General features: G+C 42.9%; 2 protein-coding genes across 5 annotated transcripts; one reads left to right on the forward strand and one right to left on the reverse strand.

Annotated features, from left to right (window-relative positions):
- Window positions 1–29,739: 29,739 nt before the first annotated feature.
- On the reverse strand, window positions 29,740–47,138 carry LOC106605537 (tRNA (guanine(10)-N2)-methyltransferase homolog). Of its 2 annotated transcripts, XM_014201309.2 has the most exons (13): window positions 46,979–47,138; window positions 46,709–46,774; window positions 46,504–46,577; window positions 46,267–46,348; window positions 46,087–46,179; window positions 45,783–45,917; window positions 45,332–45,488; window positions 45,142–45,222; window positions 44,444–44,608; window positions 44,175–44,256; window positions 43,839–43,973; window positions 36,568–36,688; window positions 29,740–30,269 (listed from the first exon to the last, which is right to left on the reverse strand). In XM_014201309.2, exons 1-13 carry the CDS (start codon window positions 47,054–47,056, stop codon window positions 30,117–30,119), a joined length of 1,422 nt encoding a protein of 473 aa, XP_014056784.2. In that variant the 5' UTR covers window positions 47,057–47,138; the 3' UTR covers window positions 29,740–30,116. The 2 variants fall into 2 exon arrangements, with proteins under 2 accessions (XP_014056784.2, XP_045574567.1); XM_045718611.1 differs by lacking the exons at window positions 46,709–46,774; window positions 46,979–47,138 and having other exon boundaries at window positions 45,783–45,984.
- Window positions 47,139–47,486: 348 nt separating this feature from the next.
- On the forward strand, window positions 47,487–52,371 carry LOC106605541 (actin-binding Rho-activating protein-like). Of its 3 annotated transcripts, none has more exons than XM_014201315.2 (2): window positions 47,487–47,709; window positions 51,475–52,371. In XM_014201315.2, the coding sequence occupies exon 2, from the start codon at window positions 51,539–51,541 to the stop codon at window positions 52,034–52,036; it is 498 nt and encodes a 165-aa protein (XP_014056790.2). In that variant the 5' UTR covers window positions 47,487–47,709; window positions 51,475–51,538; the 3' UTR covers window positions 52,037–52,371. The 3 variants fall into 3 exon arrangements, with proteins under 3 accessions (XP_014056790.2, XP_014056791.2, XP_014056789.2); XM_014201316.2 differs by having other exon boundaries at window positions 47,487–47,637; XM_014201314.2 differs by having other exon boundaries at window positions 47,487–47,705; window positions 51,475–52,369.
- Window positions 52,372–60,948: the final 8,577 nt, after the last annotated feature.

The raw sequence follows: 60,948 nt of genomic DNA on the forward strand, positions 1-60,948 counted from the left end.
TCATTCCAGTCTGAACAACAATGCCACAGTCCAGCTATGGTGGGACAAAACAGAGCATATTAAAAAGATGTGTTTTTTAAATGGTTCCAGCTATGGTGGGGGAAAACAGGGCATATTAAAACGTTATGGTTCCTGCTATGGTGGGGGAAAAACAGAGCATGTTGCAAGGCTATAGTTCCTATTGTCTATCGGTTACTTCTACATGGTCATAGATGATTAAAAAATCCTTTATTAAAACAATAGAGATGCATGTTGATGTTGTTGTTAATGTTAGCAGCTTTCATGGCTCAGACTAGTAGTGAGCGTACAGATAAATTATGAAGCCATCCAGTCCAGATTCTTCCCTGAAATATCATCAATCTGTAATATCGTCAATGCAAAAATATGCATGAAGGCATTGATATGAATGGATTCCAAAATGTTAGATTTATCACTGTGATGGAAATTTCTATTAAACTATAAAACTGGGAGCTATTTAATGTCGAGCATTATTGATGTCCCTCCCTGTTGGGACGGGATGAGTTAACACACTACAAACAACAGCCTACTTATAAAATATCCAGGCTTGCATCCCAAATGGTAACTTATTCCCTATTTAGTGCACTACTTTTTACCAGGGCCCATAGGAACCCATAGAGAATAGGGTGCCGTTTTGGACAAAGCCCCAACCTGATTGGAGCAATAAAAGCGGTGTAGATGATGTTAATGTGACATGTGAGGAGGGGCGGGAGGCGTAAACTGCATAGTTGACTGAGCAGATAAACTGAGCCATATCTTTAATGAGGAAGTGATTGTGTGATTCGTCATGTGGGTTTACTGAGTCCCGTTATGGTATTCTCGTAAATCACTGACCACCGGGCCAGCGTTTAAAGATGCAATACCTTATAATACCCTCTACCCTCTGATATTAAATACCATTTTAGATGTGAACCAAAGCCAAATTCGATTTCGGGCTGGTTTCCCTGACACAGATTAACTCTAGTCCTGGACAACATTTTTGATTTTTAGTCCAAGACTAGGCTTAATCTGTGCCCAGGAAACCGGACCTTAGTGATCATGAGTGTGTGGTCATCTTAAAGTCGTTGTGGTTGGTTGTTCTGTTGGTTGGTCTGCTAGTTGGTTGGGTGGTGTGACCTGTAAACACTAATAATCAGCTCTCTTCTCTGTCTCGCCTGTCAGTAGCTTCTCGTTGGCAATTAAGATCGGGGCTTTGTGCTCATTCCCTGACTTCTCTTGCTGTGTAAAGGTTGGCATGCCCTGGGGGAAGGGAACATACGATGTTTTTCCAAAAATAATGGTCTGAATTAGGGTTGCAAAACTACCGGTAATTTACCAAAATTAGCGGAACCTTCAGTATTATTGGTAATTAGCAGTAACTCTATGGCAATCTATCGTAACTTTGGTAATTTATACTTGAAAAACGTTTAAACATTGTATTCATATATAGTATTCACTTATTATATCTGTGACCATATTGTCCATGAGTTTCTAGTAGATAGACTATATGGTTCAAGAGAAAATAGACTAATTCATGAGAAAAAGCATCTAATCAACAATGGCATTATTTTCAATTATCTCTGCAACACAAAACTATTGACTGTGTTCACAACTGCCACCAGTTTGACACCAAAACATTGACAACAAATACATATTGGCATAGTCAAATAAATAAGTGTGTAAAACATATTATTTTCACAGTGAAAGCTTCATATTAAACACCAATGGTATTCACTAAGTTGATGGTTTATATTTAGGATAATGTTTTACAGCTTTGTCATTCGATATACAGTATATATTTTTAAATCATCTTATTTAATTATTTCATACATTTTACGTGATAATCTGAAGAACCCAAAAGGGCCACTAGATGTGATAGAATACATAAAATTCTTGAAAGATACCAACATTCTGGTAGTTAACTGGTAAATACACAAAGTTTCCAGTAATATATTATAACCTCCCTTTGCAACCCAAGTCTCAATACCTGTCAGTGAATGCGTTCTGTGCGCCTTAGTGCATGGAAGATCCATTCTCCTTCTCCCTTGGGACGCCAAACTCACCTCTTTAAACCAGTCGGTTGGTTGATTTAAAAAAAAATATATATATATATATATATATTTCACCTTTATTTATCCAGGTAGGCTATGGTGGAACAAGCTCCCTCACGACGCCAGGACAGCGGAGTCAATCACCACCTTCCGGAGACACCTGAAACCCCACCTCTTTAAGGAATAACTAGGATAGGATAAAGTAATCCTTCTGCTTTACCTAGCAGAGACTTGTAGATAACCTGTAGCCAGTGGGTTTGGCGACGAGTATGAAGCGACCAACCAACGAGAGCGTACAGGTCGCAATGGTGGGTAGTGTATGGGGCTTTGGTGACAAAACGGATGGCACTGTGATAGACTGCATCCAGTTTGTTCAAGTAAAGTGTTGGAGGCTATTTTATAGATGACATCATCGAAGTCGAGGATCGGTAGGATGGTCAGTTTTACGAGGGTGTGTTTGGCAGCATGAGTGAAGGGTGCTTTGTTGCGATATAGGAAGCCGAGTCTAGATTTAATTTTGGATTGGAGATGCTTAATGTGAGTCTGGAAGGAGAGTTTACAGTCTAACCAGATACCCAGGTATTTGTAGTTGTCCACATATTCTAAGTCAGATCCGTCCAGAGTAGTGATGCTGGACGGGCGAGCAGGTGCGGGCAGTGATCGAGTGAATAGCATGCATTTAGTTTTACCTGCGTTTAAGAGCAGTTGGAGGCCACGGAAGGAGAGTTGTATGGCATTGAAGCTCATCTGGAGGTTAGTTAACACAACGTCCAAAGAGGGGCCAGAAGTATACATGGCAACTATTCTGGATCGGTGCACAGTAATGTGGGGTTATGACGTCGTTTAGGACCTTGAGCGTGGCTGAGGTGCACCCATGACCAGCTCTGTAACCAGATTGCATAGCGGAGAAGGTACGGTGGGATTCAAAATGATCGGTAACCTGTTTGTTAACTTGGCTTTCGAAGACCTTAGAAAGACAGGGTAGGATAGATATAGGTCTTTAGCAGTTTGGGTCTAGAGTGTCACCGCCTTTGAAGAGGGGGATGACCGCGGCAGCTTTCCAATCTTTGGGAATCTCAGACGATACGAAAGAGAGGTTGAACAGGCTAGTAATAGGGGTTGCAACAATTTCGGCAGATAATTTTAGAAAGAGAGGGTCCAGATTGTCTAGCCCAGCTGATTTGTATGGGTCCAGATTTTGCAGCTCTTTCAGAACATAAGCTATCTGGATTTGGGTGAAGGAGAAATGGTGGGGGCTTTGGCGGGTTGCTGTGGAGGGTGCCGGGCAGTTGACCGGGGTAGGGGTAGCCAGGTGGAAAGCATGCCAAGGAACACCTGTTGAACCAAGCCAAGGTAAACTTCTTTACGTCAAACCTTAGACGGATTCAACCTGAAGAAGGGGGTGGTGATTCATCTACTGTAACTGATGATCTGTCTCAAAAAGACACATCCAACATTCTTCAACTCGTAAAATATGTGAGGTAAGATGCAGTGAGCCCTCACTCTGCTAATATTCCAACGTCAAAGATATGAACCTCAGAGTTATGGACTGGCTGGTCAATCAAACTGACAATATCAAACCGGGACATGAATGAAATGGAAAAATGCAAACTTCTGTAAGCTACAGACAAACTGGTATTGTTGCTCCTTCTGAATACATCGTTGAAATACATCGTTATTGCCTTTCTGAGACCTAGACGTACAGTACTGTCGCTCCAGATCCAAAACCGCCTTGGCTTTTCTAGGGCAGTGGTATTGATGGTGTTTCTTCAGTGTGTTGTGTTACTGTGTGGAGGGATGTGAGTTTACCTAGTTTTCTTTATTTTCCATCCTTACTTTAACACCCACAGAACAGAAGCCTTTTCTTCTCCTAAACCAAAGGAGTGATGTCATCTTAATGTGCTTGTTATTTCTCTAATGTTCCACATGGATGATTTGATATGATGGGTGGTGTGTGTGTGTGTGTGTGTGCGTATACTGTATGAGATATTCCAGCTCTCGCTCTCTCTTTCTCTCTCACACACTCACTCTATCCCTCTCTTGCTCTACTCTCAATTCAGTTTAAGGGCTTTATTGGCATGGAAAACATATGTTAAGCAAAATCGATAAGAAACAAAACAAAACAATTTACAGTAAACAGTACACTCACAAATGTTCCAAAAGAATAAAGACATCACAAATATCATATAACGTGCCAATAGTTAAAGTACAAAAGGGAAAATAAATAAACATAAATATGGGTTGTATTTACAATGGTGTTTGTTCTTCACTGGTTGCCCTGATATTGTGGCAACAGGTCACAAATCTTGCTGCTGTGATGGGACACTGTGGTATTTCATCCAATAGATATGGGAGTTTATCAAAATTGGGTTTGTTTTCGAATTCTTTGTGGATCTGAGTAATCTGAGGGAAATATGTGACTCCAATATGGTCATACATTGTGCAGAAGATTAGGAAGTGCAGCTCAGTTTCCACCTTATTTTGTGGGCAGTGTGCACATAGCCTGTCTTCTCTTGAGAGCCAGGTCTTCCTACGGCGACCTTTCTCAATAGCAAGGCTATGCTCACTGAGTCTGTACATAGTCAAAGCTTTCCTTAAGTTTGGGTCAGTCACGGTGGTCAGGTATTCTGCCACTGTGTACTCTCTGTTTAGGGCCAAATAGCATTCTCGTTTGCTCTGTTTTTTTTGTTAATTCTTTCCAATGTGTCAAGTAATTATCTTTTTGTTTTCTCATGATTTGGTTGGGTCTAATTGTGTTGCTGTCCTGGGGCTCTCTGTGTTTGTGAACAGAGCCCCAGTACCAGCTTGCTTAGGGGGCTCTCTCTCAATCTCTCGCTCTCTCATGCTCTCTTTCTCTCTCTTGCGCTGTCTCTCTCACTCGCTCTCTCCTGCTCTCTATATATACACACCATTATTGCCCCTCGTTGTTTAACTACTTAACTCCCTTGTATGACTGGGGAAAGAGACTACAGATTCTAACCGCAGTAGTTTCACTTGATAATTGACCTCTTTTACTATGAGTGAGTTCCCACAGCGTGCAGATAGAGACCACCTTGTTGCCCTAGACTGTGTAAAGGGTACTGTCTGAGCCCCCTGCCGGGTGCTGACACAGTGCCTGCTCTCCCTCTGGAGAGGGAAAGGGAAAAACTCATCCAGTCTAAAACCTTTAGAATAGCAGGGCCTTGGCCTTGCCGCGTGTGTGCGTGTGCGCGTGTGCGTGTGTGTGTGTGTGTGATGTCATGTCTATGAGTCAGCTCATAAAGTCCAATAAGGATCATTTAAAGTGGCAATCAGCAGTTACATCAATTTTTGGACTTATAAATTAATTATACTGCATGTACCCATTGATTCTTCAAAAATATAACTTATAAATGGATAATGAGCTTAGTTCAACTGGCGTACCCATCAGAACCCAAAGTGGTTGAGAGTGGTTACATTTCTCTAGCCCCATCCCCACCCTTTTGTAATGAACACTCAGGGAGAAAAAGGTGTAGATTAACACATAGAGCGCAGCAGGTGTTTATTTTGCCTTCACAGAAGACAAGAATCACGGTCACAGGCAGGCAATGGTCATACACAGGTAGGTAAACAGGCAGGTGAATCAAAACTAGGACTGAAGGCTATAACTGGTTCTCAGAAACGAGCTAGGAAATGGCTTAGTAGAGTCAAAACGAACAATACCTCACAAAGGCACAAACAAAATGAACTGAACTAAATAAGGAGCTGATGAGACCAGGTGACTAACTAACACAGGTGAAATCAATGAACAAAATGAAAGACAGGGCTATGTTCAAGAACACAAAGAAGCAGGGCTACATTCAAGAACACAACGGAACAGAACACAAGGTTGACTAAGAAAATAAATACAAAACCTTACAGCTTTTTACCAAAACAGTGGTGGACAACGCTTTGGTATTGTTTTAAAGTGAAACTGACAGCATTTTAGCAACATTAAATCTTATAAAAAAATCTGTTAATATACACCCACAGGAAGAATATGACACTTTTTAAAATATGTTCTGACAAGTGAGCACTTAGATATGGTCCTTTTCACATTTTCATAAATTCTTAGAATGTTTGGCAATTATGTATCCTAAGGCATTTGTGAAAATTCTATAGCAATATAGAGTAGGAAAGCGGCCGTGCGTTTGGGCAATTAATAGACACTGCAGTAAATAAAACCTAGTAAAAACATCTGTCTCATCCAGGACCGGAGTCTAAGCAGACCAGTGCACTATAGCCAATCAGAGCTACAGTCATGCAAACAAGGCATTTGCCACACAGGATTGCTATCATTGACTTTGAATTGGAATGTGTGTTTACAGGCAGTCGCAAAGGTGCGACTTTAGATCATTAGAACGCATTTGCCAAAAGCCAAAAAATACACCTGAATCAATTTCTGCAAATATGTCAATACCACGAGAGTCCTCTTACATTTGGGAACTTTATAGTCCTATTGATCAAACAACCATGAAAATGTAGGCTCTCTCTCCCTCAGTTATGCACATCAACAACAACAACTAATGCTAGCCAGAGCAAGATGAGCTAAAATGTAGGGCTGGACGATATGGCCCAAATATTATATCACACTATTTTTAAAAAAACTTGGAGGGTATGACGTATGGAGGGTATGACGTATGGAGGGTATGAATAATAAAAGTTCTTCATTTGCTTTATGAGTAGTGAGTGATCCTAGGGTGGCAACACATACATTCTATGTGATTTCAATGAGTCTTTCTAAATTCTGATTGTTTTATACTGTTCAATTCAACTTCAACCAAAACAAATTTCAGCACTCAATTGCAGTGGTGGAAAAAATCCCCAATTGTCCTACTTGAGTAAAAGTAAAGATATGTTAATAGAAAATTAATCAAGTAAAAGTGAAAGTTACCCAGTAAAATACTACTTGAGTAAAAGTCTAAAAGTATTTGGTTTTAAATATACTAATATAAAGTATCAAAAGTAAATGTAATTAATCAAATGTACTAGTAAAAGTATAAATAATTTAAAATTCCTTATATTAAGCAAACCAGATGGCACCATTTTCTTGTTTTTTTAATATATTTACGGGTAGCCAGGGGCGCACTCCAACACTCAGACATAATTTATAAACAAAGCATTTGTGTTTAATGAGTCCTCAAGATCAGAGGCAGTAGACGACCAGGGATATTCGCTTGACAAGTGCATGAATTGGACCATTTTCCTGTCCTGCTAAGCATTCAAAATGTAACGAGTACTTTTAGGTGTCAGGGAAAATGTATGGAGTAAAAGTACAGCATTTTCTTTAGGAATCTAGTGAAGTAAAAGCAAAAGTTGTCAAAAATGAAAATAGTAAAGTACAGATACCAAAACAACTTAAGTAGTACTTGAAAGTATTTTTACTGAAGTAGTACTTGAAAGTATTTTTACTTAAGTACTTTACACCACTGCTCAATTGAGATCATTTCCACACTACCACGTAAGGCTGCACGATATGGGCAAATAATCTAGGACTTATTTTTAACCAAATGCTGCAATTACGATTTGACTTGCGAATTAGAGCAAAACTGTTGTAATCATGGAATTAGAATGACTATTCTAATTCTATAGTTAGAATATAATAGTGGGCACTTTGAATACAGTATTGTTTGAGATGACATCGAATTAAAATGCCAGGGAGGAGTTATTGTGACAGGGTAGGAACTAAAGTGTTGATAAGTGTTTCCTAGGGGACCCTATAAACTTTGGCTACGTTGCATGTTTTCTTTAATCTACTTCATGTAGCTAACATATTCCTGCTTTGCATATTCCTCTTTGATTTAGAAGACACTGTTGCACAAACAACATGCTGATTTACGTAGGTCTACACCATCCCTGGTATTATCAGGCTGTATTAGCTAGCTACGTTTGCTCTTACTCAGTACATTTATTAGTTAGCTATTAGCATTAGCAGCTAACAATTAGCATCTCACAAGATTTAGTGTAACTTGCTAACAAAAGACAAACTAATAGTGTTATTATAGAACGCTAGTGGATTTATATTAAGAAGCAAAGTGAAAACAGCATTGTTGTCATCAACATTGTTGCATGTGCTGCATTGACCATGAAGACTGAACACAAGTGTCATCAAATGTGCTCCTTGAGTGACGGGGGTGTGGCTAGGTCTGTGTGGAAAGTGGCACAGAGAGAAAGAGCTGAGAGAGATGACTCAAGTAGCGAAGTAAACTATAAAAATTGACATTACACATTGCGTATCACATTTAACAAAACAAACATTCAAATACCGGTATAGAAGGTAAAGTAAAAACCCAAACCGGTCCCTGCACCAATAACGGTATTTCATCAAATACGGTATACCGCCCAGCCCTACTAAAATGTATCTGTGACCAGTATAAAGGAAGTTAGAGGTATGTTCGCGAGTCAATGCTAACTAGCATTAGTGCAATGACTGGAAGTCTAAGGGTATCTGCTACCCATAGACTTACAGTCATTGCGCAACTCTAGTTAGCAATTGTGTTAGCGCTAGTTAGCAACTTCCTTCAAACTGCACGCAGAGACATAGAAATGGTATCCACAAGTTAATCTGACTCTGGAAAAGAAGATAATGGGCCTCATTGCCAAAATCCCAAACTGTACATTTAATACTTCACACATACTGTATGCATCAATTTGACTTGCCTAGTTAAATAAAGCTTTAATTAAAAAAGATTTTCACTTTTTACTTTGATTCCTTTGACATTTAAAAGGATAATTTCCAAACATTTTAATGTATCGTTTTTATTTTTAACCCCAGCCAATGAGGCAAGCCAGGGCTTTGAAGTTTGGAATAAGCGTAGAGCTTGGAAGAGGACGCAGCTAACAAGCGTTACATACTCTCATGCAGATACAGAGAAAAGAGGCTGCCAGAGAGAGATGAGAAAATGAGAAGAGGGTAAACTTGCAACTGTAAAATGTATAATGCTCAATAAATAACAGGACCGATTAATTCCATTCCATTAGTGTCAGTTAGCTGGACGGTAAATCAGACAGACTTCATGGACCCATATGTGTCAGATCAGTTGTTCTGCTACAAAGGTGTTGAGAAAAAGACCAGATTATTCAAAACCTTTCCATGAGCCAATATGGTTCAATGGTTGTTTTAATAGCCATATTTTATTGTTAATTCATTAAGGTGGAGCTGGTATACAGAAGGTCAGTGTTGGGTAGCAGTCAGGGTGAAAAATGTGTCATATCTAAATATCTATGTCCCTCCACTCTCCATGTTCTCATGTGACCGACTGGGTTTGAACTCGGGTCATCTACACACCTGAAGACAGTGTTCGCCCGCTTTCGAATGTAAAAATCTACATATATTCAGAGAATGTGAATATGGCGATGTCGGGGAAGGGGGGGTTCAACTGTTACAAACTGATGCGGAGTGGAGTGTTGGGGTGATGGGGGGGGGGTCATTGGTTTTGATAGGGCCCCATAACAATTAGGAGCGTCTAACTGGCTTGCTGCATCCAAGCCTTAATTAATTCCTTATAATGTAAAGTTTCCCCACCAACCAGTTCCCCCACCTCAGGGGAACCCTGGCAGCGAATGAAACAGTCTCTCCACCTCCTCATGCTGCTTGGCATGTCTGTTTTTTATTACAGGTTGAACTCGTTTAGCTACGTTTTGTTTTTTCAACTTTCATTACACAAACCGTTCTTTTTTGGAAATAAGTTATTAGTGATAAATGACTGTTGGAAGCACACACTGTATTTCACCACTGGGGGGGGGGTGACCGACAAGGACATTAAATCATTTTCTACACAGCCACAGTAAAACACACACACACACACACACTAGCAGACCCACACCAGTATACCAGTAGACCAGTACAGTACCCACCCCAAGGATGAATCTGCCTTACAAACAACCAGGTGAGGATGACTGCATGGCTGCTGCCTGTGGTCCTGTGTCAGGATGGTAGCTATAACACCAGCAGAAAAAACACCCACCCGCCGTGGCTGGAGCAGCTCCAAACTCCATGTTTTAACTACCCCCGTCTGAAGGTCGGCTGATGAGGTGCTAAGTGTCTAATAAAGGCAGATCAACACTCCTTAAATCAGGACATTTCTCCTTTAATACCTCACCAAATTCACCTCCAACTGATGTGAAACGGATCAGGCTTTCTATAACATCATCTGAAGAGCGGATAAAATACACTTTTTCAAAGCACCCTGAACTTTTTTAACAAGCTCTGTTTTCTCTTTCCTTCCATGCTTCCAAATGAGAAATTCTTGGATAAATATTAGTGTTTCAGATTTGTTTTCCAGAGATCGTTCATCTACCCCTTGCAGTTTATGGCCTCGATACTCATTATGCCTACAATATTGTTACTGCACATGAGATCAGTTGAATATGGGCACTATCATAAAAACTGAGCAGCAGCAGTAAAGGTATCCCAACCCTACCAACACTATAAATCTATAGCTATGCTCTTCTGAACCTAGCCACCAAGGTTTCAGACAAGGAAGTATGGGCATGACAATGTGACTCTATCATCTATACTTTTCCTTATCTCTACTAAACTGTATCCTTATCTGATCCTGGATAACCTTTGTGTCTCTTGGTTTCCCACTGAGTTCCTGGCACTGGTTCTATAGCTCTGGCTCAGGCCTGTGATCCATGACAAATCGTGTGATGTGTGGAGAGCATGGAGCCGCAGGGAAGTGCTTCACACAGCAGAGCTGTAAACACCAGACTGTATGGGGAGCGAGAGAGAGATAAACACACTTGTAGGTTTAGGAAGCCTGGGTGGATAAATATGCTAGGCCTTGGGACAATAAAGTTTTATTTGAAATTTTGGTAAAAATGCTATATTCACTAAGGCCCCGATTCCGACCCGAGTTAAGCGTGCGTAAATGGAACGTAATTAAGTTTTTATGCATTTTTCCTTGACCTTAAGCATGATAATATTGTGCTATTCACCTGCTGTTTGTTTTGGGTGGAGCTCGAATAAATTAAGGTGTGGCATATTATGACTTTGACTTAATTCCCTAATAATTCCACCTCCTTTATGCGCGAGGAAACCTAGAATAATGTCTAGCGAACCTACCGGTTCCAAGTGGAAAAACATCTAGGCCTACTTTCTTTTTTCTGATAGAAATAACACCATTCTCCATGCACTGTAATTTACAAATAGACAAGAGCTATCGATAAGCGCTAGATAAATGTGTAATCTGTTTGGATAAGGGAATTGTAGCCTAAATATAAATTCTACTTGTTTTAGATCTATTTTACCTTATAATCGCTGGAGACAAATGTGAAACCAGTCACTTTTTTCCACATTTATGCAGAATTTAAATTGTACGGCCTTTTAACTTGCAGGGATGGGCACTCTCGAAAGTCTTAATTATAGGCTACCCCGACTTCCTCTGTCTCCTATTTCTATCATGTTAAATATTAGCCACTATCAGTATCGACCTTCAGCAGGCCTAATAACAACACATATTCAACTGCCAATTTACTGTTAGTTCCCTTCAGTTTGTATAGCCTATATTATCATTCCATTTAATTACATTGTTTTGTTTACCTTCATGTGCTTCCTCTGTAAATGCCATCACGGCCATGTGGTTGTTGCAGAGGATCATTAGTAACAGTTGATAATATTTAAAAAGACATGCAGGCTAATTAAATTGTTATGGAGTGGAGCACAGACCAAGCCTAAGAGTTTGAACCCGATGCATGGTGCAATCCTTGACTGTGTCACCACACAGTTCCAAGGTTAGTGTAGGCAATAGACTGTAAAGATGTGCGCTGAGAGTCAGGAAGCAAGTTCAGGGAGTGAGTGTTTTAATAAATAAATGCAACATAAACCAAGAACCACAAACAACATACAGACTAAACACTGGAACAGAAACAATAACACCTGGGGAAGGAACCAAAGGGAGTGACATATATAGGGAAGGTAATAGGGAAGGTAATCAGGTAGGTGATGGAGTCCAGGTGAGTCTGATGACGCACAGGAGTGCGTAACGATGGTGACAGGTGTGCGTCATAGCGGGCAGCCTGGTGACCTAGAGGCCGGAGAGGGAGCACACGTGACATAGACAAGAGTATAGCCTACTATTATACATATTATAAGTATATGTACACTAACCAGCCAACATTATCATGGGTTGAAGAACTGAATATCGCAATTTTCAGAATGAATCAAACCAGTTTTCTTTCTTTTGTACGTAAAGGCTCTCCAAACCTGTTTTTTGTGATTCATAAATAATTTTGTTGATTATTTAGGGTAAGAAAAGTATCTACCAATTGGTGCTGAAAGAGACGAATATGTATATATTTAGATGGGTTTCTTTCATTGTGTCACGTCCTGGCCAGTATAAGGGTTAATTGTTATTGTAGTTTGGTCAGGACGTGGCAGAGGGTATTTGGTTTATGTGGTTCGGGGTGGTGTTTTTTCTAAAAGGGCATTTGATTGAAGTATTCCGGGGTTTTTGGGCACTGTTCCTTGTTTACGTATTTCTATGTTGATCTAGTTGGTTGTATGTCTATGTTTGGTTAATTGGGGTGGACTTCCAATTGAAGGCAGCTGTGTGGTGTTGCCTTTGATTGGAAGTCCTATATTAGTTGGGTGTGTTTGTCTGTGTAATTGTGGGAGATTGTTTCTTGTTTAGCGTGAGTGAGCGTAACAGGACTGTCCAGTATATCGTGAGTTTATTTTGTTATTTTTGTATGTTCATTTTTTAGTTCATTAAATGTTCAAAATGAACTATCTCAACTCTGCTGCATATTGGTCCTCATTTTCCGACGATGATTTCGCCATATCGTCTGATGACGAAGAAATCCCTGACACATTGATCCCTAATATTCTGAACCCGTTCTCTCGATATATTCTAGTGAGTCTGTCGACAAAATTATAACTAAAAGGTACACTGTATTTAAAGGGATGGCTTAAGATAAATGTACTTGAAACTCTATTGAATGAAAACTCCACAAGAAAATCTGTTGGTCAGCAAGAGGAAAGGTTTTCAGCGGTTGAATTACATTTATGCAGCGAACGCAAGGGAACCATGCCTGCAAAGCCTGTTATGCACCTTCATAAGCCAACTACTGAGAATTGCGTAGGAAAGGTGTGTGTAAGAAAGATGTAACTTCCTAATTTGGAATCGGGCCAATAGAGTTACTCTTTAGTTGGTCCTTTACATGTGAGATATTTCAGAACGATGAAGAAAATGAAACATCTATCTGCACAACATCTTTGAACTTGGTGCTATAAGATTCTATCTGCAATCCAATCACACAATGCTGGGTTGTCAATCACAAATAATTGTATGTAAGGTGATATACTTAGAGTCATGAAAGAGGAAGACATCACAAAGCAGTTCTGATATCGGGGACTTGAAACATACTCATTATCTCAACTATACATTTTGCAGTTAGAACTTTATAGTCCCAAGTCCATGATTATTCATATCATAGGTTCGGGTCCTCTTTTTCAATTCATTACATTTTTTTCACTTTTTCAGAAGAATTGCCATAACGTAAGCTCTTTATGGTAAAAACAAATAAATACAGGTTCCTTAGAGCATGTTTTAGGCCCTTAGGAGAGGCATCGCTGCTTTTTGTCTTGTTCTATATCAATACGGAACCTACATGAAAGGGGATATTTCAAACATTACAAACTTACCACATTCTATTGATTAACAGCTAGTATTTTACTGACTTTGGGTGTCAGAGACCAGGAAAAGGTATCAGTTTACTTATCCAGAGATAAGCTTTAGCAATGATGCTAGTTATCCATAGGATATAAGGTGCATTCAGAAATTATACTGCTCAAAAAAATAAAGGGAACACTTAAACAACACAATGTAACTCCAAGTCAATCACACTTCTGTGAAATCAAACTGTCCACTTAGGAAGCAACACTGATTGACAATACATTTCACATGCTGTTGTGCAAATGGAATGGACAACAGGTGGAAATTACAGGCAATTAGCAAGACACCCCCAATAAAGGAGTGGTTCTGCAGGTGGTGACCATAGACCACTTCTCAGTTCCTATGCTTCCTGGCTGATGTTTTGGTCACTTTTGAATGCTGGCGGTGCTTTCACTCTAGTGGTAGCATGAGACGGAGTCTACAACCCACACAAGTGGCTCAGGTAGTGCAGCTCATCCAGGATGGCACATCAATGCGAGCTGTGGCAAGAAGGTTTGCCCTTGTCTGTCAGCGTAGTGTCCAGAGCATGGAGGCGCTACCAGGAGACAGGCCAGTACATCAGGAGATGTGGAGGAGGCCGTAGGAGGGCAACAACCCAGCAGCAGGACCGCTACCTCCGCCTTTGTGCAAGGAGGAGCAGGAGGAGCACTGCCAGAGCCCTGCAAAATGACCTTCAGCAGGCCACAAATGTGCATGTGTCTGCTCAAACGGTCAGAAACAGACTCCATGAGGGTGGTATGAGGGCCCGACGTCCACAGGTGGGGGTTGTGCTTACAGCCCAACACCATGCAGGACGTTTGGCATTTGCCAGAGAACACCAAGATTGGCAAATTCGCCACTGGCGCCCTGTGCTCTTCACAGATGAAAGCAGGTTCACACTGAGCACGTGACAGATGTGACAGAGTCTGGAGACGCCGTGGAGAATATTCTGCTGCCTGCAACATCCTCCAGCATGACCGGTTTGGCGGTGGGTCAGTCATGGTGTGGGGTGGCATTTCTTTGGGAGGCCGCACAGCCCTCCATGTGCTCGCCAGAGGTAGCCTGACTGCCATTAGGTACCGAGATGAGATCCTCAGACCCCTTGTGAGACCATATGCTGGTGCGGTTGGCCCTGGGTTCCACCTAATGCAAGACAATGCTAGACCTCATGTGGCTGGAGTGTGTCAGCAGTTCCTGCAAGAGGAAGGCATTGATGCTATGGACTGGCCCGCCCGTTCCCCAGACCTGAATCCAATTGAGCACATCTGGGACATCATGTCTCGCTCCATCCACCAATGCCACTTGTTTTAAGGACATTACATCAAAGTTGGATCAGCCTGTAGTGTGGTTTTCCACTTTAATTTTGAGTGTGACTCCAAATCCAGACCTCCATGGGTTGATAAATTGGATTTCCATTGATTATTTTTGTGTGATTTTGTTGTCAGCACATTCAACTATGTAAAGAAAAAAGTATTTAATAAGATTATTTCATTCATTCAGATCTAGGATGTGTTATTTTAGTGTTCCCTTTATTTTTTTGAGCAGTGTATTTAGACCCCTTGACTTTTTCCACATTTTGTAACATTACAGCCTTATTCTCAAATTGATGAGGACAAAAAACTATTTTTCATCCATCTACACACAATATCCCATAATGAAAAAAAGCAAAAACAGGTGGATACATTTTTTTGCACTTTTTACCTCAGTACTTTGTTGCAGCACCTTTGGCATCGACTACAGCCTTGAGTCTTGTTGGGTATGATGCTACAAGCTTCTCCCATTCTTCTCTTCAGGTTCTCTCAAGGTCTGTCAGGTTGAATGGAGAGCTACGCTGCACAGCTATTTTCAGGTCTCTCCAAAGATGTTAGATCAGGTTCAAGACCGGGCTCTGGCTGGGCCATTTATGGACATTCAGAGACTTGTCCCGAAGCCACTCCTGCGTTGTCTTGGCTGCGTGCTTAGGGTCGTTGTCCTGTTGGAAGGTAAACCTTAGTGTAGTCCTAGTCTGAGGTCCTGAGCTCTCTGGAGCAGTTTTTCATCAAGGATCTCTTTGTACTTTGCTCCGCTCATCTTTCCCTCTATCCTGACTAGTTTCCCAGTCCCTGCTGCTGAAAAACATCCCCACAGCATGATTCTACCACTACCATGCTTCCGGGTAGGGATGTTGCCATGTTTCCTCCAGTCGTGACATTTGGCAATCAGGCCAAATAGGTGTGTGCCTTTCCAAATCCTGTCCAATCAATTTAATTTACCACAGGTGGACTCCAATCAAGTTGTAGAAAAATCTCAAGGATAATCAATGGACAGGATGCACCTGAGTTCTATTTCGAGTTTCATAGCAAAGGCTCTGAATACTTATATAAATAAGGTATTTCTGTTTTTTAGTTTTAATACATCTGAAAACCTTTCTAAAAACCTGTTTTTGCTTTGCCATTATGGGGTCTTGTGTGTAGATTGATGAGGATTATATATCTGTTTTAATCCATTTTAGAATAAGGCTGTAAAGTAACAAAATGTGGAAAAAGTCAAGGGGTCTGAATACTTTCCGAATGCACTGAAGTGTATTTGTCATTTTAGGGAACTACCACTTTAACAAATGTGTGATGAACATGAATTAATATATTTGATGATGTGATTAGAAAGAAGGAAGGGTATTCTCTTTATTTCATTATTGAATGTCTGTACTTTTCTACTTAAATTACTTTAACATTCTGTGCCATATGGCCTTATGGCTGAACCTAGATTGACATTTCTATCTGCGATTGCACCCCCCCAAAAAACTAATTTGCAAATGTCTTAGGATTTTGATACTCAACACTTCAGGTACCTTTAAGGTGAGGACCCTGGGTTATGAAAGAAGAATTCACTACAAAACAGTTCTGCGATCACAACCTGGGATGTGAAAACTTTTATGCTCAATATCTCAGAACTATGATTTTTGCAGATAGAACTGTATAGTTCCAAGGTCTCGTATTGTAACTTGGGAGAGTCGGCCATGTGTCTAAGGGACACATTTGGGGTTCCAAATCTCAGACAAGGCTACATTTTCATGAGAGCGTGTTTCCAAATCACCTCCACTACACTATGTACTGTATTGTAGGTTTGGTTTTTTGAAGCTTGGGTACACATGGTCTCAGGTTTGAATGAAATACCTAATTCAAGGTAGGCCAGTATTACTGAAGTCTGCAGAGTAATTACGTTGTAGTTACTGTAAATGTTTATTCTGATCAAACACCTTTTTTATAGGATTTCTTCTGAATGGACGATCCAACCAACAGAAAATCCCAGAGGAACAAAGGTACCACCTGAACTACAGTGGGGTTTGATGTATCACTGTCTGTGCTGATTCACTATATTACCTTCAGAGGTGAAACTAGATAGTCATCAAGAGAGAAAAGAGAAGCACATTTCAGTGTGCGCAAGAAAAAAGTATCAAGCACAGGTTTTGGAAAACCCCACTTTGACACATAACCGCAAAGATATGTTAATCTCTCTCAATCTCATAAAACACACACACACACATGCATGCAAACACACACACATGCATGCAAACACACACACATGCACGCACACACACACACACACACACATACACATGCACGCACACACACACACACATACACATCCACGCACACACACACATACACATGCGCGCAAGCACAAACACACACACACCAACAAACAATTTGCCTAAAATAAATTTAACCCAATCAACCCCCATACACATAACCAATATTCACACACAGCCCAGATGAAAGCTGTCTTTAAGCACGGTGAGTTTGTACCAGGAGGGTAGCTACTGTGCACATCCAGTGTACAACCCATTCCCAACCACCCAGACCTGACAACATCCAGCAGCACTGCAGGCTAGGCCTCGCTGCTTCTTTGTGGTTTATCCTTTTATAACAAAAAAGGGGTAGCATGGCAACATTGTTTAATAACAGTAAAACTGAAAAGAGCAAAAATAAACGGAATTTCTGGCAGTAGCTTGAAATCAGTTGTAAAAGTAAACTTGTTAACCTGTCCATAACACTTGATTTTACACAAGCCATTTACAGTGCCTGAAGTAGCTACTTTTCCTTCTGTCTCTAGAGGAAAATACAGCGCTGTGGTTTTCCTTATCAGCCCCATCTAAATATGTTTATTAGAGAGAAAGAGACAGATCGAATTCCAGATAAAGTAAGTGAATGGATGGAGAGGGGCTGGAAGAGAGAAAGATTCCCTCCTTTTCCAAAAGCTGTCTGATAAACTTGCTACATTGCCACATCGAACCTTTTCTCCACAGAGAAGCTGCACTGAAGGCCTGTGTTTCAGAACCACTCATATTCCACAGATTCAGCAATCTAACTCGCAACAAGTTCAGTTAAAAGCTACAGTACAGTAAACCTCAGAGCACATAGCAGTAACTTTGTTTTATTTTCTGGCTCATACAGCTACACGATGTTTGATACTGAAAGCCCATGGTACTTTATCATCATGCTCACAATCACCATCATGTCCAGGCAATGTGCATATATACAGTACAGTACATAGCCACTCACCAGTTCAATGGAGATCTAACATACACCATGGATTACAACAGTAAATGACACAAGTGTCTTTGCTGGGTTCACTGGGTATGAGCTGAGCTCCATCCAGTCGTTGGCAGCCAGTGTACAGTTGGACCAGCCTGGGCTAAGGCTGTACCTGAGTTGAGGAGCAGGCATAGCATGCAGGTGAGCGGGCTGAGGGAGGGAGGCATCCAGCAGGCTCACCTGTACACCAGCAGACAGGTGTGCCTGCAGCCAGGGCCAACATCTACCTGTACCTATAGCTCCTTAACACCCAACACCCATCAGCCGGCACAGATTCCTCTATCCGCCCCAATAGGGGTGACTGTCTCCAAGGTCCTAGGCAGGCAGAGAAAACAACATTTCAGCACCATGCGTATTTCCTGGCCCCTGCTAACGTAGACCCCCATGGATAACACATTCCAGTGATCAAGGCAGCCGTGAGAGCCACCCCCCCCCCCCAACTCCCCTCTCCACACACACACCCCCACACCCCAATCACACCCTCCCCACGCGCACTCAGGCGCATCGCCGAAATTCAAACCCAGCGACCCTCACAGGCAACAGTCCAGTTCCTGGAGAGACAAGAGGCAGAACATCTCATCCTGAAAGATGTAATATGTCCTCAGAGTGAGATGAGTGTGAGGGCTGCAACACCGTGTAGGCAGGCATGGTGGTACATACGGTTCAGACAGGAGTGGAAGTTAGGAGAAATTGAAGTACCGTTACCTGAACTCTAATAGACTCATTTGATTCTATCGAATTAATTGATTCCACTTTATTCTAAGAGATTCTATTGTTTCAGAGAGGATCCTTCCACTGTAGGCCCTATTTTCACAAAACAAAGAGAAGGTTGAACACTATAATACTCACAATATCTGTTATGAAATCTATTTCGAAACCATTTAACCGATTCAGTCTTGCAACTGTTGCATACCAAACTCACACGCCAACTATTTGAACAAACACAGTGCATTGCCATCTTGATATAAAGCATAAGGACTGAGGCTTTCTGATTTGAAGAAAACATCTACTTATTCCACACACAAGAAACCCTGACTGAAATACGACTCTGCCTATAGTATACATTCCAATTTGCTTTGTTAAAAAGCACTTCTCGTCTTGAGTCCCCTGACAGACTGGAAAATGAAATGTGTTGTGGATGGTGTCACTGCCGCCCTGGTCGCCCACTTGGCACCTCAGAGTCATTATACAAGGGCTGGGTCATTGTGAGCCCGGCGGAGGTTTGCCTTGTTAACAAACCAGGAGCTGAGAAGCATGGACCAAACTGAAAGTTTACCCACTTTTTCCTCTCTCTTCATTGCGCTCTCTTCCATCTCTTTCTCTCTCAATATCTCTGACCTTCTCTCCTAATCTCTCTCTTTCTACATCACTACATCACTCTCTCCCTTCTCTCCCCTCTATCTTCATCTCTCTCCATTTTCTCTTTCTCTCTCCAACCCCCTCCCTAGCTGAGCTCACCCTCCACTTCACTCTGGTTCTTCTCCCAGTTGCTCTGTATATTACACTTTCTGTGTAGAAACCTGTCAAATAAAGTGATGACCCTATTAACACACTGCATACAAATGACCAAACAGTCATGAATGCAGTCTTTACTAGGGTGAGCAACAGGGCCATTGATGGCTCTTTCCACAGTCTCATTTTCCATATTCAGGGGCCACAGTTGTATAATGGCAGTGATTTGCTTTTTAATAGTTGTGTAATTACATATTATTGAGGTTGAACTAGGTTAACAAACTGATTATTTAGTACACTATAAAGGAAATCGGGTGCCATTTGGGATGCACCCTAGGCCTTAATAAGAATAAAAGGCACTGAGGGAAGAGGGTTGTGCGGCAGTGTGGGGTGTGAGTTTGGTGACAGGGCGGTCAGTGCCCTCTTGTCCTTCCAGGTCACTGACCTGCTCCACGTCCAGTCGTGTATCTTTAACAGCATGGCGTGTGTTCAATGGTCATCTGGCTTTTTTCAAAAGCAACTCATCTAGACTATCCACCATCCAGGGCGAGGCACGAAACAGCAGGACATGTTGGTTGGTGTATCCTTTACTCAAGGCTGTCACCTAGTGGTTTATTTTTAAAAGAATAGACACTCTTTTACTTGTTTAAAGGTTAGACAGAGAGTTTGAGAGCTGTAGCCTGTCCTTGATGTTGAGGCAGTAGTCTGCAGTGCTTTTAGTTTTACACAGCTGTATAAAAACAAGCCATGGTCTCCTGCAGGGATTTGTGGCTCCACAGCTGACTGCCAGAGGAGAGGGAGGAAGAGGAGGGGAGGCCAGGTCGAGGTGGCGTGGAGGGGGTGACCTGGGGGCAGAAGGTAGAGGTGGGTGCGTGGGGAACCTGCAGGTGGGTGTGCGCTGCTAACTCCTCTGGCTAGGGACAAGTGCACTGCACCTGCACCACATATGCTCAATCAAACCCACACTCATTCGCATTCCAACATCCGCAATGCAAATACATACACACGGACAACAATAGTGTTACTGTGTGTGTGTGTGTGTGTGTGTGTGTGTGTGTGTGTGTGAGTGCATGATGCCTTGTGTTACAACATAAAACACCTCTCTCTCTCCCCCATCACACGCCATCAGTCAACAACAAACAGATGTGGGACAATCTGACTGGGTAAGAGACATCACCATGATGAATGTCTTCTTCTCCCTAGACCTGGACTCCCTAAATCTCTGGGGAGGGGGGAGGGGCGATGACACTCCTCCTTATTTTCTACCTCCTCCTCCTCTTGCTTGCTGGCAAATGATGCTAATCGCGGTCTGGTTAGCTCGACTGACTCAGCAGTTTGGAGAGCACTTTCACACGCTGGAGAAAGTAATCAGGAGTAAGCAGTGTTCTGGAACAGTGGGCCTAGAGGGGCGGCTAGCTTCCAACCCCTCCCCCAGGCTAGCAGTCAGACCTCCAGGAGCTCAGGATGCAGAGGAGATGCCTTGACTGATATAATGAGATGGACTTTCTGGACTCACAGGGTTTGTGACTTGTAATGGTACTACCTTCGACCTTGAAGTGTTTCCTGCCACTTCAACAATACCTCCCTCAGGTTATATAGACATTCCCTTAGTATCCTGCAAATGATCACATTTTCGAGGACCTTCTAGACCGACAGACAGTACAGACAATGAATCACCACAACCAACACAATCATCTATTCCCAATAGACAATGTGAACAACAAAGATATGACTGTATGCAAGAAGAGTGAAGACACAAAATTCCCTTCTGGTCTAAGAGAAAGGAAACAACAAAATCCACTGTAGGGTCGTTCCATGTCATTTCCACAAGCCATGACACTTACAATCTCAGATTGTTCAGAAGTATTTTCTATTGTTAGAAACATAAGATAAGCATTCCAGAAACGTAATTTTGTTCAAATATAATTTGATCTCTGTAACAGCCGTCGTAGGAAGTGGACCAAAATGCAGCGGGTACGTGAATGCTCATCTTTATTTTATGACGCACACTATACAAAAACGAATGACAGCTAACCAGTACCTCATGCTAAACATAGCAGTGCACAAACAACCTCCCACAATACCCATAACAAACACACCCCTATATATAGGACCTTCAATCAGAGGCAACGAGAAACAGCTGCCTCCAATTGAAGGCCCAATCCCAATTAACTAAACATAGAACTAAACACCGTAGATCAGACATAGAAATACACTAGCATAGAACATAGACCAAAACCCTGGAAACTCTAAACAAACACCCCTCTACATAAACACACACCCCGAACCACATAAAACAAATACCCCCCTGCCACATCCTGACCAAACTACAATAACAAATGAACCCTTTACTGGTCAGAACGTGACAATCTCTGTGAATTTAAACTAACTGATTGCACCCAAATTGTCCATTTTAATTTATAGGATTCATATAATATTAAATAATTACAAGTACTATGGAGCTGCAGCTCATAGTATTGTTCCCCCCCATTTTTATAGGGATAGTTCACCCTAATTAAAACATTGCATCAGATTTGGACCAAACTTTTTCCTAACAAAAACCCTCCATGGACCCCCCACGTCAATCCCACCCCAACAATGAGTATATAGCATCAGTTCTCTGTTTGACAGGTAGGATGGAGCTGCGGCTCAGAGAACTGTTTCTTCATCCTATGTAATGTATTCTCAATGAATTTGGTGATGTTTTTTCCCTGTCATTGAAGTTGTTGGGTTTATTTTAAAATGTAACCTCTATTTAACTAGGCAGGTCAGTTAAGAACAAATTCTTATTTACAATGACGGCCTACCCCGGCCAAACCCGGACGACGCTGGGACAATTGTGCACCACCCTATGGGACTCCCAATCACAGCCAGATGTGATACAGCCTGGATTCGAACCAGGGACTGCAGTGACGCCTCTTGCACTGAGATGCAGTGCCTTAGACCGCTGCGCCTCTCAGGAGCCGGGATCCATCCTACGTCCTGATATTACTATGTTCTGACCACTAGATGGTGCTGTTCCTGTTATTAGGTGCTTCTTTTTTACAGAATTACCCCACACACATGTTTAAAGGGATAGTAAACCCTAATTACAAAATTGCATTACCTGTTAGCAGTCTATGGATCATGTATGACAGCAACTTTGGTTTTGTTTACCTGGCCACTTTTTCAAATGCAAACATTTTAGCATTTGTGGCACAAATCCAACACAAGTCAATGGTACAAATATTTGCATTTTCACACTCTTTAAAACATAATCACCTAAGACCAGGTACAGCACCATCTAGTGGTCAAAACTTGGTAATATCAGGATGTAGAATGGGACATAAACTCAACAGCGTCAATTACTAATTTCTCTGAACAGGGAAACAAAACATCACCAAATTCACTGAAAATGGGGATCCTCAATAAATACAAATACAAAAATACATTACATAGGATGAAAAAACAATACTCCATGCCGCAGCACCATACTACTTGTCAATCATAGAGAACTGAGTAAACTCAGTAAAAAAAGAAACGTCCTCTCACTGTCAACTGCGTTTATTTTCAGCAAAATGTACGTGTAAATATTTGCATGAACATAACAAGATTCAACAACTGAGACATAAACTGAACAAGTTCCACAGACATGTGATTAACAGAAATGAAATAATGTGTCCCTGAACAAAGGGGGGGTCAAAATCAAAAGTAACAGTCAGTATCTGGTGTGGCCACCACCTGCACCAGATTTGCCAGTTCTTGCTATGAGATGTTACCCCACTCTTCCACCAAGGAACCTGCAAGTTCGGGGACATTTCTGGGAGGAATGACACTAGCACTCCCCCTCCGATCCAACAGGTCCCAGACATGCTCAATGGGATTGAGATCCTGGCTCTTCGCTGGCCATGGCAGAACACTGACATTCCTGTCTTGCAGGAAATCACGCACAGAACGAGCAGTATGGCTGGTGGAATTGTCATGCTGGAGGGTCATGTCAGGATGAGCCTGCAGGAAGGGTACCACATGAGGGAAGAGGATGTCTTCCCTGTAACGCACAGCGTTGAGATTGCCTGCAATGACAACAAGCTCAGTCCAATGATCCTGTGACACACCGCCCCAGACCATGACGGACCCTCCACCTCCAAATCGATCCCGCTCCAGAGTACAGGCCTCTGTGTAATGCTCATTCCTTCAACGATAAACACGAATCTGACCATCACCCCTGGTGAGACAAAACCGCGACTCCTAAGTGAAGAGCACTTTTTGCCAGTCCTGTCTGGTCCAGCGACGGTGGGTTTGTGCCCATAGGCGACGTTGTTGCCGGATGTCTGGTGAGGACCTGCCTTACAACAGGCCTACAAGCCCTCAGTCCAGCCTCTCTCAGCCTATTGCGGACAGTCTGAGCACTGATGGAGGGATTGTGCGTTCCTGGTGTAACTCGGGCAATTGTTGTTGCCATCCTGTACCTGTCCCGCAGGTGTGATGTTCGGATTTACCGTTCCTGTAGCGCTGTCTTAGGCGTCTCACAGTACGGACATTGCAATTTATTGCCCTGGCCACATCTGCAGTCCTCATTCCTCGTTGCAGCATGCCTAAGGCACATTCAAGTAGATGAGCAGGGACCCTGGGCATCTTTCTTTTGGTGTTTTTCAGAGTCAGTAGAAAGGCCTATTTAGTGTCCTAAGTTTTCATAACTGTGACCTTAATTGCCTACCGTCTGTTAGCTGTTAGTGTATTAACGACCGTTCCACAGGTGCATGTTCATTCATTGTCTATGGTTCATTGAACAAGCATGGTAAACAGTGTTTAAACCCTTTACAATGAAGATCTGTGAAGTTATTTGGATTTTTACGAATTAGCTTTGAAAGACAGGGTGAAATCCCACCTCCGTTGTTGAGGTGGGATTGGCGTGGGTTCTGGGGGGTCAGTGGGTTCTGGGGAGTCCGTGGATTCTGGGAGGTCAGTGGGTGACTTTTAACCATTCCTTTGGATTCCTCATGTCTAACTCATTGTTAGAAAAAAGTCTGGTCCAAATCAGATGTTAGGTACTGTATTTATTGAATATTATATGAACCCTATAAATTAAAATGGCAAATTTGGGTACAATCAATCAGCTTAATTAAAAATTATATTTCAACAGAATAATGTTTCAGGAATGCTAATCTTTCTAACAGAAACGATTTCAGAACAATCTGAGATGGTGGGTGTCAAAATCCTCTTTCTTGTGCTTTTTGAGGTGGAACAACCCTGTATCTACTTGTGTCTGGACAGCATTAGAGAGAGAGTGAGAGAGAGTGAGAGCGAGAGTGTGCGTGTACACCACAGGTCCAAAGAAAGAAGGAACCCCCTCCTAATTATAGTCTCCAGCCACACACTGGAAGTTTCTGAGTAAACTTTTTCTCACTACGTGGTGGCAACACTCCATAGAGAGACCAGTAAAAATAACAAGCCTGAAAAGCTCTTCTGTTTCTTCATAGGAATTGTTTGTTTACACGTGATGAGGGGGTGAGGAGGAGTTTGGGGGGATAGAGGGAAGATGGGAGGTCTGTGTGTCGTGTGGTAGGGTAGAGTTTCCCCTGATGGGCCAAGGCATGTTGGGTAATCTAAACGATATGCACCACAAACGATGCAACTGGCGATCGTGTGATCATGTTTTTGCCCTTTTTCCTCTGGGGAAATTGGGGGGAATTATGGGTGCAGCTGAACCCCGTTGATAAACAGGCTGAGGAGTAAAGTATATAAATGGTCGCTACGCAAGCTTTGGAGATGAAAAATGACCCAGCCACATGTAAACTGTGGTCGGAAAACACAGAAAGCTGCTGACTAACTGCAGTGGGGTAAAAGGTGGGGGCGCCCTGTTATTTGGTCTGGGCCTGGGCTGCCTGACTGAGAGTGCCTCACTCATCTAAACATGTCCTCTTTAGTCTGGGTATACCAACCACCCAACCAACCCACCAACCAAGGCTGTATTTTTTGCCACCATCTGTATCACATAAATACGTGCTCATCACCTTCCTCCATCCATCCAAAATAGCCCTGTGTGAAATAGAGACCTGTTGCTGTTATTGTTTTTGCTCTTTATCAGCTTAAAGGCCTGTTCGTGGGCACCCTATTAAACAACACAACTCATTTTAAAACACAGGAAAGGAGTTCACTGACTGCAGTTTATTATTACTTACTTTCCTTACAGAGGATAAAGAAACACTTCAATCTGAGGAGTTTTCCTAAGTCTTCAAGTGTCTCATTAAAACTTCAAGTAACTTCAATACAGATGGCATTTAATCTGCTCGGGGACTAGAAATCATCTCATTGGGTTCATATCTCTAGAAAATGTGTGTGTGTTTTACTGGGTTGACAGGCATCATACTCAGAACCAATGAAATATCTCATTCCCTGGAGTGAATTTCCTGTTGTACTTCCGCTGTGTAAACACTAGAATGTAATGATGTGTCAGATGAATGTTTTAAAACTGGGCTTTTTATATGGATTCTACCACCATTAGTGCAAATCAACACATCCTTAAAAAAAGATCAAATAAACAAGCATAACCCTGTCACCTTGGAAACAGATTAACAACAGGTTTCCTACTGGACTAGAGGTTGGTTAGTGGACTGATGATGCCCTCAAAATGCCACTCAGGGATCCAGAGTAATGTTATTTCAGCCCAACACGCTGACAGGCCCTGTCCAGAAACAAAACCTATCCCCTACCCCCCTAACAAGCCCTATCCCTAGACACTTGGCCTCCACTATCAGCACTGAGAGCTCAGCCGCTCAGGTCATGGGTTTATTTATCTGTCTCAGTTCAAAGGTCACAGTTCACCAACAGACAGGGTAGTAGTATTCCATCTTTATTACAGGAAGGTGCCAACCCAGCCCCTGCTCAAAACAAGTTCCCTGATTGATTTATGGTATAGTAATAACAGGGTTCATACCCAGGAGGCAGCTTAATTGGGGAGGACAGGCTCGTGGTAATGGCTGGAGCGGTAGCCGCGGAATGGCATCAAATACATGGTTTCCATGTTTGATGCCTTTCCATTTGCTCCGTTCCGGTCATTATTATAAGCCGGCCTCACCGTCAGCAGCGTCCTGTGGTTCATACACATTTTGACAGATGGAATTTCATGACTTTTCCATGACCAACCATTAGCAGTGTTTCTATGTACATAATGTATAAAAAATGACGTGTAATGTGGTATTGACACCGGGAGGCTGCTCTATGATCCCATTTACAATCTCCTGTAGTTGCGCAAGGCACTTAACCCCCACAAAGTAAAATACCAGGTACGCAACTGCATAAAAAACATGTGGTCAACCCTCAGTCTGTAGAGATACTGGGTGTGCAGGCATTTGATCAAGCCCTGTTCAAACACATCAGAGCCAGTTTATCAAGGCCCGGCTGAGCAGGTAATTTCCAATGTGTGGTTTGTTAAATGGGGACTGGAATAAAAGCCTGCACACCCACTAGCTCTCCAGGAGGATGGTTGGCCACCCTTAACATACAACATACATGTTATGCCTTTTTTAAATAATTCACTGATTTTAATATATCAAAAGAGCAAATGGCTATGGTAGGCTACAAATATTTTTATTCAGCTGATGCAAGTCCACAACTTTTCTTCAGGAAAGTATCTTTTCTAGTTTACTCAAACTCAGCAAAAAAAGAAACATCCTCTCACTGTCAACTGCATTTATTTTCAGCAAACTCAACATGTGTCAATATTTGTATGAACATAACAAATTTCAACAACTGAGACATAAACTGAACAAGTTCCACAGACATGTGACTAACATAAATTTAATAATGTGTCCCTGAACAAAGGGGGGGGGGGTCAAAATCAAAAGTAACAGTCAGTATCTGGTGTGGCCACCACCTGCATGAAGTACTGCTGTGCATGTCCTCCTCATGGACTGCACCAGATTTGCCAGTTCTTGCTGTGAGATGTTACCCCACTCTTCCACCAAGAGCTCTTCGCTGGCCATGGCAGAACACTGACATTCCTGTCTTCCTGGAAATCACACACAGAACGAGCAGTATGGCTGGTGGCATTGTCATGCTGGAGGGTCATGTCAGTCTGAGCACTGATGGAGGGATTGTGCGTTCCTGGTGTAACTCGGGCAGTTGTTGTTGCCATGCTGTACCTGTCCCGCATGTGTGATGTTCGGATGTACCGATCCTGTGCAGGTGTTGTTACACGTGGTCTGCCACTGCGAGAACGATCAGCTGTCCGTTCTGTCTCAAGCATCTCACAGTACGGACATTGTGATTTATTGCCCTGGCCACATCTGCAGTCCTCAAGCCTCCTTGTAGCATGCCTAAGGCACATTAACGCAGATGAGCAGGGACCCTGGGCATCTTTCTTTTGGTGTTTTTCAGAGTCAGTAGAAAGGCCTCTTTAGTGTCCTAAGTTTTCAATACTGTGACCTTAATTGCCTACTCTCTGTAAGCTGTTAGTGTCTTAACGACCGTTCCACAGGTGCATGTTCATTAATTGTTTATGGTTCATTGAAACAATGTTTAAACCCTTTACAAGGAAGATCTGTGAAGTTATTTTGATTTTTACAAATTATCTTTGAAAGACAGGGTCCTGAAAAATGGACGTTTCTTTATCTTAGCTACCTTAGGCTAGCTGACTAGCAGGGGCAGACTAGCCATCTGCCAGAAGGGCTAGTCCATTTTTAGCCTGGTGGGCCTGCCTAACTAGTTTTTAAAATGTTTTATAATAAATTATCTGACTAATAATGGGGGCCTCAAGGGAAGAAAACGGGCCGGTTTGGGGGCCTCATAGAAATAAGTTGCCGATATGTTACAAATGCCAGGGATGATTTCCGGTCCCAGTCCGCCCCTGCTGACTATCGAGTTGCAATGTCCCATACGATGGATGCCCAAATCAACTGGAAGTATCTACAAAACAAGTTTTGAAGCCAAATAATCCAAAAGAAAAGCTACATCTAATATTTTTTCCTAAAATTACTGTTCGCAATTCACAAATTATTACTTTGATTCCCATTCGGTTCGATTGAACAAACACAGACGCGCTCAAGTGTCATTCCAATCCTGGCTGATATGCAGATTTTTTTTATTTGATTAATAAAATATGTAAAAACTGTGCCTAAAATTAAATTAACAAATTATTAAATACATTTCCATGACTTTTCCAGGCCTGGGAAACACCATGTTGAAATTCCATGACTTTTCATGACCATAAAAACCCTGTAATAACTTTGTATTATGTTATGATGGTTGCTTAACCCATTGAAAGAGGTCAATCAGATTTGACAAATAAGCAGGTAACACATTAAGCCAGGTGGAACCAGCCTGATCGCTGCGGCTAGGTAAAATTAACCTAATCTAAAAAGTTATTCCTCCCTGATTCAGCAGTGATGAAGTTTACATTTCTGACAGAAGCTAGAGACCGTTAGGTTGCTTCTCACTCTAGCCATATTGTCAAAGGTAGACTGGTATGATACAATCTGCGTCCCAAATGGCATCAATTTCCTATATATATGGCCCCCTCCACAAAAGTATTTCCTTCAGTCACACAGACATCACTCCCCCCCCCCGAGGCTTGGACCATGCAGGGTGTCCAAGATGATGGCATCACTTCTCAGAGCCAACGTTAGATAAACAACACACAGTTGAGCATGTCCAAGATTCTGCCAATGATGGCAAAACAACAAACGAACCATGGCTGGGACTTCAGAAACTGTTATTCTGAGTGTCTTTACAATAAGGAACCGTTCGTTTCTTATAATGTCCGGATATTTTAAGCTTGAGAAACGACTCGTGAGAAACAAGTTTCTCCCTTGTCTCGTCTAGAATCTTGCAGGGATACTGTCAAACTTATCTAAATGCCCTCTGGTACATGGATACAGCTGCCTGAAAGTAAAGCCCTTAAACAGTTCTCTGGACACTTAGGGCCCTCTTGAATCAAATCTGATAATGTGCTTGCTGGGATAAGACAAAACATAACACAGAAAGATGTAGAAAATTGAGAGCCCCTAAAATCTCCTGCATCCAATAAATAAATATTTTAAAATGGTGTTTATTCATTCACAATTCACATTCATTATTACACAAAGGGCAATAAACATCAAACAATAAAAAACATATTTGAATAAAAAATTTGATTTAAAACAGGGAGCCCTATGTCACCATGGAGTCCATTGTAAACCATAAGCAGGTATCGGCTCAATCCTAAATGGACCCCTAGAACCTTCACCTAATGCACTTGTGCAGATCTGTGAGGATTCGATTTGTATATGCAATATGGTGAAACTTCCACCTAGCCTATCAAACAGCAAGGTGGAGTTATTACCACATTGATTGCACTGGTCAAATTCTCTCCACAATTGCATACTGGCTTAGGGGTCCATTTGGAATTGGGCCATCCTGTGATCCTTACATCACTCCCCACCGTTGGCGGCCATCTTGTTGGTCTCCTCCTTTCCTGTCAATGTCCTCTTGCTGATGCCGCTGAAGTACTTTTCCCTGAAGGCGTTGTGGCCTTGGTACGGGCTAAAGTGAGGGTCTGACAGGTGGGCCAGCACATCTGTCTCCTATAGAGAGAGAAAAGACAATTCAGCCCCATATACCAACGACAGAAAGTTCTTGGTACAATTATACCTCTTAAATTTGCGAGAAAAGTGTGAGGGTTTGCCTTCACAAAGTGGAACCAATTCACCTACAACATCGGTTAAGTAAACAAATTTAGCGTCATAAAAATGCCTTTGAACACAGGCGAAGGAAGAAAGAAACCAGATGATATCAGACCTCTGCCAGGTATCCCATTAAACTAACCAAACAACCACAGGATAAAAATTCCTCCTTGCCATCACAAGCTCAGTGTAACAATAATAAATGTTAGTAGAGTGTTATGTTCCTCATATTTTCCTGGTTGGCGCTTTAGCCAGGTTGTTAGGCAGTGTTTGGAAGGCCAGCAGGCAAGAAAGTGTCGGGGCGGACGGACAGTTGGATGGAGCGTGAGGGATGAGGAGTAACGAGGTGCCGTCGGATCCAGAGTGCTAGAAGAGATGACTCCACAGTTGGCCTGCCATTCATCAACGCCACCTCGCTCTGTTGGCCCTGGTTACCACTGCCAGGCAACCTGTCCTGGACCTAGAGATGGTTTCCCTCAGTCGCCACCACATCCAAGAGCTTAAAGAGCAATCCCAGATATGAAGCTCCTAACACTTCCTTAGGTGCCATAGAGCAGGGCTATTCAATAACCAGAGGGTCAAAGTTTTCCAGGTTCTTTTCTACCCGGTAGTCCTTGATAGGCCTAGAGTTCAAACACCTGTCCCAAATCTGAACAATTTTCCAACACGACCATACACCAAAACATTCAACACAGAATAGAAAAGCACAGCAACTAACTTCAAAGTGCTCCGTGGTAGGAGTTAAAAACACAACCATCACTTCTGAATGGAAGCAGTTCAATTCACACAAACTGACACGGCAAACTCTCTCTCACACACACACACACACACACACACACACACACACACACACACACACAGAGCTGTCTCATGTCATAGAGACATTGAACCACTGGACACTTCCCATTTCACACCGAGTATTTAAATACTCTATTACCATCATAGCTCATTCTAATAATTCTACTACTGTACTTTGTATTTAGTTACTCTATTTATACACACAACATATTTATTTAAATACTGGATTATTCACAGCTCACTAATATATTTACTGCTGTACATACTCTTAGCACATCTTGTGTAAATTGTTCCGGTGTATACGTACAGTGCCTTCGGAAAGTATTCAGACGCCTTGATTTTTTCCACATTTTGTTACGTTACAGCTTTATTCTAAAATTGATTATTAAAAAAATATATATATAAAAAATTAAAATGTCCTCAGCAATCTACACACAATACCCCGTAATGGCAAAGCAAAAACAGGTTTTTAAAATGTTTGCAAATTTACAGAAATACCTTATACACGCGTGTTCAGACCCTTTGCTATGAGACTCGAAATTAAGCTCAGGTGCATCCGGTTTCCATTGATCATCCTTGAGATGTTTCTACAACTTGATTGGAGTCCGCCTGTGGTAAATTCAATTGATTGGACATGATTTGGAAAGGCACACACATCTATATAAGGTCCCACAGTTGATAGTGCATGTCAGAGCAAAAACCAAGCCCTGAGGTCGAAGGAATTGTCCGTAACAGGATTGTGTCGAGGCACAGATCTGGGGAAGGGTACCAAAACATTTCTGCAGCATTGAAAGCCCCCAAAGAACACAGTGGCCTCCATCATTCTTAAATGGAAGTTTAGAACCACCAAGACTCTTCCTAGAGCTGGCCGCCCGGCCAAACTGAGCAATCGAGTGAGAAGGGCCTTGGTCAGGGAGGTAACCAAGAACCCGATGGTCACTCTGACCATCGGGTTGAGGTCGGGTGATTGTGGAGGCCAGGTCATCTGATGCAGCACTCCATCACTCTGCTTCTTGGTAAAATAGCCCTTACACAGCCTGGAGGTGCGTTGGGTCATTGTCCTGTTGAAAAACAAATGATAGTGGAACTAAGCCCAAAACAGATGGGATGGTGTATCGCTGCAGAATTCTGTGGTAGCCATGCTGGTTAAGTGTGCCATGAATTCTAAATAAATCACTGACAGTGTCACCAGCAAAGCACACGCAAACCATCACACCTCCATGCTTCACGGTGGGAACCACACTTGCGGAGATTATCCGTTCACCTACTCAGCATCTCACAAAGATGCAGTGGTTGGAACCAAAAATGTCTAATTTGGACTCATCAGACCAAGACAGATTTCCACCGGTCTAATGTCCATCGCTCATGTTTCTTGGCCCAAGCAACTATCTTCTTGTTATTGCACTTTAGTAGTGGTTTCTTCATAACAATTCGACCATGAAGGCCTGATTGACGCAGTCTCTGAATAGTTGATGTGTCTGTTACTTGAACCCTGTGAAGCATTTATTTGGGCTGGTAACTAATGAACTTATCCTCTGCAGCAGAGGTAACTCTGGGTCTTCCTTTCCTGTGGCGGTCCTCACCAGTTTCATCATAGCGCTTGATGGTTTTTGCGACTGCATTTGAAGAAACTTTCAAAGTTCTTCAAATGTTCCGGGTTGACTGACCTTCATGTCTTAAAGTAATGATGGACTCTCGTTTCTCTTTGCTTATTTGAGCTGTTCTTGCGATAATATGGACTTGGTATGTTACCAGATAGCGCTATCTTCTGTATACCACCCCTACCTTGTCACAACCCAATTGATTTGCTCAAACGCATTAAGAAGGAAAGAAATTCCACAAATTAACAAGGCACACCTGTTAATTGAAATGCATTCCAGGTGACTACCTCATGAAGCTGGTTGAGAGAATGCCAAGAGTGTGCAAAGCTGTCATCAAGGCAAAAGGTAGCTACTTTGAGGAATCTCAAATATAAAATACATTGATTTATTTAACACTTTCAGTTACATGATTCCATGTGTGTTATTTCATAGTGTTGATGTCTTCACTATTATTCTACAATGTAGAAAATAGTAAAAATAAAGAAAACCCCTAGAATGAGTAGCTGTGTCCAAACCTTTGACTGGTACTGTATGTAAATTAGATATTTCTGTAGACAATTGAGATTATTTTTCTTCGATTTAATCCATTTTGAATTCAGGCTGTAACACAACAAAATGTGCAGTAAGTCAAGGGGTATGAACTATTTATCTATATATAGTAGCATGCTTTGAGATATATGTTCCAGGTTTGGGGCTCTGGGAGTCAGAGACAGATGCCAGTGTGTGTGTGTCTTCTGTGTCTGTGTGTGTGTGTGTGTGTGTGTGTGTGTGTGTGTGCGCATGCGGTGATTCACACAGGGCTTGCCTTTATGGGAACAATTGTGTTTTGAAGTGAAGAGGTTGTCAAATCCAAAGATGGATTATTTTCCATAAAATGTGTGATTAAGTCATTTAAGTGCTGTATATAAAAAAGCCAATCATAGCCAGATGCTGAGGTTTATGGCAGACCTTGAGGGAAGCACCATCGACATCCCCTTTAACTGTGTTGTATTGTGCGTGTGTATGTTTAAAGAACACACACCGACAACACTCATAGTACACATGTGCATGCTTGTACATACAAACACGGCACAAACATATTCAGTGGCACGCACGGATACATGTATGTAATTCATAGTAAGCACATCACAGCAACATGAAAACCTACAATTATATGGTGTTGCAATCATATTCACAAAGGGATCCATCTCCCTTTTCGAAATGGGTGACGTTCTACTCAAACGCATACACACGCTCGTAACAGCACAGTCACACAGGGTAGACAAGTACAAAAGGAAAAGCATACACACACACATATATATATACATATATACACACACACACACATATATACACACATACATACATACATACATACATATATATATATATATATATATATATATATTACACACATACATACATACATACATACATACATACATACATACATACATACATACATACATACATACATACATACATATAGCTCAAAAAAATAAAGGGAACACTTAAACAACACAATGTAACTCCAAGTCAATCACACTTCTGTGAAATCAAACTGTCCACTTAGGAAGCAACACTAATTGACAAAAAATTTCACATGCTGTTGTGCAAATGGAATAGACAACAGGTGGAAATTATAGGCAATTAGCAAGACACCCCCAATAAAGGAGTGGTTCTGCAGGTGGGGACCACAGACCACTTCTCAGTTCCTATGCTTCCTGGCTGATGTTTTGGTCACTTTTGAATGCTGGCGGTGCTTTCACTCTAGTGGTAGCATGAGACGGAGTCTACAACCCACACAAGTGGCTCAGGTAGTGCAGCTCATCCAGGATGGCACATCAATGCAAGCTGTGGCAAGAAGGTTTGCTTTGTCTGTCAGCGTAGTGTCTAGAGCATGGAGGCGCTACCAGGAGACAGGCCAGTACATCAGGAGACGTGGAGGAGGCCGTAGGAGGGCAACAACCCAGCAGCAGGACCGCTACCTCCGCCTTTGTGCAAGGAGGAGCCCTGCCAGAGCCCTGCAAAATGACCTCCAGCAGGCCACAAACGTGCATGTGTCTGCTCAAACGGTCAGAAACAGGCTCCATGAGGGTGGTATGAGGGCCTGACGTCCACAGGTGGGGGTTGTGCTTACAGCCCAACACTGTGCAGGACGTTTGGCACTTGCCAGAGAACACCAAGATTGGCAAATTCGCCACTGGCGCCCTGTGCTCTTCACAGATGAAAGCAGGTTCACACTGAGCACATGTGACAGACGTGACAGTCTGGAGACGCCGTGGAGAACGTTCTGCTGCCTGCAACATCCTCCAGCATGACCGGTTTGGCGGTGGGTCAGTCATGGTGTGGGGTGGCATTTCTTTGGGGGGCCGCACAGCCCTCCATGTGCTCGCCAGAGGTAGCCTGACTGCCATTAGGTACCGAGATGAGATCCTCAGACCCCTTGTGAGACCATATGCTGGTGCGGTTGGCCCTGGGTTCCTCCTAATGCAAGACAATGCTAGACCTCATGTGGCTGGAGTGTGTCAGCAGTTCCTGCAAGAGGAAGGCATTGATGCTATGGACTGGCCCGCCTGTTCCCCAGACCTGAATCCAATTGAGCACATCTGGGACATCATGTCTCGCTCCATCCACCAACGCCACGGTGCACCACAGACTGTCCAGGAGTTGGCGGATGCTTTAGTCCAGGTCTGGGAGGAGATCCCTCAGGAGACCATCCGCCACCTCATCAGGAGCATGCCCAGGCATTGTAGGGAGGTCATACAGGCACGTGGAGGCCACACACACTACTAAGCCTCATTTTGACTTGTTTTAAGGACATTACATCAAAGTTGGATCAGCCTGTAGTGTGGTTTTCCACTTTAATTTTGAGTATGACTCCAAATCCAGACCTCCATGGGTTGATAAATTGGATTTCCATTGATTATTTTTGCGTGATTTTGTTGTCAGCACATTCAACTATGTAAAGATAAAAGTAGTTAATAAGATTATTTCATTCATTCAGATCTAGGATGCGTTATTTTAGTGTTCCCTTTATTTTTTTGAGCAGTATATATATATATATATATATATATATATATATATATATATATATATATATATATATATATATATAATACACACACAGACAGACAGAAGGACAGACAGACAGACAGACGGAAGGACAGACAGACAGACAGGACAGACAGACAGACACATACAGAAGGAAGGACAGACAGACAGACACATACAGAAGGAAGGACAGACAGACAGACACATACAAAAGGAAGGACAGACAGACAGACACATACAAAAGGAAGGACAGACAGACAGACACATACAAAAGGAAGGACAGACAGACAGACACATACAAAAGGAAGGACAGACAGACAGACACATAGACACATACAAAAGGAAGGACAGACAGACAGACACATACAAAAGGAAGGACAGACAGACAGACAGACACATACAAAAGGAAGGACAGACAGACAGACACATACAAAAGGAAGGACAGACAGACAGACACATACAAAAGGAAGGACAGACAGACAGACACATAGACACATACAAAAGGAAGGACAGACAGACAGACACATACAAACAGACAGACAGACAGACACATACAAAAGGAAGGACAGACAGACAGACAGACAGACAGACAGACAGACAGACAGACAGACAGACAGACAGACAGACAGACAGACAGACAGACAGACAGACAGATACAAAAGGAAGGACAGACAGACAGACAGACACATACAGAAGGAAGGACAGACAGACAGACAGACAGACAGACACAAAAGGAAGGACAGACAGACAGACAGACAGACACCCACCTCAGGTTCCTTGATCTTCTCCATGGTGATGAGACGTCTGGAGGTGTGGCTGGAAAGGGTCTGTTCACAGTTACTGACCAGTCTGAGACAGGCGTTCAGGGGCACCATCTCTTCACAGTACCTACACACACACACACACACACAACTGGTGAATCATTATGGTTGAGGACATTCTCAAACAGCTGGCCTTGTACTGTAAAGCATGAACCAATGTCTAAAGGGTTGATGGGTCCAAATCATCCTCCAAACTGCAATATCTGCACCTCACCATACACTCACCTGCAGAGTAGACCAGCCTTAGCCTGCATGTAATCCCCTCAAAATTACACTACATCCAGGCCAGGTCAGCTCTCTCTCTGTTAAACTCAACCCAGATCAGCTCTCTCTCCTCACTCCCTCTATCCTCTTTCCCGCTCCCAACTCTAGGCCAGTTCTCTCCCAGCTCCAGAGGCCAGTTCTCTCCCAGCTCCAGAGGCCAGTTCTCTCCCAGCTCCAGAGGCCAGTTCTCTCCCAGCTCCAGAGGCCAGTTCTCTCCCAGCTCCAGACGCCAGTTCTCTCCCAGCTCCAGACGCCAGTTCTCTCCCAGCTCCAGAGGCCAGTTCTCTCCCAGCTCCAGAGGCCAGTTCTCTCCCAGCTCCAGAGGCCAGTTCTCTCCCAGCTCCAGAGGCCAGTTCTCTCCCAGCTCCAGAGGCCAGTTCTCTCCCAGCTCCAGAGGCCAGTTCTCTCCCAGCTCCAGAGGCCAGTTCTCTCCCAGCTCCAGAGGCCAGTTCTCTCCCAGCTCCAGAGGCCAGTTCTCTCCCAGCTCCAGAGGACAGTTCTCTCCCAGCTCCAGAGGCCAGTTCTCTCCCAGCTCCAGAGGCCAGTTCTCTCCCAGCTCCAGAGGCCAGTTCTCTCCCAGCTCCAGGCCTTTACTGACCATGTCATGATCTGACTGAAGTGGACAAAAGCCACGGTGAAAAAGGTGAACTAGATTAGATTTAAGATATCGGGGAAACGTAGCCTTGTCAGGAGCGCTCTGTGTGTGTGTGTGTGTGTGTGTGTTCACGCGCATATCGGCCAAGCACCACAACTAAAGCTGTCCAGGGCATGGTACTGTATTTATTAGGATCCCCATTAGCTAGGGTGAAAGCTGTAGCTACTCTTCCTGGGGTCCATGAAACATGACATTAATAGACCATTGCAGCTGAAGGACAGAACTACATAAAATTACATAATACGTAACATTAAATTGACAGGTACAGAACTACATCAATTAAAAATAAGAACACACACTTTCAAATTCTTATGCCTTAGCAATCCATGCAACATGTACTCAAATGGCTCCTCTACAGTCATCCATTTTGATACAGTTGCTTACTGCTACAACTGCAGCTCCTCATCCTAACCTCTCAGAACCAGTTGTTCTGTAAACACTAGCGAGCATCTCACAAAATTAGGAACCACCCGTGTTCTTGGTTCTCCCGTTTGACGTCAATACTACTCATAATAATGATGCGATTAATAGATGCTACTGAATGCAAGTGCCTGTAGATTACAGGCCTCTAGTGTGTGTGTTCGTCAGCACCGTGACCAAAGCGAGGCGTTCATTCTACCTGCCAATCACATCTTATTACTGGGCAGCTGGACCTTCCACATGGGCAGTTTCATTTAAAGATGGGTGGGGCCTATCAATACAGCTTTTTCCATCTTCTCAGACAAATACAGAGTTGAAACCTCTGTGCAGATGTTCCATAGGCAGGCAGATTGGGGGTCAGGTTAGAGGCCATTTAAGCACTATAGGCTGAGGTGCAGTAGTCTAGCCCACCTACCTTTAATTGCATGGTATACTGTGGGCCAGATAGACATTGTCAAGGCATATTAATTCAATTGTTGTCAAGATGGTGAAAGGCCTGTCTTTGATAAGGAGAAGCTCAGCATTCTTAACACCACAACTGACCAAACAAGTCCTACAGGATGTAGTTTTACCTTGACTACTGCCTGGTAATGTGTTCACGTGCTAAAAAGAAAGACATAATAAAGCTACAGCTGATCAGCAATGTTCCAACGTCAACAAAACGCATGTGGACCTTTCCTGGCTCAAACTAAAATCAGTCCTTAGGACATTCCGGAAGGTCTGGAGGTTGTGTCAATGTCTCCTGGAGATCCGTAGGACACCCCCTATTTGCTGGGGAGATTGGGGGGGGAAAAACTAAAAGTGACGCAGACAAACTGTCTATTGAATCAGCTAACTATACAGCTCTGACAGACATTCATATTCCACAAGGCATGCAAATAAAAGGTCTCTTCATAGTCCCTAAAGCCAAAAAGGAATTCAAGGCAACACAGTAATGTAGCCATGATAGCACTGAACTCCCTGACATCTCAAATCACTCAAGCAAGCAGCAAAAAAGTAGGTTTAAAAATAAATAAAAAACCTCACATCACAGCCCAATGCCTCTGACCTAAATTGCTTGTAGCATCTCCTTCCAGAGCACATCTGGTGTTTGGTTAAAGATAAGATGTGCCCTTGGCATCAGGATATCAGGGCAACTGAGAAAGCAACGGGAAGCAAAGCCTCAGTAGAGTAAGGACATACTGCTCCATATGATATGATAGTCTGGTCAGCTTACTGATGTTAATCAGTAGAGCAATGTTTTATTGAAGTGAATTCTTATTTTGTGTGTGACGAGTGGATGCTGCTGGGTGTGAGTGGTGCGGGGAATGAAAAACAAGTTTATGAAAACCAGAGGAAACTCCATATCAAGGGGACTTTAATCATTTTATAAATAAGTGCTAAGGCCATGCACTATACCTTAGTTAACCCTTTATGGGTGGTAGACTGACATTACACTATACCTTCGCTAACCCTTTATGGGTGGTGGACTGACATTACACTATACCTTAGTCTACTGCACATAAAGGGTTAATAACTAAGGTATAGTGTAATGTCAGTCTACCACCCATAAAGGGTTAACTAAGGTATTGTGTTGGTCTACCGCACATAAAGGGTTAATAACCAACACAATACCTTAGTTAACCCTTTATGGGTGGTAGAGTTGGTTTAGTTTATTTCTATGCACTTAACAGGGTGAAGGACGTAAGTGAAACCCATCTGATCATAATGATGACCGTGTTCAATTTATAGGACGGAGTGGAGTGACGAATCTCTAAAAAGTCCACAACGCCTCGCTTTGGTCACAGTGCTGACACACACACACACACACACACACGAGAGGCCTGTATTCTATAGGCACATCTATTCATCACATTATTATGAATAGAATTGACATGAAACGGGAGAACCAAGGACATGGCTGGTTCCTAATGTTGTGAGATTCTCACTAGTGCTTACAGAAGAGCTGCTTCGGAGAGATTAGGATCAGGAGCTGTAATTCTAACTGTAAGCAACTAACTAAATGGACGACTGCAGTGTAGCCATTATTATGAGTACATGTAGATTACGAGAGAGTGTTTGTTTGCATATGTAGCACTTTCTCCTACCAGCACCACACTGACGCTGGGCCAGATTTTCACCTTACTGTTTGTCTCCTGGGTTGCTATGGCCACTGTGGAATACAGGCCTCTAATGTGGTGTGTGTGTGTGTGTGTGTGTGTGTGTGTGTGTGTGTGTGCGCTTCGGTGAGCACCGCAACCAAAGCGGGTGTTAATTCTACCTGCCAATCACCTCTTATTACTGGGTAGCTGGACCTTCCACATTGGCCGTTTCATTTAAAGATGGGTGGGGCTGGGCCTTCACTTTCAATACAGTCTTTTCCATCCTCAGACAAATATAGACTTGAAACCTCTGTGCAGATGCTAAATAAGCAGCACAGGAGGCTGCTGAGGGGAGAACGGCTCATAATAATGCCAGGAACGAATGGAATGGCATCAAATCAAAGTGTATTTGTCACATGTCCCGAATACAACAGGTATAGATAGACCTTACAGTGAAATGCTTACTTACAAACCCTTAACCAACATTGCAGTTAAAAAAAAAATACCCTCCCAAAAATAAATGTAGCAAATAATTAAAGAGCAGCGGTAAAATAACAATAGCGAGGCTATACACAGGGGACACCAGCACAGAGTCAATGTAAACCATGTGTTTGATACGATTCAAATGATTCCGCTCCAGCCATTACCATGAGCCTGTCCTCCCCAATTAAGGTGCCACCAACATCATGTGATATGCAGACTGGGGGTCAAGTTAGAGGCCATTTAAGCCCAATAGCCTTTATTTCCTGGTCAGGGCTCTAAGGAGCATGTGTGCGCCTAAGTTGAAAAACGTAGGAGCACACAAAGAAATTTAGGAGCACAATGAAATATATTTGATGTAACAAGCCGTTTTCTTTGTAGCAATAGTGCAAGGGTGACGGGCATGAATCTGCACTCAGTGTATTCTCCATGCCATTCAGGGGCTGCCGCACAGTGAAGTAATCCTTGCAATAATTATCTGTACATTTTTTGGTGCTCCAAATAAAAAATGTCAGGTCGTACAGCAAAATATTTAGGCGCATATGCAAGTAAAATGGTCGCACTGTAGAGCCCTAATGGTATACTGTAGGTCAGATAGACACCGGCATTAAGCACAAGGATCTGTCTCTCAGTAAGGCAGCAGCAGGAATCAAATCAAATTTATTTGTCACATACACATGGTTAGCAGGTGTTAATGCAAGTGTAGCGAAATGCTTGTGCTTCTAGTTCCGACCATGCAGTAATATCTAACAAGTAATCTACCAATTCCACAACAACTACCTTGTACACACAAGTGTAAAGGAATGAATACGAGTGTTGTAGACAAAAGGAAGTCGATAACCCCTTAAACCAACCATGGGGGTTCAAACCCCATCAGCTTCCTGTTAGCTTTGCACTCTGCTTCATTAGCGCCGTCTGACTTATGACTTTAACCCATAGAGAATGATAGAAACCTCTAGTGACCAAAAGGCCATCTTAGCATTGGCAGCGCCATTGAGGGCTTCAACCATGCTTCAGCCATTTTAAAGTAGTCAACTCGGTGGGGATTCCTATGGGTTGTAGCCTCAGTGGTGCTGCCCATGCTGTCACAGACACTATAATAGCACAGATATAAAGATGAGTCCTCTATCTATCTCTATGCTTTAGCCTCAGAGATAATGGGTCTGGTTCCTGCCAAGGCGCTGCAGCAGAGAGGAAATGGCAACAGACCACACCGAGGCTGGAAAAGTCTTGAACTAGTTCAAACTTAAACACAGCATCACGGGGGGAGAGAGAGAGAGAGAGAGAGCGCAAGAAAAAGACTAATGAGCTTGAGAAGCCACAGAGTGAATTGAAACACTGAAAGGCAGCTGAGGCACAGGGCAAGGCGGTGCTCATCATGACGATGGCAGAAATGTTTTAATTGGCCGGCTTGGGGGACCTCATTGCCCAGGCCTGTGACCAGTGTTAGGGGACCTCGAATTGGCCTGCGTCTGGTACTACCCCAGCCCAAAACAACACAACAGTAACACAACACAGCAAATCGTTTTTTCCTACAGCAGCTGCACTGCAACCCCACTTTGTGACTCCAGTGTTTACAAACAAGCATGTTGCTACACAGTCCTGTCCCCTTAGAACAGGGTGACTAAATGGTCCATCTCAAAGGTCCACCGCAGTAACAGTCATTGGTGAATGGCGACATCTAGTGGTGTAGTGTATCTCGCTCTCTCAGGACCACCTAAATCTAACCAGCTAAGACATCTATTAATGTTTCAACAGTGTTACTAACCAACTTTGTGCAATAACATTCTCTCTCAAACAAATTCCCAACTCTACCAATAACCCACATGCCTTGTCTTATTAGCATCCCCTAATTCTCTTGTTCATAACCTCTCTGGTTACACAGTGGCAGACTGCATTCTTTCGCTTTTCTCTCCATATATTTTCTTTCTCTAAGACCCCGCTTCTTCTTTGCTCAGTAAATGTGGAGATGAGTGGAAGGGTCAGAGTTCAGGCCCAACACAGAGGTATTTTTGTTCTGACCCAGTCCTGACTTTCTGGAGGTCATGACTCCTGACTGATACTGTCAGGACCTCCAGCCCAACCCGGCCTGGGTGCACACGGCCTTTCCTTCCCGTCACCGTAGCAGGGTGACAGAAACCCAATAACCCCCAGACAGCCTCCCAATCCCCAGTGTGGAGCCCACAGATCAGGACCTGGAGACAGGCTGTGTTTGGTCAGTGTCAGCCAATCAGCATGCCTGGCCTCATGGGTTTATTTTGGCACTCTGCCCTGAATGAGATAGGGTCAGGAACTGCTAGGTAGTTACACACCCGGAGTGAGGAGCAGAGCACAGGCACACAGTCAGTCAGACAGAGGCACAGACTCTCTCTCTCTCAACCACTAGTGCTAAAGGCTATAGCCCTCTCTCCTTTCCCCGTCTCAGCCAGTCAGTGTGGGGAACTCCAGTGTGTGTGTCACAGACAGTCAGGAGGAACTGCTGGAGGTGAGCGGGAGGTGTAATAGAAACATCACAGGGCTGTGGTGCGTGGTCTGGTCTCATCTTCCTGATGCTCAGACCCTGCCCTGTAATCAGTGGCCAGGAGTCCCAGGGGCCTGTATCCTGTCTGTGGTCCACACAGTAAACCAGCTGTATGGAACAATACACCCAATATACCTCAGGACACCTGCACACTGACCAGAACACCACTAACCCCAGGCCTGAAGACTTTATGGGACAGAGAATGAGATGTACTGATGGGAATAAACACCTGGTCCTGACAGAGAATATGATGCTTCTGAGGGGGGAAGAGGTGCAGAGAGAAAAGCCTGTATCTAAACTAGAATGCTTCGTTAAGCAGATCTGGTACAGTAGCAACACTTCATCAGGGTGTAGACTAAATCACCAGTGTGACTGTTGCCCTCTAGTGGTCTACCAGGGTAAAGGGGAAAAGATAACAGCATGTATCAGCAGGAAAAACAGCTGACTGGTGAGGTTGACCCTGTGTGCAATAAGGTCTTATCAAATGCTGTTTGTATCTATTCGACATCACAACAGTTGATGACAGTGCTATTTGGTTTACACATAGAAGAGGGAGACTGTGTAGACAATACATCTGTGAGCTCAAACCCATCTAAACACCATGACGATACAGTAGATTCAACAACACCCGATGTGAATATTTGACCAATTCAGACTATAGAGCTTTAACAGGAAGTGCTGTATCCAGGGCAGACAGACGGTTATTAACCATGTACGTATATGTAGAGAACTCTGGTGAAATACTGGTGTTGTTGTGAATGGTCCCTGACAAATAAACAAACACAGCCATACTCACTCTGGCCTGTAGATTGGTAGCCAGTAGACTAGCCGCCCCCCGATGACCAGGTGGTGAGCTGAGAAGTTTAACAGGTCAGTGAAGATGTCACTCAGGTGGTAGGCCATGGAAACGGGGACATGGCTGTCTCCAACGCTGGATGAAAGATGAACAAAGAGTCTGTTACTGCAGTGAAGATGCATTTACACACTGATTTAACATCATCTGAGAGAACTTTATATCTCTAGCGTATCTATGGCTTGCTTGCAAGTTTTACAGGCCGTCTTTTTCAAAACTGAGCAAATATACAAAGCACTATAAACAACACTGAAATTCAAGAGGAAGATGAAGACGTACTAGTCTTCAGATGGCTTCACACTGTTTACACATTCCTTCTGAGAGCCTGTTCTCCTGGTTGACTCCCGAATCCCATAGGGGGCTGAGAATTAAACAAACACAAACAAAAATGAAAGATAAGAGATTTGAAAAGATTTAAATCTGAACAAATCACAAAGAATATGGACTTCAACAGAATAAGACGTTTTACTCGTGCATGACTGTACAGGAGACATTCCTGGATGGAGGACCCTACAGAGAACACACAGAGCTCTAGGATAAGAACGTACGGTCAGTGATGATGGTATCAAAGAGCACTCCGTCCCTCCAGATAGGCTTGGAGGCGTCAGACACAAGGACGTCCACATACAGCTTCTCTGAGCCGTACTGACGCAGGTTGGCTCTGATGTTCTCATCTGGACCCCTCCACTTCTGGTTCTTCCGACTCGCTTTTCCTGAAAAACAAACCAAAATACTATTATATAGAAATGCACTTGGTTGTAATTAGGGCCGGGATGATACCAGTATCGCGATAACCGTTAGTATTGTGGCAAGGAAACAAAACACTAAGCGGATTTAACTTCTTTAGGAAAACAGCTCGAATGTTGAAGACATTATGTTGTCATCAAGATTCACATTTATTTATTTTCCAAGCTAGAGCACACAATATTTTACACACAGCAGGTGTAAAAGGATCAGTAGAGTTTGATCTATTTCTTAATTTTTTGCCATGGAAAGAAATATTGAGATACTGGTCCTAGTTGTAATCATATCACATATCAAGTGTTAGGCTTATAGGACAATGCAATTGGACTCGAGCGTGAAAATGAGCACAGAAAAAAATAACTATTTTAAAAGATGATAGAAAGAGCATAACCAACATAACGTTCATCATATAAATGGATTAACTCGCTTGCCAAAGCACAAGATATTTAGCTCTGGGTTCCAAAATAAGAAAAAGTAAACAAGGCCATTTCTAGGATATTACCTATCCCATGGATGGTGTTGTAATCAATATCTGTTCCACAGACATAGGCACCAAAATGAGAGCATGCAACCAGGAGGCTACCTGAGAGAGAGAGAAAACACAATAAGCACAGACTAGCCTTGGGTTCAGCTAAGATGCAGTGTATTTCTGCAAGTGTCAGTTCAAAGACCAAAAGTAACTTTTCTCTTACCAGTCCCAACGAAGGGGTCGTAGACTAGGTCGTGAGCTTTGACCCTGGCGTGGTTGGCCATGATAAAAGACAACCCAGCGTCCATACTGGTGTTACCTATGAAGTGCCTGTTCTTCACACTGTGAGAGCGAATCAACTCACGCTGGCCATCTGCAATCTAAGGAACATACAGTTGATAAGACAAGATCAAATATAGGCTTATCTTTATCATTAAATTAAACAGTGCTTCTCAACCTGGTACCTGGCTTATACACAGGGGACTTGGGAAGACTCAAAAGGACATAGGCCTCATGATAAGTTTCACAAGAGGGAATAATTCAGGCAGATCAAAATGTGATTGTCAACCAAAGAAGGTTAACAACCACTGTGGTAAATAACATTCATGAGTTATAGTAATTACTCATTTGTATATTGACACAGAAATGAAGGAGCACACAGCACACTGACTCACCCATCTCCCAAAGTAGATGTAGAGGGGCTCGTCTGGGATGTCGTTAGGGTCAGTTCCATAGTCCTCCAACAGACAGAAGATGTGTTTAGGGTTCCTTAGATTGACCCTTCCCTCGAAGGAGAGATATTCCATTGCCTTGGGGAGGAAGACCACAGGGTAACTTGTCCAGGTGTCATGGTGCATACTGCTTATCAGTGCCTGCCTTTAACACAATAGGGCAGCAAAAAAGATCGAGTAAGTTGACTTTTTTGGGCTCAATCTTAAATACAAATTACTGGGAGCAAGTCAAGTGTATCATACTCACATCTATCTTCTTAATTCTATCTTCGAACTCTAGAGTCTTGTTGAAAGTGTAGACGTTGATTTTGTATGTTGAGTCTTTCTGTAGGAAGGGTGACTGTTGGGAGCGGTAAAGTTACACACATTAGATACTCCACATGATTGGTTTGCCCTCTATTTAGATGTAATGTAATTTCTCACAAACCATGTTTTCTGTTGGATATTTCAAGAGTGAGTTCCTGAGTTCACTGTGCGTTCTGCCATGACCCCACAGCTCAAATGCAGACCTAGGTGATAAACAAATAACCATAAAAAAGGGCATTACAATTTACTGTGACATTCAAGTTGAGAATCACCTCAGAAGAGAAGGGCTGATGAGCAATGCTGCAGTACCCCTCTAGCTCTTTTCATTGCAACTCCATTGTTGTTCTGTCTCACTTACTTTGCACAAACAGTTCTGGCCATGATGCTGTTGACATCTTCCTCTGACAAGCCATTCAGGCGCCAGAATGGAGACTGGGGAGAAACATGACAGATGATTTTAGGATTTGAGTAGCCTATGCATGGACACCTGATAATGGCCAACTCCTCCCTTCATTGGTATAGCTATCAGGCTAATAATACATATAGACACTAACGTATTTTACCTTTTCTTTAAAGTTTTCACCTGGATCAAACGGTTTGCCCCTGAGGGACAGCAGCGACCTAATCTCCTGTAATGTTACGATGGACAATAAATAAAATCAGAACATTTCTGAAGAATTCAAACATGACAGCTTGTAGATGGTAACGTTACTAGCTTAGCAAGCTAATGTACGGGGAGAAATTCCGTAATGAGACACCAACATCTTTAGAGATAGAGAGAAATAACACAACATTTACAGTTTGACAGAGAGGTACGACATTTATATGCATACCGGTAGCCTGAAGTCAACATTGTCGTGGGCCAGATGTATCAAATATTGTAGGCATATTCTGCTACAGTGGATCGCCATGTTCAAGTTCCCACGCAAAATACATCCGGCTTAAAACTGCGTCCCCGCAAATAGTGGTTCCTGTCTGTTTCAAAATGAATACCACTTTACCAGCAATGATTGTGCATTAAATGCATGTATTTTGGCAAAGAAAAATTAAAATGTGTATGTTTTAGTTTTAGTTTTTTCATTAACGTCCAAATCATTGTGTGCTTATTATTCTGTATAGCTGCTACATAACTGCTTCATAAATGAGGGTGCATAATTTTACTGTAGAGGGAGCTAATGATCAACCAACTAAACATATCAAGGGTAAGCCGCTTTACTTCGTAACATCGCTCACTGACAGGGCACGTGACACGTCCTCAACGATTGGATCAACATTTAGCCACTTGCATCATCACCACATTGTCATTGGCTACTTTGGATGCCCATCAGTGTTTTTCACTGTTCCAATGTAAAGTTCCATGGCATGGATACAATGTTGCTAACAGACACATGATCCTCAGGCTATATCAGTGTTCGTGACAAGAAGTGTAAGGTACCTAAAATCAAATTTCAGGACCAATGTCAGCTATTCATAACGGGTCGACACGGACAGAGTAAGAAAATCTCGGAATAAGCAGTACATCGATTTTGACATTGTAGCAGTGACACTTGTCACCTTACCGTATGTATGTCACTTTCAGTTTACAGATGTGTGCTCACTTTGCATTCCTATATTTCTTGTAATGTGAAATTAATTTGTGCGAGATGAATTAATTGTTTTTAATTTATATCTCAATCTGGAACAGGGGTATCATGTACCCTAAACATTTGAGGGGGCACAAAGTATGTGAGGGTGGCAGGGGGTAAGGTCCCATTCCAGAAGTTGGCGAATTTTGCATTTTTTCAAGCACCGGAAGCAGCTTTTTCCTGCAATCTAGAGCCATAATCATTATGCTTAATTCTATGTAAAAAAAAATATATGTTTATTTTACTGCATATCTAAGCATACCCCTGAGCTCTCTGTATCCTCCTGACTGGTGCTTTTTTTTAAAGAAACTAAATATATATCTCTGCAGCTCTACTAAAATCTAGGTAAAAGATTCAAAGGAATGTGAGTCTTATTCAGTACATTTAGTAATTGCTAGCTTTTCAAAAGATTACCAACTTTGCCAGCAGGCATGCCAGCTAAGATAGATAGACAAGCTAGCTACTCATAACTTGAGGTTGGGTGATAGGTTCCCAATCTGGACTAGCTAAACCCAACTTCATAAAATTGTTAGGTGGCTAGTACAGAGAAACAACAAAATATATATATATTTTAAAGTTGATAATATATATATATACACTCAACAAAAATATAAATGCAACATGCAACCATTACAAAGATTTTACTGAGTTACTAGTCACAGATACCTTAAAAATAAACGTAGGGGCGTGGATCAGAAAACCAGTCAGTATCTGATGTGACCACCATTTGCCTCATGCAGCGCAACACATCTCCTTCGCATAGAGTTGATCAGGCAGATTGTGGCCTGTGGAATGTTGTCCCACTCCCCTTCAATGGCTGTGCGAAGTTGCTGGATATTAGCGGGAACTAGAACACGCTGTCGTACACATCAATCAGGAGCATCCCAAACATGCTCAGTGGGTGATATGTCTGGTGAGTATGCAGGCCATGGAAGAACTGGGACATTTTCAGCTTCCAGAAATTGTGTACAGATCCTTGCATCATAGGGCCGTGCATTATCATGCTGAAACATGAGGTGATGGCGGTGGATGAATGGCACAATGGGCCTCAGGATCTCGTCACGGTATCTCTGTGCATTCAAATTGCCACCGATAAAATGCAATTGTGTTTGTTGTCCATAGCTTATGCCTGCCCATACCATAACCCCACCGCCACCATGAGGCACTCTGTTCAAAATGTTGACATCAGCAACCTGCTCGCCCACACAACGCCATACACGCTGTCTGCCATCTGAACGGTACAGTTGAAACCGGGATTCATCCGTGAAGAGCACACTTCTCCAGCGTGCCAGTGGCCATCGAAGGTGAGCATTTGCCCACTGAAGTCGGTTACGACGCAGAACTGCAGTCAAGTCAAGACCCTGGTGAGGATGACGAGAACCCAGATGAGCTTCCCTGAGACGGTTTCTGACAGTTTGTGCAGAAATTCTTCAGTTGTGCAAACCCATAGTTTCATCAGCTGTTTGGGTGGCTGGTCTCAGACGATCCTGCAGGTGAAGAAGTCGGATGTGCAGGTCCTTGGCTTGCATGGTTACACGTGGTCTGCGGTTGTGAGGCCGGTTGGACGTACTGCCAAATTCTTTAAAACAATGTCGGAGGCGACTTATGGTAGAGAAAGGAACATTCAATTATCCGGCAACAGCTCTGGTGGACATTCCTGCAGTCAGCATGCCAATTGCATGCTCCCTCAAAACTTGACACATCTGTGGCATTCTGTTCTGTGACAGAACTGCCTATTTTAGAGTGGCCTTTTATTGTCCTCAGCACAAGGTGCCCCTGTGTAATGTTCATGCTGTTTAATCAGCTTCTTGATATGCCACACGGAGGTACAGTACCAGGCAAAAGTTTGGACACACCTACTCAAAGGGTTTTTCAATTTTTTCAAACTATTTTCTACATTGTAGAATAATAGTGAACACATCACAACTATGAAATAACACATATGGAATCATGTAGTAACCAAAAAAGTGTTAAACAAATCAAAATATATTTTATATTTGAGTTTCTTCAAAGTAGCCACCCTTTGCCTTGATGACAGCTTTGCACACACTTGGCATTCTCTCAACAAACTTCACCTGGAATGCTTTTCCAACAGTCTTGAAGGAGTTCCCACATATGTTGAGCACTTGTTGGCTGCTTTTCTTTCACTCTGCTGTCCAACTCATCCCAAACCATCTCAATTGGGTTGAGGTTGGGTGATTGAAGGCCAGGTCATCTGATGCAGCACTCCATCACTCTGCTTCTTGGTCAAATAGCCCTTACACAGGCTAGAGTGTATGTTGGGTCATTGTCCTGTTGAAAAACAAATGACAGTCCCACTAAGTGCAAACCTGATGGAATGGTGTATCGCTGGCTGGTTAAGTGTGACTTGAATTCTAAATAAATCACTGACAGTGTCACCGGCAAAGCACCCCCACAACATCTCCTCCATGCTTCACAGTGGGAACTACACTCTGCATCTCACAAAGACACAGAGGTTGGAACCAAAAATCTCTAATTTGGACTCATCAGACCAAAGGACAGATTTCCACCAGTCTAATGTCCATTGCTCGTGTTTCTTGGCCCAAGCAAGTCTCTTCTTCTTCTTGGTATCCTTTAGTAGTGTTTTTTTGTTGTTGCAGCAATTCGACCATGAATGCCTGATTCACACAGTCTCCTCTGAACAGTTGATGTTGAGATGTGTCTGTTACTTGAACTCTGTGAAGCATTTATTTGGGCTGTAATTTCTGAGGCTGGTAACTCTAATGAACTTATCCTCTGCAGCAGAGTTAACTCTGGGTCTTCCTTTCCTGTGGCGGTCCTCATGAGAGCCAGTTTCATTATAGCTTTTGATGGTTTTTACAACTGCACTTGAAGAATCTTTCAAAGTTCTTGAAATTTTCCTGATTGACTGACCTTCATTTCTTAAAGTAATGATGGACTGTTGTTTCTCTTTGCTTATTTGAGCTGTTCTTGCCATAATATGGACTTGGTCTTTTACCAAATAGGGCTATCTTCTGTATACCACCCCTACCTTGTCACAACACAACTGTTTGGCTCAAACACATTAAGAAGGAAAGATATTCCACAAATGAACTTTTAACAAGGCACACCTGTTAATTGAAATGCATTCCAGGTGACTACCTCATGAAGCTGGTTGAGAGAAGTGTGTGTGCAAAGCTGTCATCAAGGCAAAGGGTGGCTACTTTGAAGAATCTCAAATATAACATATCTTTTGATTTGTTTAACACTTTTTTTGTCACTACATTCCATGTGTGTTATTTAATAGCTTTGATGTCTTCACTGTTATTCTACAATGTAGAACATTTTAAAGTAAGGAAAACCCATGAAATGAGTAGGTGTGTCCAAACTTTTGACTGGTACTGTGTGTGTATATATATATATATATATATATCTTTATATTTTTTTTACAGGACAAATCTGAGGGGGCATGTGCTCCTGTGCCTCCTATGGGTATGATACCTCTGATCTGGAAGAACTCTCACCTTCATCAGAGCATTAGTAGGATGATGACCTGTTATTATAACTTCATTATAACTAATATAGTTTATCATAACTTTATGCAGTGTAATTAAGTGTTTAAATAGGCTATTTCTGATGATTCATTTGTCTTCGTAAATTAGAAATAGGCCTAGGCTACCATACACAGACATGTAATTGTGCTCTCAACAGCTGTTCATTGAAACATGTTATTAAACCCACAGAAAATGAACTATGCCTAAAAGTGGACGGATCACTTAATATGTACAAGACATCTGAGACACCACCATGGAGAACAACGATGCACCTGTCGAGTTTAACGATGACAGGACAGTGTGTGTGACGTCAGTGAAAGGGTTAAAGGAGAACTGGCAGAGATGGTCCAACGAGCACCAGGAGTACCAGAAACACAACCCCTTCAGTAACGACCGGGGGGCTATGGTGAGGCTCCAGCGGGACCAGGATGGCTATGGGAGGCCCCTGGAGGGCTCCTTGACAGAGCAGAGGGGCCAGGACGCCCATGTCCACATCAGCCGGGAGGTGGAGGAGCTCTGCCAGGTGATCAGGGACATCGGGGAAAGCTGTGGGGACGGTGGCGGCGAGAAGAGACCTGTGGTGACGGTGGAGTTTGGGAAGCTGTTTGAGCACTATGTGAACATCTCCAACAAGGTGGTGGGGATCCTGCTGAGGGCCAGAAAACAAGGCCTGGTCAGCTTTGAAGGGGAGATGCTGTGGCAGGGGCAGGATGACAGGGTCCTCATCACACTGCTACAGTCACCAGGATGAGATGACAGGGTCGTCATTATGCTGCTTCAGTGACCAGGTTGATGCAGCCGACGGACAAGACGGTAACCGAGGCCCTGTCCAGAAACATCCCCTAGCCACTCACGTACAGTAGTTGTGAAAGGATTGGATAGGTCTAAGCAATATGATGAAAATTACATTAGTGTCACGTCCTGGCCAGTATAAGGTTAATTGTTTTGGTAGTTTGGTCAGGACGTGGCAGAGGGTATTTGTTTTATGTGGTTCGGGGTGGTGTGTTTGTGTAAAGGGTGTTTGATTTAGTATTTCCGGGTTTTTGGTTGATGGTCTGTGTTTGTATTCTATGGTTAGTCTAGTGTGTGTGTTTCTATGTTTGGTTAATTGGGGTTGGGACTCTCAGTTGAAGGCAGGTGTTGTCTATCTGCCTTTGATTGAGAGTCCCATATATTAGGGTGTGTTTGTGTGTGTGATTGGTGGGTGATTGTTCTGTGTTGAGCCTATGCTTTGCAGACTGTCAGTTTATCGTTCGTTTTCTTGTTTGTTGTTTTTGTATTCGTGTTGATTTCATTAAATGTTCAAAATGAACAACTGCACACCTGCTGCGTATTGGTCTACCTTTTCTGATGACGATTTCGCATTATCGTCAGAAGACGAAGATACTTGTGACAGAATCACCCACCACTCAAGGACCAAGCAGCAGAAGAAGGAGCAGAGGGAATTCGAGTTGGACTGGCGGGAGAAGTGGACCTGGGAGGAAGTTCTGGACGGGGCCGGACCTTGGCACCAGGCTGAGGATTATCGCCGCCCGCAGTGGGAAATTGAGGCAGCCAAGGCAGAGAGGCGGAGGTACGAGGCCAAGTACGCGCTGAGGGAGAAGCACGAGAGGCACCCCCAATAAAAAATTTTGGGGGGGCACACGGGTAGTTTGGCTAGGCGTAAGAAGAGCCGGAAGCCAGCTACCCGTGGTTATATGGAGGAGCGTATGGGGTGGAGAGCGCTATGTTTCGCTGAGGAGCGCACTATCTCACCCATACGCACGCACAGTCCGGTGCGCGTTATTCCAGCCCCTCGCAGGTGCCGTGCTAGAGCGGGCATCCAGCCTGGTAGGAGGATGCCTGCGCAGCGCATCTGGTCGCCGGTACGCCTCCGAGGACCAGGCTACCCAACTCCCGCTCTACGCACGGCTACCATCAGGCCCCTGCACAGCCCAGTCTGCCCTGTACGAGCACCCCGCTCGTACAGGGCTACTAGTTCCATCCAGCCAAGACGGGTTGTGCAGGAGGTAAGATCGAGACCGACTGTGCGCCTCCATAGCCCTGGGTTTCCAGCTCCTGTCTCTCGTGCGGACCCGGAAGTGCGTCAACCCAGTCCGACTCGTCCTGTTCCCGCTCCCCGCACTAGCCTGGAGGTGCGTGTACATAATCTGGTAAGCCCAGTACCAGCACCACGCACCAGGCTACAAGTGCGTCAACCCAGCCACGCCAGTCAACAGTTGCCAGACTGTCCCGAGCTGCCAGACTGCCCAGACTGTCCCGAGCTGCCAGACTGCCCAGACTGTCCCGAGCTGCCAGACTGCCCAGACTGTCCCGAGCTGCCAGACTGCCCAGACTGTCCCGAGCTGCCAGACTGCCCAGACTGTCCCGAGCTGCCAGACTGCCCAGACTGTCCCGAGCTGCCAGACTGCCCAGACTGTCCCGAGCTGCCAGACTGCCCAGACTGTCCCGAGTTGCCAGACTGCCCCGACTGCCCCCCGGCGATGCCAGAGTGGCCCGACAGCCTGGAACGGCCGGAACCAGAGCCACCTCCAGATATAGGTGGGTTGGGGAGGGGGGGTGTAGCACAGTGCCGTCGTTGACGGCAGCCACCCTCCCTTCCCTCCCTTTAGAAAAGGGGAATTTTGTTTTGGTGTTGCTTGGGATTATTTTTTGTTAAGGTGCTTCTGGGGTAGCACCTTTAAGGGGGGGGTACTGTCACGTCCTGGCCAGTATAAGGTTAATTGTTATTGTAGTTTGGTCAGGACGTGGCAGAGGGTATTTGTTTTATGTGGTTCGGGGTGGTGTGTTTGTGTAAAGGGTGTTTGATTTAGTATTTCCGGGTTTTTGGTTGATGGTCTGTGTTTGTATTCAATGGTTAGTCTAGTGTGTGTGTTTCTATGTTTGGTTAATTGGGGTTGGGACTCTCAGTTGAAGGCAGGTGTTGTCTATCTGCCTTTGATTGAGAGTCCCATATATTAGGGTGTGTTTGTGTGTGTGATTGGTGGGTGATTGTTCTGTGTTGAGCCTATGCTTTGCAGACTGTCAGTTTATCGTTCGTTTTCTTGTTTGTTGTTTTTGTATTCGTGTTGATTTCATTAAATGTTCAAAATGAACAACTGCACACCTGCTGCGTATTGGTCTACCTTTTCCGATGACGATTTCGCATTATCGTCAGAAGACGAAGATACTTGTGACAATTAGGTAGCAAGGTGCAGCTACAACACCTATCCAATTCTTTCAGATTTACACCTGCACCTAGTAGGGATAGTTGTTTCTGGACAGGGCCCAAGAGAACCAACCTGTGGCAGCAGTGACATGCAATATGGTGCTGTAGGATGAACCTGAGCCTATTGGCCTGAATGGACTTTGCGTTGCATTCCCAGTTACACCACACCGCTACACTGTAATCTACATAGCGTTTACAATGTTCCTTAGCAACCTTTGTAATTAGACACAGAGGAAAGGTGTACTTTTTAGGGCACAAATACAACACACTGACACTGTAGGCTTGTGTTAGAAATGCTGGAAGGAGGCTATGAAACTGCATACATGGTTGGCAATGTAGCAAAATGTACCACCATTTTATTTACATTCAGTAGAAATAGCACATCACTTTTTGGTCCACTGGAATTTGTGGAATTCACACTGTACTAAATTCACATTGCTCAATTTAACAAGGGTTGTTTGAGGAATGCTTTTGCAGCTACTTGCACTCATAACACAATATGATGAAATATACTGTAACACTTTACTCATTTGAAAAATAATTACTTTGTCACCAACTAATATACTGTATTCCACACACATGTTCATGTTTACAAAGGAAAGCACTGGTGTTTTTCTATAAAGTCTTCCAACAGATCACCAAAAATGACTGTTAATTCATGATAAATTGCATTAGAATGATGGGTAACATTTAATTTAAAGCCTGCATAACATATACTTTTTATAAGGCAATTAGAAAAGGGTCATAAACGTTTATATCAAGTCAATAAGCCTTAACTGCATACTTTACATTAAGTGTTACTGAATGATGTTTCCCATTAATGAGAGACCAAAAAGGAAATCTAATACCCTAGTGGAGGCAGCAATGCATCATTTATTTAACCTAACCATGAACAACCATTTACATACTGTCACGTCCTGACCATGGTAAGCTGTTATTTTCTATGGTAGAGTAGGTCAGGGCGTGACAGGGGGGTTTTGTAGTTTAGTTTTTCTACGTTGTTATGTTCTAGTTTTGTATTTCTATGTTGGGTTGTTTCAGTTTTTGTATTTCTATGTTGGGCTTTGTTTGAGATGATCTCCAATTAGAGGCAGCTGGTCATCGTCTCTAATTGGAGGTCATATTTAAGTTGGTGTTTGTCCCACCTGGGTTTGTGGGAGATTCATTTTGAGTTGTGTATGTTTCACCGCTGCGTCACGGTTTGTTGTTTTGTTTATTCAGTTTATTTATGTATTGCATAGTTTCACAGAGTAAATAAAATGTGGAACGACACACACACGCTGCACTTTGGTCCTCTTCTCCTTTCGACAACCGTGACACATACATACATGTTGAGATTATTTTACAGTGACACGTCAACCAATAAATACAAACACATGACGCTGTCAATTTACATTACATAACCGAAAGGTTGCTAGATCGAATCCCCGAGCTGACAAGGTAAAAATCTGCCGTTATGTTCCTGAACAAGGCAATTAACCAACTGTTCCTAGACCGTCATTGTAAATAAGAATTTGTTCTTAACTGACTTGCCTAGTTAAATAAATATATATTAAATAGGTTAAATATATATTTTTTTATAATTACTTTGTTGAGTGTTCCATCGGGCTGCAGTGCATAACAAAATTAAGAATCACTCTCCAACATTCATAATCAAATAACACAGTTAATGTTGTGTGTTGTGTTAAAAGAATGCGTGACTCAAGAAACAATTGTTTATGGATGACTGAGCTCCTCCTATTATGTATCTTGATGAATTAGTAATGTAGGTATTATTCAGTGAATATTAAACCTCCACACTCCAGTGTACACTTCCATTGTACTCATTGATCATATGATTGATTACTATTCATGCAAAACAGTTGCTTTTCTGACAACTTGACTGAGGCCTAAAAGAGCTCATGTTTCTCTGTTTACAGTTATTTTACCTCATAATACGGGATCCTGTTGACAGTGACTGCAGCGCGAATGGCACACTATTCATTGAACTACTTTTGAGCTCTACAGGAAAAGGGTGCCATTTGGGATGCCAGCCAGTGGCACAATGCACATGCATTAGTCATCTTTATAGACGGTATCCTGCAATGACACTTACAGTATGTTTCCCAGTCCCAATACATCCCATTCACTTACCATTCTCAGGTCTCCTGGTCATGATCACTTAGGAATGCCTTTACGTTACTAATCGTTCTTTACGTTACTAATCGTTCTTTACATTACTAATCGTTCTTTACATTACTAATCGTTCTTTACATTACTAATTGTTCTTTACATTACTAATCGTTCTTTACATTACTAATCGTTCTTTACGTTACTAATCGTTCTTTACATTACTAATCGTTCTTTACATTACTAATCGTTCTTTACATTACTAATTGTTCTTTACATTAATACTGGAGCCTATGCACAAACATGTATATTTGTATCACGTTTGATATCTTTCTTTACCAAGGGAAAAATGACCCCAAAATCATTCCAGTCATTACTATTTCATATACTGTGGTAAAAAAATATTTGTAACTATTGGTAATTTTCATAAAAGTATTTGGCTTAATTTCTGATTTGGCTGTTCAGCTTGATACTAGAATTAAAAACCTCAGTTGAGTTGATTTGTACCATCATCACTAGTCTCACTGTAACCTGCTAGGGAGTACAGTACACTCACACAGAGAACCACGGAGGGAGACCAGACCAGTCCTGACCTGCTCACTTCACTACTAGTAAGGTAACCCCATTTCTCACTGGACCGGCCCAGACTGCAACCCACCACTCAGTTGGTCTCTCCCTTAAGAGTTCAGCTGCTGAATCAACTGGTCCGCCTGCAGTAGACAAACACACATAGTACAATAATAAATGACAATTCATTGCTTCTTCATGGCTTTTTGATGTCTGAATTGCCAGTCCATTGTCACGCTCATGTAGTGTATCTAAAGGTAGAAAAACAAAGGCTCTTGCATGAGGTGAGAGCTTGCAAACCAACCTGATGGGAATAGACTGATATGGGTGAGTGTACCTGACATACTGTATAGATAGCCATCCTTTAACCTGGGGAGACCCATATACACACCAAAGGGAGACAGGTAAAAACAGATTTCCTAGTCCGGTGTATTTGGGGCTTTAGTCCCCTTACTTCATCCCAACATATTTCCCCAGTACAGTAGTCTCCACATGGAGTTAATTGACCATGAAAGCTGGCAGTGATAATGCAGTGAGAGATCAGTGTTGGCTGACTGGCTCTTAACAGATGACAACAACACCCAGAGTGAAATAAAAGAGCTTCTAGAACAGTGAGGAACAATGGAGCTGTTCATCAGCTGCCAATCTAGACTGATATGTTTAAAAAAGAGCCCTCTTTCTCAAACACAATGCTAACAAGCTACTCTGACAAGTCTAAATGAGTGGAGCTGATGTGTTGGTGTCCAGGTGCTGTCAAGGCAGCAATGCAAGGGAAACTATTGTTCTATCCCAACTTTGGTACTGTACAAACACTGAACTCAATAGGTGGATAATATTACCACAGAACAGACAATGTGGGGGGAATAGTGAAACATTTATCACACAAATTCTGACAACTACTGTACTACAATGGCCATTTGAAAGAGACTTACCGTGACAAACCAATAGGAGTTGGGTCTGTAGAAGAGGCGGGACATGAAGCCCATTTGACTGGCAGGTGCCAACACATGGAGATGCAGGTGAGAGACAGAACAGAATGGTGGCCAGTGGAAGCCAAACCTGTAGACAGAAGCAGGCAATGTCTCTTTTTTTGTCTCTGCTGTGACAGCAGCATGTTCAAAATGCAAAATTCTACAGACTGCTGAATGTGATTTGCTGTTGTATGTCATTCCATTAAGCCAAACCAATCAACTATGCATGCATAGCAAACATTTGGCCTATACAATTGGAGCCACTTGTTAAAAGGTCTGGGACGATACCAGTATTGCAACACTCGTCAGTATCGTGGCAAAGAAACAAAAACTCAACATGGATTTAACTTATTTAGGAAAACAGCCCTAATGTTGGAAACAGATATCATTATGTTGTCATCTAGTCACATTTGTTCATTTTTCAGGCTAAATCACACAATACTTTGCTTACAGAGGGGAATTTTTTCAAGACTAATTAGTGCATGAGAACTGATCTAGTTTGTTGGGCAATTCGTCTATTTTAAGCTGCAAGATAGAAAAGAGACTAAAAAATACATTTGTTTAAAGCAACGACACCAATCTAAATGTCATGTTTTCATAGAAGGGGAAAGGGGGCAGGTGTGCATGGTCTTATGTAAAGCTTTTTTATACACTGAACAAAAATATAAATGCAACTGTCACGTCCTGACCAGTATAAGGGGTTATTTGTTATTGTAGTTTGGTCAGGACGTGGCAGGGGTGTGTTTGTTTAGAGTGTTTCGGGGATTGTTGGGCTATGTTCTGTTTTAAGAGGGGTGTTTGTTTAGAGTGTTTCGGGGTTTGTTGGGTTATGTTCTTGTTAGTCTATTTCTATGTTAGTTCTAGTATGTCTATTTCTATGTGGTGTTTGTTGGGTTGACCTTCAATTGGAAGCAGCTGCTCCTAGTTGCTTCTAATTGAAGGTCCTATTTAAGAGGGGTGTTTTTCTATGGGATTTTGTGGGTAGTTGTTCCTTGTATAGCTGTAAGCCTTACAGGACTGTTTATCGTCGTTGGTTTTTTGTATACTTTTGTTTTCCTTCTTTCTGCCTATTAAAAAGAAGATGAGTATACACACTCCCGCTGCATTTTGGTCCAATCCTTACGACGCCCGTGACAGCAACATGTAAAGTGTTGTGTTGGTCCACCTGGTTTCATGAGCTGAAGTAAATGATCCCAGAAATGTTCCATACGCACAAAAAGCTTATTTCTCTCAAATCTTGTGCAAAATTTGTTTAAATCCCTGTTAGTGAGCATTTCCCCATTGCAAGATAATCCATCCACCTGACAGGTGTGGCATATCAAGAAGCTGATTAAGCAGCATGATCATTACACAGGTGCATCTTGTGCTGGGGACAATAAAAGGCCACTCTAAAATGTGCAGTTTTGTCACACAACACAATGCCACAGATGTCTCAAATCTTGAGGGAGCATGCAATTGGCATGCTGACTGCAGGAATGTCCGCCAGAGCTGTTGTCAGAGAATGTAATGTTCATTTCTCTACCATAAGCCATCTCCAATGTCGTTTTAGAGAATTTGGTAGTACGTCCAACCGGCCTCACAACTGCAGACTATCTGTATGGCATCATGTGGGAGAGCGGTTTGCTGATGTCAACGTTGTGAACAGGGTGATCAATGGTGGCGGTGGGGTTATGGTATGGCATAAGCTATGGACAACGAACACAATTGCATTTTATCGATGGCAATCTGAGAGAAAAAAAGTACCGTGACAAAATCCTGAGGCCCATTTTTAAGGTATCTGTGAGCAACAAATGCTTATCTGTAATCCCAGTGTGAAAATCCAATCTCATGTGAAATCCATAGATTAGGGCTTAATGAATGTATTTCAATTGACTGATTTCCTCAAATGTACTGTAACTCAGTAAAATCTTTGAAATTGTTTGGTTTCTATTTTTCTTCAGTATTTATTTATTTATTTATTTATATTTTTTTGTAATTTGGATCTTGTCTCATCGCTGCAACTCCCCAACAGGCTCGGGAGGCGAAGGTTTGAGTCATGGGTCCTCAGAAACATGACCCGCCAAACCTCACTTCTTAAAACCCACCCACTTAACCCGGAAGCAATGTGTCAGAGGCAACACCGTTCAACTGACGACCATGGTCAGCCTGCAGGCGCCCGGCCCACCACAAGGAGCCGCTAGAGCACAATGAGCCAAGTAAAGCCCCCCCGGCCAAACCCTCCCTTAACTCGGACGACGCTGGGCCAATTGTGTGCTGCCCTATGGGACTGCCAATCACAGCCGGTTGTGATACAGCCTGGGATCGAACCCAGGTCTGTAGTGACACCTCTAGCACTGCGATGCAATGCCTTAGACCGTTGCGCCACTCGGGAGGCCCAATATAAATAATTGTTATACTCTTTGTTAGCTAACTCCTCTTCTAAAATTCCTCTCTCTTAGTGGACTAAAGTGACTTGCATCAGTGTCCACTAGAATATATCAGCCTTACTGCCCTTTGGACTTGGTTAGCCTCTTCATTTACAATTTAGTCATTTGGGAGACACAGTAGTCAGTGCATATGTTTTCATATTTTTTTGTAATACCAACTGAGCCACACAGGACCACGTAATGTCTTAGCATCAGCATGAGATCACCATCACCTATCAAAACTATCACATTTTATATCAGTACATCTGCAGACCTTTTTATGTCTTTTATGGGTCATTCTGCCATAAAGACACAATTCTATTTTGTTTCAGCAGCCCGCAGTATAGAGTGCAGCATTGATACATGAAGGGGGCAAGATAGCATCATGCTGTGGGAATTAATG

The sequence above is a fragment of the Salmo salar genome, chromosome ssa05 (genome assembly GCF_905237065.1).
Source record: "Salmo salar chromosome ssa05, Ssal_v3.1, whole genome shotgun sequence".
NCBI classification, from domain to species: domain Eukaryota; kingdom Metazoa; phylum Chordata; class Actinopteri; order Salmoniformes; family Salmonidae; genus Salmo; species Salmo salar.

Coding starts and splice junctions, on each gene's coding strand:
- LOC106605537 (XM_014201309.2), bottom strand. CDS start 47,056: ATGGCGATCCACTGTAGCAGAATATGCCTACAATATTTGATACATCTG. Junction 46,349..46,503: donor GCCAGAACTGTTTGTGCAAA/GTAAGTGAGACA, acceptor TTTATCACCTAG/GTCTGCATTTGAGCTGTGGG. Junction 45,489..45,782: donor ACATCTACTTTGGGAGATGG/GTGAGTCAGTGT, acceptor TATGTTCCTTAG/ATTGCAGATGGCCAGCGTGA.
- LOC106605541 (XM_014201315.2), top strand. CDS start 51,539: ATGGAGAACAACGATGCACCTGTCGAGTTTAACGATGACAGGACAGTG.